Below are 52,051 nucleotides of genomic sequence, written 5' to 3'. Positions count from 1 at the left end.
TATTTATAAACTATAATATAGTTTATAGTATATATAAACTATATACTATTTATAAACTATATAAATAGTTTATAGTATAAAATAATTATCCATATTTTTTTGATTTCTCTTTATCTACCTTAGAACACTGCCTGGAATATATTTTTTGCATAGGTATTTTTATTCATCTAAAACCACATACTTATTTTGTTTTAATTTGTTTTTGTTGTTTATTATTGTTATAATAAAAAGAAAAACGAAAAAAAAAAAAAAAAAAAAAAAAAAAAAAAAAAAATTAGAAATAAGTAAAAATGAGCACAGCCAAATTTTATACAACATATAAAAGTATCAATGTAAATGATAAATACAACAGGAAATACTGGAACTAAATCCAGATCCTGGTTCTACCATGTAGCAGTTTTATCATTTCTGTGCCTAGGTTCCTTCATCTGTAAGACCTAAGGTTGCTGTGGGTATAAATTATACTCTATATAGTATATAATATATTTTTTGCATAGGTATTTTTATTCATCTAAAACCACATACTTATTTTGTTTTAATTTGTTTTTGTTGTTTATTATTGTTATAAATGTATCCACCATTGGACTTGAAATTGTTTGAATATACTTCACTGGGTCATAATCAAATGTCAAATTTACACCACTGCTACTTTATCTAGTACAAGTACTGGAGGCATAAGCTGACTAAATGTTGACTTGAATTGCTAGAAATCCAACCTATACTTAGACAGGCTAGTTTCAAAAGAAATTGGAAACTGAATGATGAAGTAAAGGATGAAAACTAGACAGTTATAGGTAATGGTTTACTGCATGTTAATTTACATCAAAATTGCCTGATGTTCAGTATCTTGATAAGCCATGTTTCATGTATTTCATGGAGATTTTTTGTTTGTTTTAGGCCAGAGCATAAATTCTGTGTTTGTTACTTGATATTGGGTGGAGTATCTGTGTTTCTTAGGAAAGGAAACATATCTTATTAAATGAGATTTATTCTCCAATATGACACTACAGGTGTGATATTGGTTACACAATCAATTTGACAACTTATGAGTCTGTTTTTCCAATTATATATCTTGGTAAAAAGGAGGATGGATTTTCATTGAGCCTATGTAAATAAAGTGATTGCTTGGAAAATGTAAGGTGATTCAGCAAAGTATTTCTCTCTCAATTCTGAAGAGTTATTGAGAACAAATTTTATTTAAAATGGCTAATTTCAGTTTGGAAAAGCATAACCTACTATATTAAGAATTAAAAGGGTTTCCTCATTTTCTTAGTCCATTTGGGCTGCTATAACAAAACACCATAAACTACGTGGCTTATAAACAACAGAAATTTATTTATCACAGTTCTGTAGACTGGGAAGTCCAAGATCAAGGTGCCAGTAGATTCAGTGTCTGGTGAGAACCTGCTTCCTGGTTCACAGACAGCTGTCTTGCAGTCTCCTCACATGGTGGAAAAGACAAGGGAGCTCTCTGGAGTCTCTTTTATAAGGGCATGAATCCATTCATGACAGCTCACAGTCATGACTCAAATCACCTCCCAAAGGCCCACCTCCAAATACATCACATTGGTCATTAGGATTTAACATATGAATTGGGGGCAGCAGGGTGGAAACAAACATTCAGTCTATAAAACTCATATATACATAAAATTAGGACAATAAAATGATACCAACAATATTTCCAAAATATCACCACAATTGAATTTCCTTCATCATTTCATTATGTAATTTGTAATTTTTTTAACTATGCATCTTGAGTAAGTGGTCTGCTTTCATAAAGTAGGTCTGCTTCCAGATAGAAAAGAGTTCTAGAATTACTGACTCAGACCACCTATATTGTACGAATGTTTCCTAAGCGTTGTCAGCTTGGAAGATACTTCTAATTATCTGTTCCTTGAAGCAACAATAATTTAGAGTGTCTGGTGAAGTCCTTTCAGTAGGCATTCTGACTGCCTTTTTAAATCAGTATCACAAAGTCCAACCTATAGTTTATAGCAAGTCTTCTGGCAAATTACTTGAGTGCTGCATAATTTCTGAAATACTGATTATAATAATATTTGACCTATATAAACTTTAATAAAGAAAAGGTTGTGTGTTTCTGCTGTTTTGATGATTCTTCCCACACAGATTTTACAATAATGTTAAGCTAATTATGAAATATGGAACACAGCAAACAACCCTAATTGTTACTATCATCTTTTTTTATAAGGTAAAGCAACAGATCTTTGTACTTGTCTAGAAGACCTATAAAGACCCCCTAAATATATTGTTTTATTTTTTTCTAAATTTGGGATCTGATATTTGAGGCAAACCAAAAAATTAGAGCAGATTTGATGACTCAAGATAGGACCATTGATGCGGAGAAACAGTATTTGGCTATCTACTTAAAGGGATAAAATGCTTTAAATAAAGATAAAATTATAACAGTTTTGTAAGAAACTTTCCTTTTTCCATAAGTGAATAAATATTTTCCTTTTTTGTTTTAAATTAACCAGTTGCATATAAAGTCAAACCTAAGCAGAGAATATTATTCTGATAAGATATGGCATCTCTGCTACGTGGGAAGTTTATGTAGAAGATAAAGAATGATATTTTATTATCCATTAAGAGTTTCTAAGACTTAGTTTTCAATTTGACAGAGAAAAAAGCCAAATTTTAATTTTGCATCAATGCATGTTTGACAGCAAAATTTTCATGAGTCTCCCCAAACCTCTTTAAATTATCTGGTGAGTAAGTCCATTGAAACTGACTTAACTTTGCCAAAATTTAAAACTCTTCATAGAGCCTTTCAAGCCCAGGTATTATAAACCAAGGCAAACAAAATTAACTTCCCTCATACCTTCTACTACTTGCTGTACACAGCAAAGTCTTTTTTCCTTTTCTGTGTTTTTTCTTATTTTGGATCAAACTTGTACTTTAAGACAAAATTACTCTCCTTTTTTCTTTGAAAGCAAATGCCTCAATTTTACATACACAGTGATTTCTCAATGATTATTACTCCTAGTATAGTCTCAGTAACCGATATTAGTTATAATTTTTAACCAAAATTACCATCTTCTATTGAAAGAGGAAACTGGAAGATGGTACTGAAACTTTATTATATCTAAGCACAATTTTAGCAAATTATCACAGCTCATAAATACATATAACATAAGTATAGCTACAAACATCCATTTTCTGCCTTATTAAAGTGGCAAGAAAGAACAGGTTCATTACTATGAACCAAAGATAAAGCCACTCCACACCACATGCAAATAAGAAGTAAATAATATAAAATTAAAATTATGCTATGTAACCAGTTGTTCACTATTCAGTCTAAGAAATTATCTAAGAATTTAAAGATTATTCACTAACTCATTTTAGTATTAGTTGAAGGATTTTGGTTATCTAAAGATCTAAGAAATTTTGTTCAGTATGATATACTATAAAACATATTTATACTTTTTATAAAAAAATCTTGTCAGAATTATGATTCAACTTAATTAAATCCACACTTACATTTTTAAAAATCATTTTCACATTTGTTCTCTTTTTTCAAAATTTGTTTATTTTTGGCTGTGTTGGGCCTTCGTTGCTGCCTGTGGGCTTTCTCTAGTTGCTACAAGCAGGGGCTACTCCTCATTGCGGTGCACAGGCTTCTCATTGTGGTGACTTCTCCTGTGGTGGAGCATGGGCTCCAGTAGTTGTGGCATGTGGGCTCAGTAGTTGTGGCTAGCGGGCTCTAGAGCACAGCCTCAGTAGCTGTGGTGCATGGGCTTAGTTGCTCCGCGGCATGTGGGATCTTCCTGGACCAGGGCTCGAACCCATATCCCCTGCATTGGCAGGCGGATTCTTAACCACTGTGCCACCAGGGAAGCCCCTCACACTTACATTTTTATGAGCTTAAACATTATATAGATTTAATATTAGTAAACCAGTATGAGAAGTTTAGAAATTTCAGACTAATTTATCTCTTTATGAGAAAACAAATCCAAATTTTATAAAAGATAAAGCTGTTATAAATCTTATAAAATAGATAATATTTTTATAATCTTAGAAAAGGTTTATATTTTATGCCATATTGAAACAAGTAACAAACATATAGTTATCATTTATCTTTAAACATAAAATTATTTAAGTAATAATATAATTTTAAAAATTCACATTGTTTATATGATCTTGGACTCTAAAAGTTTCTATGATAGCAGTGTCTATAATAAACATATGTCTTAGTACTTTTAAAGGATCATTGATTCATTTTACTTATTTACTGTGAAATTTAAAAATATTCTAATTTTTATATGTGCATACATATAACTAAAACAATTGGAAGATAATCTATTTAATTAAGAAATGTTATAATCTACTTTGTACCCTCTGGAATTAGGAAAATATTTCTCACTCAAAATGAAAGGTTAAAGCTTTCTTCAGTTACAGACACATAGACAAATTATGTTTCAATTCTACAAACTAAATCCTGAGTCAAAAGTAAACACAAGGGCTTCCCTGGTGGCGCAGTGGTTGAGAGTCCGCCTGCCGATGCAGGCGACATAGGTTCGTGCCCCGGTCCAGGAGGATCCCACATGCCGCGGAGCGGCTGGGCCCGTGAGCCATGGCCGCTGAGCCTGCGCGTCCGGAGCCTGTGCTCCGCAACGGGAGAGGCCACAACAGTGAGAGGCCCGCGTACCGCAAAAAAAAAAAAAAAAAAAAAAAAAAAACACAAAATGAAAAATCATCTTTTCAGGTTTCAAAGAGCTGTTTTCCTTCTCAGTGCATATGCAATTTTTAATTGATATACACTCACAAATAAATCAACAGGCTAAAAAGCAATTTTAAAAAACTAACAAATAAATAGACTAACAAGCCATATACTCCTTCCTAGCTCAAACAACATAGAATAGATCTCTATAATCTTTTTGGTGGAGATTATCAAATATTTAGACCATAAAATCAAATATTTGATTTTTATTATTACCATAGTAGAATAACTTGTTGTCTGTGTACAAACTAGAAACAAAAACAAAATGATAAAAACAGTAGGAAGTAAAGAAAAAAAAGTCACAAATATCTTAGTACTATTGTCATTTGGGATTCACTCATGGAACCAAGAAAAGATATGCCTGGGTTTAAATCTGTCACAGGGTACACTTCTCTGCCATTACTGCTTACTTGCTGCCATCAGGTGTGTCCATCTGTCATTTCAGTGGATGATATACAGTTTTCTTTCTTTCTTTCTCTTTCTTTTGTTCTTTTTTCATTTTCTTTCTTTTTGCCATTGACATAGACTTTTATTTCCCTGTGCCATGGTAGTATGGGGCTTTAATATCTGACTTTTCCTTATTTTGTTGACACATTACAAAAAAATAATGCAATGTAAAATGACCTACTTCCAGTTCATAAGCCATTAAGAATCAGAAACAGCAAATATCATTATTCAAGAAGGAGTCAAAGGTAATGAATGAGTAGGATCTACGTACCATTCACTTTATGTGTGCAATGTCATTTAATCCATACACCAGTCTCATGAGATAAGATTCCTATTTTATATATGAGGACCCTGAGTCCAAGGTCTCCTTAAACAGTGGTGGCGTTTAAGCTGTGGTTTGCCTAACCAAAAAGCCTGAGTATATTTTCCATTGACTATACTATTTACTAACCTCTCCATGGGATTTACTGAAAAAAAAAAAATCTTAAATACAAGGAAGTGTTATCCCTATTTTAGATTCCCTAAGTATCAATCTTTGATTTTCACAAAGGCACAAGATTACTTTTGTGCACTTATTTGAGTTTCAAGCTTTGTTCTAGCCATATGCCAATAGAACTATAATTTACTCAACAGTTCTCTTGTATGAATTCATTTTTAATTTAAATTTATTTAAAGAGGAAGCTTTACATCACTATTATAAAGGTAAATCCACCATGTTTACCAGAAAGAGAACAAAAAAGAGAAATAACTATGAAAATATGGGAGTTCATACAGCTTCTAGAATGCTCTTAGGCAGGCATCCTCAACTGTGTCTCCTGGAACCCTGGGGTGGTAGTGGTGATACAGGACTGGCAAGTGAGAAGGCTTCTTGCAGGTAGAGGAGTGGTCTGCTGGATGAGTTTCTTGAGAGTCCCATCCAGGCCTCAATGTCATCACATCATTTACTTTTCTACTTTCAGACATCAGAGATTCATGGTATTATGGATGAGATTCAGCCCATTACATGAAATTTTCTCTCTTAAACATGACAAAATTACAGTAACAAGGATCCATATGTTATTGGAGCAGGAGCTTTAGAATTTCAAGTGTAATAATAATCAGAATAAATTAGTTTCTGCTGTGTACTTATTTTGGTTTTCCTGATATAAAAACTTGCACTGAATGCTGATATATATACATAACACCCAGTGACTGTGTAATCAAAGATTCTAAAATGAAAGTTTAAATACACTGTATCTCCAGTACAAATCTGTTCAAATGGCTGCTTCTCCTGGCTCTTGGCTCCAAACTTACAGTTCCATAAAGAGTAATCTTCATTAATTTTGGAAACCTTGGGTCAATAATCCAGATCAATAAAGTTTTCTCTTAAAACCTCTGAGCTGATGAAACTAAATTTGTATTCCAAATATGTGATTGGACTTCTATTATAAAAAGGCATATGAGCTTCACAAAATTAAATTATCTTTTATGTATATTTTCATGAAGTTTTAAATCAGAAGTTATTTTTAATTGAATTTTTTCATCTGATTAAAAATAAAAATTGGTGGGTCAGAGGCCTGGAAGCCTCTGATAGCATCAGCTGAATGACTCTAAAAGGTGAATTAAAAGGAAATCTGTAGACTTTCCTGGTAGTGCAGTTGTTAAGAATCCACCTGCCAATGCAGGGGTCACAGGTTCAATCACTGGTCCAGGAAGATCCCACATGCCGCAGAGCAGCTAAGCCTGTGCACCACAATTACTGAGCCTGCACTCTAGAGCCCAGGAGCCACAACTACTGAGCCCACACACCAAAACTACTGAAGCCCGTGAACAAGAGCCCATGCTCTGCAACAAAAGAAGCCACCACAATGAGAATCCCGTGCACCACAATGAAGAGTGGCCCCTGCTCTTCTCAACTAGAGAAAGCCCTTGTGCAGTGACAAGGACCCAATGCAGCAAAAAATAAATATATAATTAAAAATTTTTTAAAAAACAGGAAATTTGTAAGGCCTATTAAATGTAGAATCATCGGTTGCATCAGTACTACTAGAAATCAGAATGGCAGAGTCAAGCAAAATCACACAAGGATGAGCCAGAATATCCTAAATGGAAACCCACTGGTGGGAGCAGAATGTTTAAAGTTAAATTTTTTGAAAGGTAAAATCATGACTTTCAGGCTCATTCAAAAACAACTTTTTTTTTTTTTTTTTGCGGTACACAGGATTCTCACTGTTGTAGCCTCTCCCGTTGCAGAGCATAGGCTCTGGACGCGCAGGCTCAGCAGCCATGGCTCACGGGCCCAGCCACTCCGCGGCATGTGGAATCTTCCCAGACCAGGGCATGAACCCGTATCCCCTGCATCGGCAGGCGGACTCTCAACCACTGTGCCACCAGGAAAGCCTGAGAAACAACTTTTGTCATAGATTTTATTTAACTCATTAATTAATGAGGAAACTGGGAAGATGTTAAAACTTGTCCACACAACACTTAAGAAACTAGGGTATTTGTAGTAAATTTAAGAAAGTAATGTTAGAATAAGATTGCCTGGTTACATACAAAACTTGTTAATATCTCACAGAGCAATAAAATAAAACTGTGTACACACTACTATATATAAAATAGATAATCAACAAGGACCTACTATATATCACAGGGAACTCTACTCAATATTCTGTAATAACTTAATGGGAAAAGAATTTGAAAAAGAATAGCTATATATATATGTGTAACTGAATCACTTTGCCATACACCCAAAAATAATACAACACTGTAAATCAACTATACTCTAATATAAAATAAAGATTTTTAAAAAAAGATAACCTTGTGGTTATCTGTTTTACTGAACAAAAATTGGCACCTCTTCTAGATTAAAAAAATAAAATACCTAGGAATAAACCTACCTAGGGAGACAAAAGACCTGTATGCAGAAAACTATAAGACATTGATGAAAGGAATTAAAGATGATACCAACAGATGGAGAGATATACCATGTTCTTGGATTGGAAGAATCAACATTGTGAAAATGACTATACTACCCATAGCAATCTACAGATTCAATGCAATCCCTATCAACCTACCAATGGCATTATTTACAGAACAAGAACAAATCATCTTCAAATTTTACGGAGACACAAAAGACCCCGAATAGCCAAAGCAGTCTTGAGGGTAAAAAATGGAGCTGGAGGAGTCAGACTCCCTGACTTCAGAGTATACTACAAAGTTATAGTAATCAAGACAATATGATAATGGAACAAAAACAGAAACATAGATCAATGGAACAAGATAAAAAGCCCAGAGATAAACCCACGCACCTATGGTCAACTAATCTGTGACAAAGGAGGCAAAGATATATAATGGAAAAAAGACAGTCTCTTCAATAAGTGGTGCTGGGAAAACTGGACAGCTACATGTAAAACAATAAAATTAGAACACTCCCTAACACCATATACAAAAATAAACTCAAAATGGATTTGAGACCTAAATGTAAGACCAGACACCATAAAATTCTTAGAGGAAAACATAGGAAGAACACACTTTGACATAAATCACAGCAAGATCTTTCTTGATCCACCTCCTAGAGTAATGGAAATAAAAACAAAAATAAACAAATGGGACCTAATGAAACTTAAAAGCTTTTGCACAGCAAAGGAAAGTATAAACAAGATGAAAAGACAGACCTCAGAATGGGAGAAAATATTTGCAAATGATTCAATGGACAAAGGATTAATCTCCAAAATATAAACAGCTCATGCAGCTCAATATTAAAGAAACAAACAACCCAATCCAAAAATAGGCAGAAGATCTAAATAGATATTTCTCCAAAGAAGACATACAGATGTCCAAGAAGTACATGAAAAGCTGCTCAACATCACTAATTATTAGAGAAATGCAAATCAAAACTACAATGAAGTATCACCTCACACTGGTTAGAATGGGCATCATCAGAAAATCTACAAACAACAAATGCTGGAGAGGGTGTGGAGAAAAGGGAACCCTCTTGCACTGTTGGTGGGAATGTAAATTGATACAGCCACTATGGAGAACAGTATGGAGGTTCCTTAAAAAACTAAATATAGAATTACCATATGATCTAGCAATCCCACTACTGGGCATATACCCGCAGAAAACCATAATTCAATAAGACACATGCACTCCAATGTTCATTGCAACACTATTTACAATAGCCAGGTCATGGAAGCAACCTAAATGCCCATCAACAGATGAATGGATAAAGAAGATGTGGTACATATATACAATGGAATATTACTCAGCCTTAAAAAGGAATGAAATTGAGTCATTTGTTGAGACGTGGATGGATCTAGAGACTGTCATACAGAGTGAAGTAAGTCAGAAACAGAAAAACAAATATTGTATATTAACGCATATATGTGGAACCTAGAAAAATGGTACAGATGAACCGGTTTGCAGGGCAGAAGTTGAGACAGAGATGTAGAGAACAAACGTATGGACACCAAGGGGGGAAAACCGCGGTGAGGTGGGTATGGTGGTGTTCTGAATTGGGCAATTGTGATTGATATGTATACACTGATGTGTATAAAATTGATGACTAATAAGATTCTGCAGGGCTTCCCTGGTAGCACAGTGGTTGAAAGTCCGCCTGTCGATGCAGGGGACACGGGTTCGTGTCCCGGTCTGGGAAGATCCCACATGCCGCAGAGTGGCTGGGCCCATGAGCCATGGCCGCTGAGCCTGCGCGTCCGGAGTCTGTGCTCTGCAACGGGAGAGGCGACAACAGTATAAACAAACAAGCAAACAAAACAAAACAAAAAAACACAGTTAATCTACACCCTCACTCAATTTAAGACTTTTAATCAATTGGAAACAAGTCAAACTAAAGACATTTCCTTTGGTTTTCATCTGGTGGCCTTCAGTCCATCCCACCCATCTTTTTGATTAATTCATATATTTTGGTTTACATTTTCACAACAGTATAACAAGAGAATAGTGATCCCTGGCACAAAATAAAGATATCCTGAGCATTATCCGACTCATTTCCCATCCCTTAAGTTCAAAGCAGAGGTTGGGATGATCAAAGGTAAAAAGAAAATCCCTTTATTAACAGCAATCCAAACGAATATGATAGGGGTTTCCTGCCACCAAGGAGCTAAGTGTGGAAGTTCCAAATGTATTGATATTTGGACCTATACCACTATGTTGTGGGTACAACTGAAAATAAGGGAGAAATTGCCATACTACCTGGGAAAAAAAAGGAACACTGGAGAACAGGAGTCAGGTAGTCACCCAGCTGTAAATACTTGATGCTGGAAGAGTACAATACATGCCTTGAAGTGCACTGTGGGTAGACTGAGTATCACCAACTGAGCTGCTTGAGAACTTGCAACAGACAATCAGGAGAAGTGCAGACAATGATTTTTAGGAAAAATTGAACAAGAGTTTAGGTGATGATGAGTACTGGCATGAACTTGTTGCAATTCAAATACTAATGACCAAAACAACTGTTGATAAAGGTGAAAAGCAGTTAATGGAGTGTTAGGATAGCAGAGAAGTAAGTACTTTGACAAAGTATCTGTCTTGGAAATTCCCAAGGGAAGACCAGAATGAGAAGGGACTTGCATCCTGTTTGTGAGTTATAAAATTGGCCCTGTGGACTCTAAGATCAACTAAAAAAGCACATTTCCATGGAAAGTACAAGTTGGTGATGACCGTGTGGTATTAAGGTTACAAATAATACTGCATAAGGGGGTGAAGTCAAAGAGTTCTAAATCTAAAGTTACTATATGCAGAGACGAATTATATCATTTCTCCTCATCCAGTCAGGGAAGAATAGATATTTCCTGTACTTCTCAGAATGTAATTAATATACGTTTCTCTCAAATAGAAAGCCCTGATTATCCTACTGAAGCTGTCCTGACACACCCATAGTGTGTTAATCTCACCTGATTAAAAAAAGGAGGAATATGGAGCTTGGCATCAGATGAAATTTTGTGGGTAGAGAGGGTTAGCAAAATAGCAGAGGTTAGATCAATTTTTGAAGAGAGAAAAAAATCTGAATGAAAGAAATTAGGATGAAAATAGTCTTTCTCTATAAAGGGACCTTCTTCCCCGCCTGCCTCCTTAAAGCTTAACCTCTTGAATAAGTACCCTTATTTTGTAAGAAAATTATTATGTGGCACATATACCAAAGTTTTCTCCTCCTACACTGTAATTACATTTCATTTTCTCAAGGCTTTAATTAAGTCTTATACACCTGTATGTTTTATATAATAGTGTCATGGAAAATAAAGATAGAGAACAGTAAATAAAGTGTGACTTGCCCTATAGTAACCTCTCCAATGGCACTAGTTGGAAGAATTTTGAGTCCTATCGAGGAAACAGTGAGACCAGACAAGGCCTTGATCCTAAGGAACTCCTCTTCAAGACTTTGGTAAAAGTGGGTGACAAGCAGAATACCCCAAGGAGCACTAATAAACAGACAACAAGAAAAACTAGAATAAAATCTACACTAGACAACGGACCATTGATTGTAGTGGGATAGAAGCTTTGTAGAAGTCTCCTCAGAAATGAAGAAACTGTACATGAGCACGCATGACCACAGGCAAGCTGCTTGTCCACAGCAATATCAGATAGAGCCTGAGATTTTTCAGATGCAGGTACAATATTATTTTCACTGGATTAGTTTTCACAGGAAGAGACTTAATGGGAATACAACCCTGACAGGTTCCATGAAGGTAAGAGCATACCTCATCTTATTGTGCTTTGCTTTATTGCACTTCACAGATAGAACGTTGTTTAAAAATTGAAGATTTGTGGCAACATTTCTTCAAGCTAGACTATCAGTGCCATATTTTCTAGAAGTATTTGCTCACTTCATGTCTCTGTGTTACATTTTGGTGATTCTCACAATATTTCAAACTTTTTCATTATATTTGTTATGGTGAACTGTGATCCGTGACCTTTGATGTTACTATTGTAATTGTGTCGCGGCACCACAAACTGTGCCATATAAGGTGGTCAACTTAATAAATATTGTGCGTATGTTCTGACTGCTCCACCAGCCGGCTGTTCCCCCATCTCTCTCCCTCTCCTCGGGCCTTCCTATTCCTGAGGACAAAACCATATTGAAATTAGGCCAATTAATAACCCTAAAATGGCCTCTAAGTGTTCAACTGAAAGGAAAAGTCACAAGTCTCTCACTTTAAATCAAAAGCTAGAAATGATTAAACTTAGTGAGGAAGGCATGTTGAAAGCTGACATAGGCCAAAGTCTGGGCCTCTTGCACCAGTTAGCCAGGTTGTGAATGTGAAGGAAAAGTTCTTGAAGGAAATTATAAGTGCTGGTCCAGTGAACACACAAATGTTAAGAAAACAAAACAGACTTATTTCTAGTTATGGAGAAAGTATTAGTGGTTTGGATACACCAAATCATACACAATATTCCCTAGAGCCAAAGCCTAATCCAAAACAAGGCTCTAACTCATTTCAATTCTGTTAAGGCTGAGAGAGGTAAGGAAGCTGCAGAAAAAAGATTTGAAGCCAGCAGCGGTTGGTTCATGAGGGTTAAGGAAAGAAGCCATCTCTGTAACATAAAAGTGTAAGGTGAAACCATGAGTGTTCACGTAGAACTGCAGCAAGTTATCCAGAAGATCTAGCTCAGATAATTAATGTAGGTGGATATACTAAACAACAGATTTTCAATGTAGATGAAACAACCTTATGTTGGAAGAAGATGCCATCTAGGACTTTCATAGGTAGAGAGGAGAAGTCAATGCCTGGCTTCAAAGTTTTAAAGGACAGACAGGCTGACTCTCAGCCTGTCTAAGGGCTAATGCATCTGGTGACTTAAAGTCAAAGCCAGGTCTCATTTACCATCCCCAAAATCCCAGGGCCCTTAAAAATGATGCTAAATCTATTCTGCCTGTGCTTTAGAAATGGAACAACAAAGTCTAGATGATGGTACATCTGTTTACAACATCATTTAAGCCCACTGTGCCGACCTACTGCTCAGAAAAGATTCCTTTCTAAATATGACTTCTCACTGACAATGCACCTGGTCACCCAAGATCTTTGATGGATATGTACAAGGAGATTAATGCTGCTGTCATGCCTGTTAACACAACATCCATTCTGCAGCCCATGGGACAAGGAGTAATTTTGACTTTCAGGTCTTATTTAAGAAATACATTTCACAAGGCTATAACCTATAAATGGCGATTCTTCTGATGGACCTTGGCAAAGTAAATTGAAAACCTTACGGAAAGGATTCATCATTCCAGGTGCCATTATGAATGTTTATGATTCCTGGGAAGAGGCTAAAATAACAATATTAGCAGGAGTTTGGAAGAAGCTGATTGCAATCCCCATGGATGACTTTAAGGGATTCAAGTTTTCAGTGGAGAAAGTAACTGTAGATGTGGTGGAAAGAACTAGAATTAGAAGTGGAGCCTGAAGATGTGACTGAATGCCTGCAATTTCATGTTAAAAATTGAACAGATGAGGAATTGCTTCTCATAGATGAGAAAGAAAGTGTTTTCTTGGGATGAAAGCTACTTCTGGTGGAGATGCTTGAAGATTGCTTAAATGACAAGAAAGGATTTAGAATATGATGTTAACTTATTTGATAAAGCAGCAGCAAGATTTAAGAGGATTGACTCTGATTTTGAAAGAAATTCAGCTGGGTGTAAAATGTTATCAAACAGCACTGTGAGCTACAGAGAAATCTTTCGTGAAAGGAAGAGTCCATCAATGGGGCAAACGTCATTTTTGTCTTATTTAAAGAAATTGCCACAGATACCCCAGCTTCAGCAACCACCACCTAATCTGTCAGCAGCTATCAATGTTAAGACAGGAACCTCCATCAGCTAAAGATTAGGACTTCGCTAAAGGCTCAGAGGATGGTTAGCATATTTTAGCAATAAAGTTTTTTTTTTTTTTTTTTGCAGTACGCGGGCCTCTCACTGCTGTGGCCTCTCGCGTTGCGGAGCACAGGCTCCGGATGCGCAGGCTCAGCGGTAATGGCTCATGGGCCCAGCCGCTCTGCAGCATGTGGGATCCTCCCGGACCGGGGCACGAACCCGTGTCCCCTGCGTCGGCAAGCGGACTCTCAACCACTGCGCCACCAGGGAAGCCCTAAAGTATTTTTTTAAATTAAGGTATGTACATTGTTTTTTTAGACATAATGCTATTGCACACTTAATAGGCTAGAGTATAGTGTAAACAAACTTTTTATGTACTGCGAAGCCAAAAAAAATTTGTGTGACTCACTTTATTGTGATTTAATTTATTGATGTGATCTGGAATTGAACTCACAATATCTCTCAGGTGTGCCTGTAGTAGAGAAGATGCACTCTCTTCCATAAAGTAAAACAAAAGAAACCACCAGAACCTGGGTTCAAGATTCTACTTGACCCCTAATAGTTATGGGAATTTAAGCAATACAATTCACTACTTTGAGCCTTACTTATTAATGAAATGGTTATGTTAATACCTTCTTGGAGTGTTGTTGTGAGGTAAAATAATAATCTGTAAATATAAAGTTTTGATAAAATAAATGTTCTATAAATCTAAAGTATAGGTAATATGCATACAATAAAAAGATTCTTTCCAAATCTTTATGCCTATCTGAACTTTCTCCCCTTCTTTAGTTGAATTTACCCAGGTAGGTATAGTCATCCATTCAACAAACACTATCCTTATCACTAGAATATGATTCCCTTACCTTTATATCCCATTCCCTCCCTCCCCCACATTTAGAAGACTGCCATAGTAGAAATGTAATATTTGTTAAATGATTAAAACCATGACGAATTTATTTAGTGCCACATTTTTCCTGATTCTTTGCTTACTGCTTCGAATGAGATAAATAAGAAATATCCCTTGTCCCCATCGTCTTCATCTTTTTTCTGTCTTAATTATATAAACTTTTAATCATTGCATTTTGACTTCCTAGTTTACCACCAAATGTGATTCTTTTCAGTAAGGAAGTGCACCTATGCAGAGCAGTTCACATTTTATGCATATTTAAGGAGCCCAGTGAATTGAAATCTGTGTATACATCTTACCACGTTGTGGTGCCATTTTAGGTGATAAATACAAACCCAGTGTGTGCTTATCTGGCTCAGTTTTAAATAAAGCACATTTTCTATCATGTGTCACCTATGAACACATCTTTGTTTTAAATGTGGCCACAAAAAGGAATCTTAGCAAGTTTAAATCAAAAATTAAATCAATTATAATTATCATTATTCTATTGTGGTTTTCGTAATACATAATACTATGTGAATTTAGCAAGTGTCCTTTGATAACCCCTCTGTATCTGCCACAAAGTACACATGGCTGCTGGAAACCTCGCAGAGTATCCTCCTCCTCCTGCTGGTACATATGTGAGGGTGGTGAGAAGTGAAGGTAAAATAATAATAAGGAATAAAAGGTCCTTCTTACCCTCAGATGATGTCTTAAACTTCAGTGGGTTTCTGTAGGCCCCCCCTCAGAGAGGAAAAGGGCTACTGTCAAGTGAAAGCCTGCATTTCAAAATTGTCTCTCTGAGGCTGGTGAAACCATGATTAATTGTAACTTCTTACATCATTTCTCATATCCTCTCATTTTTTCCTTTATCATATTACATGTTTCCATTCACTCAGTGCTGTTTTTTCCTGCTGTGTGCCTACCATTTGCAAAAGACATATGTAAAAGGCAGTATTTGATTACTTTGGAATTTTAATTTTGCCATAACTTTATTTTTATTTTTGTATATAAAAATAAAATGCTAGCTATTTTATCTTATGCCAAAACTAAATATTAAAATTCATTTTTCATTTGTATAGCAACTTTCTTAATATCTCCAAACTCAACTTTATGTAGTTTCATCCCGTATGGATCAGTTTACCATTTGCTTGTTCATAGTTATTTCTAATTTTCAATGTAGAGAGATTCTCCCTTCAATGACACCAAAAGTTCCTGGAAGTATGCTATCTTTTCTTTTTTTCCGAGTTTTGAAAAATGAGATGATTCTCTAAGCAGAAAGGAAGAGGAAGGTCATTCTTGACAGAGAGGACATTGTAGGCTTAGGGTCATATAGGTGGAATATGGCAACTCAGAGATGTGAGTCCAGCTCAGTACCACTGCAAAACCCACAGAGGCCCTCTGAGTTCATATGCAATAAGAAATCTAGTTGTTTGAAAAGTTCTCTAATAAGTATACAAATTTTGGCAATCATCTATGTGAGAAAACATTTCCAGGTGACCCTTGATTTGAAAGTCTAAGCAGATTCTGGAGATATTTTTGTCTGTTTCTTTTTCTGGTGCTATTTACATAAAGGAAACATTGGCAGAAATCCTCAATCCTGGTGTACATCCAATTTCTTTTTGTTTTGATTGGCTAGGCTTCAGTAAATGATTTTCACATTAACAAAGAGATATTGAAATACTAATTTGGAATCCTGTATTCCTTTCTGATGCTGATGTTGATGAGTCTGAAGTTCATGAAGGTAATGTACACAGGTTTTGACTTATGAAAAAAATATGGCATTTATTTCAGATTACCGGTTATATTACAGTAAAGTAGACTTCATTTTTGACTTGGAGAAAGGAAAGGAAAGGTAATCAGATGCCACTTAAAACAAATTTCTAGATTGGAAATATGTAAAAAAGTTTCATTGTCTGCCATAATTTTGATAGGTTATATTCAATTACTAAGAACTATTTAATTTGTTTACCTCAACTACTTTTGAGAAGATGCAGATTTGTGTGGTTATATGTAATTTAGCTCTAATTGTTAAGTTTTAAGATCTTAGAAACAGAAATCAGCAGAAAAACTATATTCTTTGAGAAACTGATTTATCAGTTGCAGAGAGGTTGGAAATAGTAAAGACTTTTGATGAAATTTTAGAAGTTTAAATACATGATTATTTGTGGAATATAAGGAGGAGTAGTCCAATATGATCTAGTAGGTGAATTAATGAATAACAAAAAATTTCCTTTTATACATGATGTGCTATTCTGTGCTGGCTACAGTGTACAAATATGCATTGTACATGTACATTGTACAACTGGCTACATTTTACAAATATACATTGTACATGTACATTGTACAACTACAGTAAGATAAGAAAAGCAAAGGTGAAAAAACTTAAGAGGAATGAGGCCATTTATTTTCAACAGTTTATTCTGATTTTAAAAGTGTTCCCTGAGAAATGTTGGACAATATAAGAATATAAAAAGGAGATTAAATTATTGATAATTCCAATATCCAAAGTTTAATATTTTGTTATGCTGAAAAGTTTTTCACTACTCAGATGATTAATAAATAGACGGATAAAAAATAATGAAGGTAGAAATAGATATATATTTATAAAATTGACATTAAACTACTATCCTGCAAATACATTATTGTATATTTTTTAACTCAATACTTGCTTTTAGCATTAGGCTATATTAAATATTCTTCAAAAGTATAAAATATTTGATGAATAACATTCTATAACATATGAGTAACATAAATTACTGAACAATCTCATCTATTAATTTGTAGGTTAGTTCTTTTTTTCCCCTGTAAACAATTCTATAATGCATATTCTCACCTAAATTGCCACACCTATGAATGAAGTTTTGAGGAATTTAATTCTGGCCCAAAGGATAGAAAAATACTTTTGTCCTCTCTATATAGACCTCCAAAATAATTTCCAGACCTGCACCACAATTTTATCTTTCATCAACAGTAATAATTTCTGGTCACACCATACCCTCTCTCACAAAGTACTAGTCCTAAAAAAAATTTTGGCAGCAAATAGAATTTAGTTATTTTAAATTAAGTAATTATATCAATATTAAAGTAAAACACTTCTTTAAAAAATTGTACCCATTCTTTCACATCTATTTTTATTGCTGTATATGTTAATAAATTTAGATTTATGACATTTTTACATATTAAAAATTAACTTTGATCATACTTATTACAAAATTTACAAGTTTATTTTTTAATCTTTTAATGTTATCTGTGACTATTCAGGGTTTAAAATATCTATAAAATGTGTACTTAATATGTCACCTTATTCACCTCTGATTATTTTCCCTTAGAACATCATCATTTTACATTTTGTTTGTACTGTTTTTGGTGTTTTAAGACTGTTCATTTTTACACATAACTTGTAAATTTATTGGGCGGCATATAGTTTAGTTGTTCTATGATGTAAAGATCCAAACTTAATTTTTTCCAACCACTTTTCTAAAAACTGTATTTTTTAAAAAATACTTTTCCATTAGTTTGTAATGCTCTCTTTAAGATAACATTTAATTCTTACATGCCAAAAATATTCAACAACATTTGTAGGTTTCTCCTGGCTCGGAGAACATAGGAGATTTAACTCCTCTTAAATCGGATGAGAGGTGCTACGGGGAAATTAGTCATAAATACCAGCACTTACTTGGGAGCAGTGTGTGTCACACTGCCCAATCATTTCCATCTTGAGTTAGTAAAACACTAAAAACTCTTTAGCTTCTTTAGCAGGTTTCTTGTACAGTCTGAATGAAGAGAAATAAATGGTGTTTTGGGGGAGAAATCACAATAACAGGACAATTTTTAATGAACAATTATGTCTCCGGATAGAGTTTGGAAAAACCAGATATAGCTATAAATAAGTTTGAAATTGCTTCGCATAATAATATAAAGGAGTTTTTTTTTCATTTCTGGCATGTCATATTTCTACCAATTATTGCTTTAGGAAAACAATCATTCTTTATTAATATGGATTTAGACCTCATTGAATCTGAGAATAATTTTATTTCCTTAGAAGATATATGTGAGTGTGCGTCTCTGGGGTGTGTGTGTGTGTGTGTGTGTGTGTGTGTGTGTGTGCGTGGCATAGCCTAGTCTGAATCAACTCTTTTGCTGAAATTACTTTGCCCCTTTAACACACCGTATTAAATATGATAGGGCTTCCCTGGTGGCACAGTGGTTAAGAATCTGCCTACCAATGCAGGGGACACGGGTTCGAGCCCTGGTCCGGAAGATACCACATGCTGCAGAGCAACTAAGCCCGTGCACCACAACTACTGAGCTTGCACTCTAGAGCCCGCGAGCCACAACTGCTGAAGCCTGAGCGCCTAGAGCCTGTGCTCTGCAACAAGAGAAGCCACCGCAATGAGAAGCCTACGTACCGCAACAAAGAGTAGCCCCTGCTCACCGCAACTAGAGAAAGCCCGCACACAGCAACAAAGACCCAACACAGCAAAAAATAAAATTAATAAAAATTTTTTAAATGATATTATTCCTAGATTGAGCGTTGCAATTTAGGGAAACGCATTGGTGAAAGATTTTGAAAAAATGTTAAAGATATTTTTTCTCCTTTTTTGACATTTTTGTGGAAGTATAATATATATATACAGAAAAATACACAAATCAGAAATGGGGGGATTAATTTATAAATTTACTACACCTGTAACCAGCACTGGCATGTAGGAACAGAACATCCTAGCAGCATCCTAGAAAAATCTAGCATGTAATCATCTATTCATTTCTCCCCCAGGGTAATCACTATTCTGATTTTTAATATTATAGATTCATTTTGCCTGTTTTAAACTGTACATCAATAGAATCATACACTTTTGGTATCTGGCTTCTTTGGCTCAAAATAATATATCTGAGATTCATCCATGTTGTTGCAAGTAGGTGTAAATCATTTATTCTCATTTCTGTAGAGCATTCCATTGTTTGACCATATCGTATTTTATTCATTCAACTCTTGATTGGGATTTGCGTTGTTTCAATTTTAGGGTAACTTATGAATAGTGCTGCTATAAACACACTAATATATGTCTTTTGGTGTGCACATTTCTGTTAGTTACACACCCAGAAATGGAGTCGGTGGGTAATAGATTATGTTCAGTGTAGTTTTGTGCTACCAAGTAATTTTCTAAAGAGTTTGCTAACAACTTATATACCCACCAGCAGTGTATAATGAGATTCTCTTTTACTCCAATTCCTTGATACCTGTTGCTATGATCCCTTTTACATTTTACAATGTCCCTTGTGTATTCAGTGAAATTTTATTGTAATTTAAATTTACATTTCCCTGATAACAAATGAAGTGGGACACTTTTCATTTGCTTTTTGGCCATTTATGCACATCCTTTTTTATAAAGTAACTCTTCAAGTTTGCTTTTTTCTACTGATTTTAATCAACTTGTAAAATTTTCTTTTGCTATTTTTTGAGAACTAGATATTTATCAAATATGTGTGCTACAAATATCTTATTCCGTTCTATGTATTGCCTCTTCATTCTTATGACCCATCTATTGATGGAAAAATGTTCTTAATCTTCTTCATACATTGCTATTTATTTTTTATTTCCTTTTTTAAAAGTATTTTTAAAAATTGAGCAGGAGATGGCTACGCCTAATCCAAGTTCAGGAGACATTCTCTATGTTTTCTTCAAAAGTCTGTATTAATTTACCTTCCATAACAATATCAGCAGCATATCTGGCATTGAATTTTTGTTGTCATAAGAAGAACAAAGTTCCTTTATTTCCTGTATGGAATCAACTTACCTAGCACCCTTCATTTTATTTTTTTGAATTTTATTTTATTTATTTATTTATTTATACAGCAGGTTCTTATTTGTTATCTATTTTATACATATTAATGTATATATGTCAATCTCAATCTCCCAATTCATCACACACACCTCCCCCACGCCACTTTCCTCCCTTGGTGTCCATACATTTATTCTCTACATCTGTGTCTCTATTTCTGCCCTGCAAGCTGGTTCATCTGTACCATTTTTCTAGGTGCCACATGTATGTGTTAATATATGATATTTGTTTTTCTCTTTCTGACTTACTTCACTCTGTATGACAGTCTCTAGATCCATCCATGTCTCTACAAATGACCCAATTTTGTTCCTTTTTATGGCTGAGTAATAGTCCATTGTATATATGTACCACATCTTCTTTATCCATTTGTCTGTTGATGGGCATTTAGGTTGCTTCCATGACCTGGCTATTGTAAATAGTAGCACCCTTTATTTAAAATTCTACCCTTTCTCCATTGTACTGTGGTGTCACCTGTTTCATGAATCAGTTTACCATGTATGTATGCATCTTTATTGTGCTCCATTGGTCAATTTGTGTATTCTTGTTAAATTACCACACTCTTTTGAAAATTATAATTCTATAATAGAAATCAATATCTTGTACTGGCTCACTTTGTTCTTCTTGAAAAATACCTTGGCTATTCTTGGCCATGAAAATGTAATTGTGTCCTAGTTTACCCTGCTGATGTGGGTGATGGAATGAAGGATGCAGAGAGGTTGATAGAAGTTATAGAGCCAAGCCATACCCTGAGAAAAGAAAGGTGTTTTTTTCTTTGTTTGTTTGTTTTTTAATTTCAATCAAGTCCTCTTTCTCAAACATAGAAGAGGACATACTTCAGGTCAGGCATGCTAGTTTGTATGTGAGCTGAGTATGTGAGTAGTCTCTTCTAAAAGTTTTGGGTTTTTTTGAAAGACTTTTTTTCCTTAGTATCCAGACATATTTTCCTTTAGTTTTTCCCCAAGTAATCTATAATGTTTCATATATACAATGTTTTTATTTAAGTTGAATTGAAGCCAATTTAGGGATAACACTGTGAAAGGAAGGGTGGTTTTCCCCTGGTGTTCTGTCTCTACAATAAAATTTCACAGCTGCAAAGAAATTTAGAGACAATTTTCTGCCTTTGATCTTAGCATAAGATGAAATACAGAACTTGAGGAAAGGGCAGAATTTGAGGAATCTGCAGACTTTAAGTTTGAAGATTATACTCAAGATTTTATTTGAGGAACTACTAGTCAAATGTCTCATTGGTTATTATTAGTGGCAGGGCACTATAAATTCGATTGCAGAATATTCCATGTTAAGATAATAAATGGAACTGTCAGAGGTGGCTTTTGTCTTAGCTTTAAAACACATTAAAGCAACACTAGTTATATTTATAGTACTGGAATGGAATCACTTCAGCATACTGATTTCATTTCTTCACATGTCAGTAACTAACATTTTCATTTCCTGGACTTAAGCCAATCAGGAAAGAAAAATAGAATACTCATCATTTATAATAAATCATTTACCACTCAGTCAAGAAAGTAGGGTTGTATATTACTTTCTATAGCTGTCAGAAGCTTTAATTATTAATACAATTGCATCTTGGGTTATGAGGGCTTAAAACTATGGGGCTTATGATTTCTGAACTTCCATAAGTGACTTCAAAAAGACAATAGAAAGCTATAAGCATATTTTTATCATTCTTGTTTTTAAGTTCTCTCATTTGATACCCAATAGTTACAAGATAATTGTTCTTCTGTTTTTTGCCAAAGGCTTTTAAGTAGTATCTTTTCTTTTGTTATTGAATCCCAGGGTTAGTTTGTCTGAACTCAGTATTTCAACTAGCTCCACGCTGAGAACTATACTTGAATTGGTTCTGTGAAATGTGAAGGAAACAAAGACTGGATACATTGTCATTTAAACTTTCACTAGCCTGGACCCAAAAGGTTAGAAAGGTATTTTCCATATTCCAGTTTAAATGGGTATGTAAATATAGTGGAGAGAATTTTTTCTTCTTGGTTAGCCTCAAGATGAAAGAGATAATAATAAAGGCTTTCACATTATACAATTTGAGATTCCTTGACGAAATTTTGAGACAGAAGTTAATTCTCTTGCTTCAGAATGTGCTCAATACTGTATACTCAAAGAGCTTTATATGGTTAATTAACACTTCTTGTAGCCCTATGTATTTCCTTTGCTGTGCAAAAGCTTTTAAGTTTCATTAGGTCCCATTTGATTATTTTTGTTTTTATTTCCCTTTCTCTCGGAGGGACTATCATTTTTGTGATGAAGAATAACCTTTGGAGACTATATATTATCAAATTGGCAGGGTCATTAAGAACAATTATTTACAACTTGGAAATAAAGCAGAAATGTGGACAGTATATTCTTTCAAATTTATATAGAAACTTCTGCAACAAATAACGCTCTAGAAAAATGTAGCTGTGGTTGATGTTGCTATTAAATAAAGGCTCACACACTCATAAATTACCTGTTAAACTTGTAGATCTTATCCAATAGAATTGCAAATAATTTCTGTTTAGTAGAAAAATAACTCCAAAGGTTATGTACTGTCCTGTAGGTCATTAATCATTTTTGTTGCTAAGTAGACTATTTTAGAATGCCTTTTACAGTGGACTTATAATCATTTTTCTTCTAATTCTTGTTTGAACCAGGTTTACCATCTGATCAGTTCCCTCCTTCATTAATGAGCTGAATAAAATCTTTCTCATGTTTTCATTGTATATGTGTCTGAAAATCATTTTTTTAACTTTTTGAAAAAATGAACACTTTTTAAAGGTTTGCATTTTGCTTTGTAGAAATATTTAATTGCTATATCACCTGTGAATGCAGTGATATGCGGGGACCACTGAGTATTGGCGCCAAAGAGCTTATTATTTGCACGTTTTCCCAATTTCACTTTCAGATCTGCAATGTTGCTAGTTAGAAAATCAGCCATGATGGCAGTATTTACACCACAAAAATCAGTATAAACTAAAAATCATGACTTTTTGTTTTCTGAAGAACCAATTTACCATCACACCACTTTATGCATGTTAAAAAAATTGCTTAATTTTGCTTGTTTGAATTTTAAAATGGTCTTGTACTTTCTTTTTTCACTAAATATGTTTCTTAGAGTTATCTGTATTATTGCATCTAGTGGTAGTTCACTCCTTTACCCTGATGTATTATATCAATATGTGAATATTCTATTTATTCATTCCCTTACTAATGAACTTTTGTGTTGCTTCCAGTTTATGTTGTTACAAACATATTGTAGAGCTATAAATACCAATGCACATTATTTAAAATACTAGTTTAAATCTTATTCATTTTCCTACTGGTTTTCTTTATTTTAAATTCATTTGTGGGATATTTATACTTACATATTATAGATATGTGGAATATATACATATATATGTACCAAAGGCATATATACATTGTGTGTGAGTGTGTGTGTGTGTGTGTGTGTGTGTGTGTGTGTGTAGCTTGTGAGCTATATTTGTTGCAAGTAATTTCTCCCACTCTGTGGCTTGCATTTTCATTCTCTTGGCAGGAGTCTCTTGATGAATTCAAGTTTTTAATTTTAATGTAGCCCAGCTTATTATCTTTTCTCATTAACTTTAAAAATATTCTTTGTGCTTATTTTTAAAAAAGGTTTTGCCTATCCTGTAGTCAAAAGCATGTTTTACTAAATAATCTCCTAAAATACATATTTTTCACATTAACATTATTTTACACATCTCTTGAAAGCGTATCGCAATTTTTTCTCAAAAAATCTGAAGTAGGATTATGTTCCACTCTTTTTCCCATGTAGGTAATTTTCCAGCAACTTTTATTGAGAACTTTATTATTTGTCTATCACTCTGCAGTAATACATTCAAGGGTCCACTTATATGTGAGTTTGTATCTGAGTGTTTCTCTCTTTATTCTTATACCAATGTGTATTGCCATATTTATTATAGCTTTATAATTAGTCTTGGCATTCAGTAAAGGAAGTCTTCTCATCTTATCCTTTCAAAATAAATATTTGGTTCTTATTGACCACTTATATTCCCAAATAAACTTTAGTTTTACCTTGTCAAATTTCCCCAAATTCTTATTGGATTTTGATTGAAATTGAACTAAATCTATGGGGGAAAGTGTCAAATTCAAAATATTATCTTCTGTCTAATAAATCTGATAAATCTTGCATTTTATGAAACACAGCTTTTATGGGTTTCTGTGTAGAAATCTTTTACATCATTTGTTAAATTTATTCCCAGGTTTATAATATTTTTGTACTATTATAAATGGTATATGTTTTTACATTTTATCCTATATTTGTTGTTAATACACAGAGTGAAATTGTATTTTTTTAGAAATTTGTTTCATATTATCATCAAACAAAAATATATAGAATATTTTCCTAGAGAGAATTGTACTTTAGATATGAAGAAAATAATTTTGCTAATTAATTTTGAAATCTTTGCAAGTTCATTAGCACAAAACAATCAAATTCTAGGATTATTTCTTAAATAGGGTGATATGCAAGAAAAATTAAGAGTAATATACTATACAGGATATCTGGCTTAGGTAGTATCCATTTATGTACCATAAAGCCAGAATAATTTCAAGAAAATAACTTGCTGTTTTGTGGTTCTTTAAAAATCTACCAGTTTTCACAGGTTTTCAATCAGACAATTATGTCGATGTGTTATTTGTTATGTTTTTGAGATGAGGAAGACTAGAGGTGAGTATGTAGTGAAGAAAGTATTTGTGTTACTACTTGTACATAAAACTTGAGATGCTTATTAGACATTAAAGAGGAGATTGCAAGTAGCTTGAAACTCATAGAAAGCTTGCCAAGAATAAGAATTTAAGAGTTATTGGCTTATGGATGGTATTAAAACCTATGGGTATGGATGAGATCACAGGAAGTAAACATCATTTTCATCAGTCTATTCACATTTCCTTACCTCACTGTCAGTATTTCCACACCTCATTGTCAGTATTTCCACACAGCTCATGCACCTATCATTCGGTAATGTTCATCCCAGTTCATGTAGGTGCCTAATTGCTAATTACCACTGAATTTAACAAAATTGTTAGGGGACAGCTACGAAACAAGTTCAGTTAAAAGGCATTTGCTGAAATCTCTGAGCTGTAATAAACATTGCATGCTTACTGGTGTACTAATAAAGGTCTAGTTTTACTAAAATAATTTAATTTTCTTTCCCCAGAAAGAGTTTAATAAACATTTGGATTAAATTGGCAGCTTAAAATACTCTGTATAATCATGACTGCAATAGGAAATGTAATTGTGGTTCTCAGGAATGAAGTGAATAGTGATCAGTTATCAGGAAGAATAGAGAATATATATGGAGAAGGAGAGAGATCCCTGGTGCTGAATAAATCATCCCTGTGAGGTCAGGAGTTAGTATTTGAAAATCAAGGTTTACAGTGCATTCGTATTAATGGCACTTTCTTCTATTACTTTGTCCCAGATGCAGAAATGAATTGAATAGGGGATGAGTGAAAGGTGCTGATGGTTTTCCTTCCATTCCTTTGGGAAGGAAAAACGATTTTGTAAATAAAATTTCCCCAATTCAACTCCTTATTGGACAAGATTTTAATTGCTAATGAATGGGAGTTTATAGACAACTGTCCTAATGGTAGGTGAGATATTGTTACCAAACCAAACTTGGGTCCACTTGCCTGCTTGCAGTAAAGCCAGTCTACTGACACCAAGTCATGGTGAAGGAGAGTACAGCATTTATTGCAAGACATCCAACCTGGGGCCAAGCAAGGAGAATGAGCAGCTCATGCTCAAAAGACCTGAACCCACTGATGGCTTTCAGGGAAAGTTTTTAAAAGGCAAGGTGAGGAAGAGGGCCACAGGGTGTCTGATCAACTTGTGGACATTCTTCTGATTGGTTGGTGGTTAGGTAACTGGGTGGTATTTTGGGAGTCAACATCATCAACCTCCTGGTTCCAACAGGTCTCGGGTCTACATGCTGGTGGTCAGCATGCAGTTAACTTTTTCCACCTGGTGGGGATTTTATTGTCTGCAAAACAACTCAAGGATATGGCTAGGGATATTATCTGTAGCCTCTGAGGAGGAACTAAAAGTCCTTGACTTTTTATCTTATGGCTAAACTATTATCATTTTGTTTTGCATGAATGTTTTCCTTTGATTCTGCATTTTCTTACTTCTCTGATTAAATGCGCTCTTTGGAACTCAGGGAAGCCCCAGGAGGCTAAAGCTGAAAAGCTTTACAAACAAGAGGCAGACAGGGGACACCTGGGATCTGTCCCTGGGAAGGCCCTGCAGGGTCCTGCTCAGTTTCAATATCACATACCTGACACTAAAGATTTAGTGTAATCAAGACACCCTAATTTCGATTCAGGAAAATGTGGAATGTGAATTTTAAAATTAGATGGCAAGACATGCATACTGCTTATTACAAATGATGCACATTGTGTATAGATGTGTAGGGTTACACTGGAATTCTTGAAAAAGTCTTGAAAAATTTGGAGGAGTTCGTGGCAAAGAGATATTTTAGGCATCTTTTTGTGCATGCTTGAGGACAGAAGGCATTTTAGGAGAGAAATAAGTGAACCAAAGGATGGGATGGACTCTGCTAGGGAGAGTAGCTGAATAAATACTCTTTATAATGATAAAATTTCTACATTATGTGGGAATCATTCTTTTAGGGCTCCCTCTATATTAATTACTATATTAACTTTCATGCTTTATCTCATGTAATCAATTCAACAGCCCTATAAAATTGGTAATAATTGAGTTTTAGAGGTTAAAAAAACAGAGACTCAGAAAATCACCTAATTATTGAATAATTAAGCTTAAACTTGAACCTGGGCTTAGTTGATTCCAAAGCCTACATTTTATATGTACATTTATGTGCAGAGCATACACATTTTAACCATTGTATATTCTGATAAAATGTATATTCTCGCAAGTCTAGGGTAGGTGTATAGAGACTCTGGTTACCTGAATGATGTTTTAAAAAATCTCTCATCCGTTGAATACCCTTTACTTATATGACAAAAAGGAGATTATTCAACTAGGTCTAATTTAATCACACAAGTTCTTAAACTCAGAGATAGAAGAGGAAGTCAGGGAGAATTGAAGTGCAAAAAGAAATTGATGTACCATTGCTGGCTTTGAAGATAAAAAGAACAATGTTAAAAGAAATGTATTTGGCCTTCAGGAGCAGGGGAGAGCCCCACATCCACCTCACTGCCCCCAACTGACAGCAGGTAAGGAAATGGGACCTTAGTCCAACTGATGCAAGGAACTGCATTCTGCCAACAACAAAAATGAGTGTGGAAGACGATTCTTCTCCAGATAATGTGGAAAGGACTAGCCCATCCAACCTTTTGCATTTGGCCTGGGGAGACTCTGAGCAGAGGACCCTGTTGAGCTTGCCTGGATTTCTGACCTAGAGAAACTATGTGATAATAAATGGATGTTGTTCTAAGCTGCAAAGTCTGTTATAATTTGTAGACAGTATAGGAAACTAACACAGTAAGAGAATAGTCAATATGCAGCACTCTCATTTTCTTGTATCTGATAATCAGATGAGACAACTGCAAAACTTTCTCTCTGGAACCAGGGATAAGATGGGTTCTCAAGAGACTTTCAGTTCTATACAATAAAGATGGCAAAATAAAGTTTTATTTTTTTATGCTTTGAATGGTCCTCAGTATCGATACCAATTTGAAATTCTGTTTCCAGCATCTAAATGATAACAAATCTCAGTTGAATAGTGTGACATTTCTATTGAATGTAGTTAGAATTGTGAGGTGGGGACCAAGAATTACACTTTGCAACTCTTGGTTTTAATATCCATTGACAAAACATAGACATGACTGATAAAACTGTAAGAAATATCTCCCTTTGAAAGAGAGCACTGTACATTAGGAAAGACTGAGTAATAAGAAATATTGTCATGCAAAGAAAAAAACTGGGCAGTGATCCAATTTGGGGACAAAACACATCGAAAATCTGGTTTTAAAAATTGAATGTTTTTGGTCCAAATCTCCTTGATGTAACATAGATCCAAGCACACACACACACAGACACACACACACACAGAAGCAAATTGAAATATTTTAAGCTAACTATCCTTTTTACAAGTATGTATATGCTGTTTAATCTTTTTGATATATTCTTAGTGTAATGTTAATGTAAGAAGAAAGAAAGATTGCCTGAGTGGATTACTTTAATAAAATTAAAATGAGTTTCATATGGATGCTAATACAGCCCAATGTCCTCAACATCATTTTCCTGCATCAGAGATGCTCCAGAAATGGACACTTACAAGGGCTCTCCAACTAGATGAGTAGGAAATAAACTCAAGTGAAAATGTTGGTTTTTATCATGGATAAGCCTTGATAAATTATGACTGTAAAAAGCTTCAATTTTAATGGCACCACTTTATCTCTAGTAGGCATGCATTAACAATGAATCCCTTCTTCATCTTTTTTGCTCCATAAACTTTTACACCCAGTGTAGCCTAGTGACTTCCCTGGGGAGGGTGATTCAAATAATTGAAAACAGAGGCCCAGGCTATTCCAGTTATGACTCAGGAGTATCAATTACTCTCCTATTCATAAACACACCCAAACTCAAAAAAGTATTCATTTACTCTGCCCACTTTCCATGAGGATTCTGCTTTGGGACTAAAGAAGAGAAAATAGGCTATTTCTCAATTTTGTTAAAGAATGTGTGAATGTGCAAGCAAGCTTGAAAGTTTTCAGTAATCTAATCTAAAAATAATTCACTTTTATATAGCCCTTGCTCCACTGGGTATCTACTAGGTGTTAAAGAACTGCTTCAATAATCCTGTGTCTTCAATATAAAGCATGGATGATAAATAATATTTATGATCATAATAACCAATGACATTTTTCATTGTTAATATGTTTTGGGTATACATAAAACATACTTTATTCCCTTTAATCTTGACTACAACTCTGTAATAGATACTAATCTTAAACCTAGATATTACATATTTCAGAGGGTAAATGTCTTACCCAAGGTAAGAAAGTGAGCATATTTCAGAGCCCAGATACTTGATAAATTTGGTGAATGTCTGGATATTGATCTAATCTCCATAGGATTCTTCTACTGAACTCCATTATGATTGAAGTATCATTGAGATCTGTGGATCTATTTATGTGATATCACTAATTAATGTCACTAATTAAATTTCATTATTTTATTTTATTTTTATTATTATTCCCTGTGTTAATCCTATTACTAGGGCCCATGAGATTACTATTATATACCTTTATGTAGGCTTTCCAATTATCTCTCTTTTCTTTCAACTATTCAATTGTTGCTTGCTTGACTCCTACCCCTTTAATGATTAAAAATATTTTCATTGACTACTTTACCTATATTGCTATTCTGACTATGCATCTTTATGATTCCTCATTCTTATGTAATATGCTGATATCTCAGCAGATTTCTTTAAATTCTTCACCCATCAAATGGAACAATGTAATTACCAAACAGTTCATATCATATGAATAAAAATATAAAACATGAATCTAAAATGAGACAGTATATATTTTGTTTTTCTATTTTTATGTCCCTAGTTTTCTTATTTTAATTTATATATTAGTAATGTAACAATTATTTGATGTGACTGAATATTAAATCTTAAAAAGACAGTGACTTCTATTCTAGTTGATTTTTAAGTAAAGCCATTCAAGCTAGTCTACCTGATGAGACTTAATTGACACAATAAAGATTTCTTAATACTAATATATTAGTTTAAATCATATTTATTGGTTGAGTAAAAATTCTGAAGAATACACATCAACTACATGCACATATTTGCACATATGTATTTGCACATGCCATGAGAAAAATGAATTCCATTGTCAAATAAATTTTAAAATTTGGGAGGATACACAGTGTTAAATCATTATCTTTGTTAAAGATTTTATCACAGTAATTAGTACATACCATGGCTCTCTAAAAAGGAGCTTTTAGATAGATTTGCATATATATTATCAATGAGAAGTTCTATCAATTAGTCATATCCATATTTTTATCAATATCTATAATTTTTCATCTATAAAATTAAGGATTATTTATAATTGGGGTACACATTACAAGGCAAGCCAAGGTTAAATATACGTTTTAAGAATGAAATTATGATTGTATATTTATTTGACAGTTTCTATAAATAATATGGCTTATTCCAAAGGGTTGCTGATATGTAAATTATATAATTTAGCTTAATATTAGCTTGAGACATCCAGCTTGTGTAGAGTATTAGTAGAATGACAATTTTCACCATAGGTTATCTTAAATTTATACTATTAGCAAATCGTGTGTGAGAGTTCCCTAGGGCCATTTAGCAAACATAACCTTTTGTAAATGAAATTATCAAAATATAAAAATAGAAATAATACTATCATGAAATATTGTATACTTCATTATGCTACAACAAGTATAAACTTTTTGCCAGTCTGTATCCTGTATCCCTCCCCCCCAACTTTTTTTTTAAATGCTAGAGTATTTTCAATCAATCCCAGACAGTATACTGTCTCATATTTTCATATATTTCCACTTTTTCATAAAGACTTTATACTGGTATAGACTTTTCTTTTATTTGTTAGCCAACATGACAATATCAATCTTTAAAAAAATTAATATTACTTACTACCGTGTAACATCAAGCCCATATTTCAATTGTCCCAACTGACTCATAGAATTTATTTTACACTTGCTTGGTTCAAATCAACTTCCAAACAAAGTCCAAACACTACATTTGTTTATTAAAGCTGTTTAAGTTCCCTTTATTCTCTCTATAATACTACTCCTCCCCTTAACTTAAATTTTTATTTGTTGGAGAATTAAATTTGTTTTATAGATTCTCACATATTGTGTGTCTATCTGATTTTTGAACTGTTTCTCTAACCCTTCAATTTCTGGTAGATTTTTGTCAACAGAAAAAATTAATTAATCTAATTAATCTAAGAAAGAAATAGAAAATTTTATTTGAGCCAAACTGAGGATTATAACCCAGGAGACAGTCTCTCAGAGAGCTCTGAGAACAGTTGCCAAAGGGTAAGAGAGGAATGTCAGTATCTATATGATTTTGGAGAAAGGGGTACCTGCAATCAAACACACATCTCAGTAGAAGGTTGCTGCTACCCACAAGGAATAGACATTTTAATTAATGAATTTAGTGCTTTTCTAAGTACGGGAAATGCAAGAATCCAGGTTCATAAAAAATTTCTTCGGAAAAAATCTAACTATGCCTGTTAGTTAGGAAGGGTTCTGCCAGTTTCCCCAGAGAACACAGTGTTTCTTCCTGATCTTCACCCTGAATTCTTTTTGGGGTGTATTGTAGGTCAGCAACTGCAGTGGCTAATGACTTGATTCTTGTAGAACTGGATGGTGGGTAACATTGTTTATTTTACAATCCCTGGCCTTTCGGTCTTAATTTCGACCAAGATTTGGGAGGCATTTTGTGACCAGTTTGCCCCAAGATGCTAGAAATGCTCATTCCCAGGTTAGGCATGGATTTCATTGATAGACTCTCAGTGTACTATCACCAGACTAATCCCTGTTAACAGTAGCCAGAAACCTCTAGACCACCTGTCTTACTAGTCTACTATGGTCTTGGAAATTTTTCCCTCTTGTTGCTTCTGCCCATATCTAGAGTTACACTATTACAATCATTGATCCTACTGAACTGTTATATCCTGTCAATCGTTTTAAGTTGACTAATGATCATAAATTATATCTGAGGCTCAGTCACACATTTGGTAATGCAAGAATCAATAGTCAATAATAATAAATAATAATAAAAACAATAATAATGCCTTTGTAAAAGTGACCCCACACAGCTCTCTGACTCTTTCTGATATGCTAACAGATGAGGAAACTGCTCAGTGTAGACAGAAATTCCCCAAGGTCACATGATTTGGTCTTATCACCAACAGAGTTGATTTCAAAGCAAAGATTCCTGAACTCCATTTCCAGTGTTTTTAATACATTTTTGCTTATGCCACCACTGAACTTAAAAAACAATGACAGGCAAATTATCAGAGGAAACATAAAGTGTCTATAATGCAAATTAAGAAACAAGAGATTAAAATATAAATAAGTATTAAAATATATTAAATTAAGATTTTCTGTTTGTTTTTTAATTTCTTACATGAAGGTAATTATTAAATTATGTATCAGTAAAAAACAATACTAGCTTAAACACCACAAACTTACTTTAATATTTTTAATTAAAAGATTTTTCTTTTTTTTGCAAATAACAAAAAAGTGATACAAAATATCCAATGTAATTTTATATATCTTAATCAAAAGAAAAGAATTTTAATTTGCAATTTTGCTTATTAAATGCAATTTAAATATACATTATAAAACTTTCATGAACAAATTGAAGCCTATAATATATATTTATAATTCATAAATGTAATCGATTTTCTGTAGCTTTGTTTCGACTGACATATATTTGAACTTTCTAACATTTCCAATATTTGTTCCTCTGTAAGACAGGACAACGTCCTCTAGAAACTATCTGCCTTCCAGTATTTCCAGAAATTTTCATTTTCCTGTGTATAGCTCTTTCATGATCTGAAGAAACATTTGTCAATTGCAACTGGACTTGAAGAAGTTGGAACACATGCTTTCTTTGTGATTTGGTATATTACAAGGAGGCAGAGTGAAATGCACTTGAGTAATAAATTGGAACTAAAGCCATAAATAAGACTTTTTTGAGTTAGTTTATGATTGTTCCCAAATTCAGATATAACTGTCCAAGAGAGTGCATAATAATAAATTCTCTGGTTTTCTAATTCAAGATGGAATTAGTAAGAACTCCCTAGTACTTTATCAAAAATTTCTCTACATGTAGCATAATATTCTTGGTATTGCAGGAAATTTAAAGAACTGTAACACAGAGGCCCAGCCCTAAAATAGTTTATACTTTATGGGAAAAGACAGGTGTTTAAATATATACACAGCAGTGTGAATTAAACAACAGCTGTCTCACAATTCAGGTCATGACAATTTGGCTAGTGAACAGAAGAGATAATAAAATCTCCGAGCAGAGAAATTTCTAAGGTATAAAGCATCATTTACTAAGTCCTACCTCTCACTCCAAAGCATAAAATAACATAAAAGATTTTATATATATCCAGGTGAAGTCTGCAAAGCCACTTGCTAGCACCTAGCATGGTGATTTGAATTTAGATAGTTTTTGATAAATATCTTGTAACTCAAATAGGTAAATATAGAGCAATATTCAACTTGCACATTGATGGAGCTAAACCACTCCTGGAGGCTGAAGCTTGGAGGCTGGGCCATGTGGTAGGCTTACATCATATCAAGTCCCCACAGCATCTCTGAAATTAGTGGTATTAACTCTATTTCATTGATGCAGTAATTAGAGGTGAAAAAGCCTTGTTTCTTCAAGTTCCCCCAGACAGCAAGCCAAAAAAAGAACCCAGATAATTTGCTTTCAAGATATCTTTAGTCTTTCTTTTTTTTTTCTTAAATTTTTATTGGAGTACAGTTGATTTACAATGTTGTGTTAGTTTCAGGTGTACAGCAAAGTGAATCAGTTATACGTATACATATATCCACTATTTTTTAGATTATTTTCCCATATAGGCCGTTACAGAGTATTGAGTAGTGTTCTTTGAAGACTGGGATTGACATATACATACTACTATATATAAAATAGATAACTAATAAGGACCAACTGTATATCACAAAGAACCCAGATAATTTAGACTTGAACGTTTATGCTCATTCCACTGAACCATTCAATGTTGTTACCAAACATTCTTATTTAAATGTATAGGAGTCATTTCCTTGTTTTTTAGAAGCTCTGATAATTCCCATACTTAATGTCTCTTTAAAGCCTATCCACATAGCCCTTAAGAGGGACCCCTTAAGGAGAGAGAATTTAAGATTACCCCTCTGGTTTTTAAATAGTTAAAAGAGGAGATATAAAACCTAGAGAGCTTTCCTTATTTGAGACCAATCCTTTTTTCTAAGCCACTTTGGAGAAAACATTTTCCAAAGAAATTAGATGTAGCCTGAGTTAGGCTAGCATTTTCTCTTGATGACATATTTAAGTAGCATCTGATAACATACAGCTATTATGCATTAATATTATTAAAGGGAGGAAACTTGGTTGCTGTTGCCTATCTCCTGCATCACAGGGCACCCTAAGGGTCTGAATGTAGGCACAGGTCTGGCATCCTCCCCTACTTCCTGCCTGTACCTGTCCCTTCATTTTCTCCCTTCCTTTTTAACTCTTTTTTTCACTCCCTCATTTTTCTCTTATTCTTTCATTCCCTTATAACTTCCATCTCATCCTCTCTCCTTCTCTCTCCTTTTCTCCCTTCTCTCTCTCTCCTTCTTTCTTCTCTTCTCTTCTCCTTTCTTTCTCCTCACCTTATATCCCTTTTAGGTGAAAGCATCTTGTTTTCTGATTATGCACAGTAAAAAACATTGTCTTTCCCAAGCTGTTTTTCCTCTGCTATTCCTATTTGTCACTTGGATCACTTTTTATCTGGGAAATAATCAAGTTAGGTTTTTATCTCTATAATGAACACTCGCCCACTGGTTGTTGCACCAGCCCAAAATATTTCCTCTTCCCTAGGAACTACCATTCCAATCTTTTTAATTAATTGTTATTTATTTTTAAAAATTTTATTCAATTTTAAGTGTTACATTCCATTTACAGTTATTACTCAATATTGGTTACATTCCCCATGTAGTACAATATATCCTTGAGCCTATCTTGCAGCCAATAGTTTGTACTTTCCACTCCCCCACCCCTCTGTTTCCCATCTGCTCCTTCTCCCCACTGGTCACCACTAGTTTGTTCTCTATATCAGTGAGTTTACTTCTTTTTTGTTATATTCACTAGTTTGTTGTATTTTTCAGATTCCACATATAAGTCATATCATACAGTATTTGTCTTTCTCTGTCTGACTTTTTTCACTTAGCATAATGCCCTCCATGTCCATTTATGTTACTGCAAAATGGTAGAACTTCATTCTCTTTATGGCTGAGTAGTATTCCATTGTGTGTATATAATACCACGTCTTTTTTATCCATTCATATATTGATGGACACTTAAGTTGTTTCATATCTTGGAAACTGTAAATAATGCTGCTATGAACATTAGGGTGCATGAATCTATTTTTGTGAATCTGTCTCCTAAATCCAAGGAAATAAAAACAAAAGTAAATAAATGGGATCTACTCAAATGTAAATCTTTTGCACAACAAAGGAAACCATGGACAAAAAGAAAAAACAACCTACTGAATGGGAGAAAATATTTGCAAATGATATGACTGATAAGGGATTAATAGCCAACATATGTAAATAACTCATACAACTCACCATCAAAAAAACCAAACAACCCAATTAAAAAATTGGGCAGAGGAACTGAATAGACAAGTTTTCCAAAGAAGACATGCAGATGGTCAACAGTCACATGAAAAGATGCTCAACAACACTAACCATCAGGGAAATGCAAGTCAAAATCACAATGAGATATCATTTCATACCTGTCAGAACGGTTATCATCAAAAAGAACACAAGTAACAAACATTGGCAAGGATGTAGAGAAAAGGGAACACTTGTACATTGTTGGTGGGAATGTAAATTGATGCAGCCACTATGGAAAACAGTATGCACATTCCTCAAAAAACTAAAAATAGAACTACCATGTGACCCAGCAATTCCACTCCTGGGTATATATCCAAAAAGACCCCAAAAACATTAATTTGAAAAGATACATGCATCCCCTGAAACTTTGATATAAAATCTGATCCTCAGAGAGTGGCCTGCTAGGACCACTTGTAAATGTTCCTGTGATAGAACATTTGATGAAAACAGCTGCATTCAAACTAAAAGTTTCTGACAAGGGAGATATGAAAAAACACTTACAGCAATCACTTTCTCAACGTTGGTTAAGCCACAATGTGTTTTATGTTGCTGATTTTTCTGTAGTAAAAACTGCCATCGATGAACAATGCTTTCCATTCTTAGCACATTTAGAAATTATGTAAATTAAAAGAGGAGACAAGAATATTCTGATGCGCTTGAGTATATCTCTGTGTAATGACCATAGTTGGCCTATTTATCTCTTCAAACTGTCAGTATCAGAGGCTTCCAATGAAGAGCCTAAATTAAAAAGGCAAATGAATCATAAATAAGCTTGCTCATCCTTTCTGCAGATAACTGTCTAGAATTTTACTTTAGCTTTATTTGAAATATACATGTCTGGTGGAAGCTAATATGGGACTTGGAAGGGATAATGAACAGAGAATGCATCTATTTATAATGGTAAGAGAAACTTTAACTATTGAGGCTTTTAAGTTTATTTGGGATCTGTCATATAGGATTATCTGTATTTAGATTTAGAGCTATCAAAATATCCATGAAAATGACACAAGGAAAAGATAGTGGCTTAAAATATGAGTAGACTCTTCAAGTCAAGAAGTAAATACTTCTTGTGTTGGCATCAAATTTTATCTGTTGTAAATGCAAGTATATTTTTTGTTACTAATTCTACCTTGCTAAATTTGTATATTTAAATTAAATATTAAACAGACAAATACGGTGAGACCTATTTCATGGCAGACAATGTCAACTGCCTATCTGAGAGCTAGCTATCATACTTCTCCAATAACCCTGTCTTTAAATATCTGCTTGCAATTCCTGAGATGCTGAAGTTAGATCGGGAGGACAGTCATCAGTGACATGTTTAGGGTGGCACAGTGAAAATATGCAAAGCTCTAGGAATGTTGATGATCTTCTGAGTTAACTTTGGAATTGTTCAAACTCAATTTTAGTTGGGCAAGACCAGAGGCTGGAAGGCCCATGTTAGAGAGGATTTTATTTTTTTCGAGTTCACTGTGAATCCTTTGTATTCCTGTGATTCTAGAGGATAGATTTATTTTTGCAGCAGAATCATGAAACAAATGGTTGAATTTTGACAGCTAGTGTAGGCTTTTGATGACATATGTCACATCCCCTTGGAACGATGTCTCAGCCCTTTGCTGTCTTGCAGACAATTTTAGAACAACCCTTAATTCTCTGAGATACTGGGATAATCAAGACCCTGGTGCCCATACCAGTTCCCTAAACACATCCTAAATCCTCCTTCCCTGGCTTCGTTTTTCTGACCCTTCTCTGCTGATTTTGCAGAGAACTTTCCAAATAATTTACCTGTACCTCTGTCCTTGTATCAAGCTTTGCTCTTAGGTAGGCTGCAACTAATATACCTACTGTCAAATACATGCAGCATCATAGTTTTAGAAATTTAAGTTATATAATTTTCAAAATGATAAATATTCAAACTAGAAAAGTTTTTACTTTGCTTGGTTAAACTGACCAGTTGTAGATTAACTGTTGTTAAGGTCTGCAAATTTCACACCTGTCTGGTGAAGGAGGATGGGCATGGGTAGGGTAAAAACCGGGGCAAAAATCTAAAGTTTAGGTAACGATCACTACTGGAAGTAAAATTAGATCTCAGATATCTGAATCTCCTTAAATGTAATGAATTGAAAACCTAGTTAGAGTTCTTCTATGTAACTCAAAGGTAAATATAGTTTTAGTTTAGCCAGCATTTAGGAGTTTGAAAGTATTTCTTACATTCTGTTCATCACATTCTTACTACCAATCTTCCCGCTTTATGACTCCCTCCCATACTTTGTAGACAATTTTCTGTATAGAGTATTATATCATCTTAGCTTAGTTTAATTGGCTATTGTCATGCAGTAGGTGTAATTACTATATATAGACATTATAAAAATCTTAAAACTCTGATATCAAATTTCAGCATGGAGCAGTTTAGTTGATGTTATATTTTAAATGTTCTTTTTTAACCAATAATGGATGAGCAGACAAGGTATATAATGGAAAAACAAACGAATAGGTATTAAAAGTACAAATATTGCACATTTTTATCAACTGTATTTTGTTAAAACAATTCAGGAACTGAATACATGAGACATGCAAACAATTCCAAGAAAATTTCTGTGGTCATAATACACTCTTCCCCCTCGTGGCAACTTTTTCATAGAATCGTCAATACTTTACTAAATGTGTATTCTCTACTAAAATCATATGTTTTTTTGAAGACAGGTGCAAGGTCTGATTTATCTTTGCTGCATTCACTGTATATCAGGGTACTGCTTCACATAAATACTTTCTACTTCACCTCCCCCCACACACTACCCTGAATTTCAGCTTCATATTTCCAACTGTCTACTTTGCATCTGCACTTGGATACCGATACACAACTCAAGCTAACCATGCCCACATCCAAACGCTAGATTCTTCCCGTTGTCTTGTCATCTTAGTAAGTGTACATGTTATGTGTTGGTTGCTCAGAACAAAGACTTGGGCATTCATCCTTGACAACTTTCTTCCCATCACAATACACATCTAATCAAATAAACAAACAAAGAAACAAACAAAAATCTCTATTAGCTTTACTTTCAAGATAATCTAAAATTTAACCACTTCTTACCATCTCCACCCTTAACATCCTTATCCAAGCCACGTGTGTCTCATTGAGCTATTGCAGTTGCTTTCTCATTGATCACCTTCCTCCTATTCTTCCTCCTCTATTCCCATCTCAGCTATCAGAGCTTCCTTGGGTACGGAATCTGGCTATTAAAGATCTGGACCTCCATTACTTCTCTTACCTTATCTCCTGATAACCTCTCCCTTATCTACTCTGCTATAGGAACGTTACCCCTTTACTCTTCCTTTGAATCTGCCAAGGATTTTCCTGCCTCCGGGCTGTTACCCTTGCCATTCCTTTTGCCTGATATGGTCTTATTTTATATATCCTGTGGCTTGTTCCTTGTATTTGTGTTCTAGAGCTGTCATAACAAAATGCCATAGATGGGGTGGTTTAAACAACAATAAAGAAATTTATTTTCTTATGATTCTGGCAGCTGGAAGTCCAAGATCAAGATATTGACACAGTTGGCTTCTCTTGAAGATTCTCTCCTTGGCTTGTAGACTGCTACATTCTCTTTATGTCTTCACATGGCCTTTCTCAGTGCACTCCTGATGTCTCTTCTTATAAAGATGTCACTCCTATTGTATTAGGACCCCACATTTATGGTCTCATTTAACCTTAATTACTTCCGTAAGGGACCTATCTCCAAATACAGTCACATTAAGGTTAGGGTCCCATGAATGTTGGGAGGACACAATTCAGCCCGTATTATTCCCTTATTCTCTTCATTCATCACTCTATCAGTGAGCAGTGAAGGTTTCTCTGACTACTCTTCAAAAATTTCACTCCCCTCATCATCACCTTCTTACCCACCCCATTCCTTCTTTATTCTTCTTTATAGCAATTATTACCACTTCATCATAATAAACTTACTGTTGATTGTCTGTGTCCTTCATTAGGTGATAAGCTCCATGAGATCAAGGACTTTTCCTTTTGTTCCCACCTGGTGGTTTTATTGTCAGCACAGGGATTGATGCTCAGCATACATAGTTGTCAAAATAATAAATGAACTATTTCAATTGATAATTTAAAGATTTAAAGGTACCAGTAAGTGTTTCAGTAAGATGGGAATATTCAGAAAGGTTTAACTGAAATGTGATTAGTGGGGGGACTATTTAGAATGGGGTAGGCAGAGTTAAAGGAGCCAACAGATGATGGTGAGACACCAAGGACCTAGCCACAGGGGGAAAGCATCTCCCTTTCTAGACTGGAAGTATCAAAGAGGGAACGACATCTGTAACTGGAGTCAAGGAAGAGAGTTAGCCTAATGGATCCCTGACCATAGGGATTGGAGACCTTGCCAGCCATAGTGAAACAAGGCAGGTGAAGGGAGAACAAATAGACATCTCTCTCCCTTTCCTCTCTAATCTCCCTTTGGTACCATCCATTGGCCTAAAGGAATTGGACATTGGAGAACAAGAGAGTATAAATGATGTAGCGTGTAGTTAGCCTCCTGATGGGCCCAATCAGGGCAGCAAAGTGAAGAAAATAGATCTGCTTGGAGAGGGGAAGGGGGAAAATGGAAATTAGACAACACAAAGAATTAATATTTTTGAAATTATTAATATGTCTTTCTATTTTTCATTTTGTCTACAGACCTTCTCCCTAGTAATCTTGAGACACTCTCCTACTACCAGGGATAACCCCATTAGGGACTGGGTGAGACATGTACAGAATTGTTATGGGTGGCATGCAAAGAGTAATAAAGAATTGCTATTCAGCTACTAGAATTCCCCCAAATCATCTTGCAACAAACAGAAAAGCTTGTAATCCAGGACTGAAAAAGAGATGGAAGATTGTCTAAATTCTCTCAGCATATCATGAACCAATTCTGGAACCAGATCATAATGTCATAGTGTATAGATAAGAAACCTATGCTTACAACTAGCTCATGAGGTTAACACCCTGAAATAGAGTGAAAGAGCAAGAGATAAGAATGCCATCCCAGAGAGGGTGACATGTATCTGTTAAATGGAGGGACCACTGAAAGCAGGGAGCTTTTCCCTTTAACCAATATGAAACCCTGGGAGACAATATTGATGTACCAAAGGGGTTAGTGATATGGGTTTTCCATTAGTGTAAACTCAGTGGCACGACATGACATTGTTACAGGCAAAAGAGCCTGAGTGTAGCTTCCTTTATTCCCATATAGTGTGAATGTGTCCATTTTCTTTTAGGAGGGATAGTGGCATGAGAGTTAGTTCAACATCTGGCTTAGGAGGTTGGCAGAAGAGGGGGCTCTCCAGAGGGGCAATGGGGATCTTATAGGTAAGGGCTGAAGAGTAGACCACGTGGATGGGGTCTATGGACCTCACTGCCAGACCAGGAGCCAAGGGACAGCAGCAGTAAGAGTTGAGATGGAGGCCAAACAGCCAAAGACCCACCCTGACCAAGCAGGTAAATATGAAAAACTGACACCAGCAGAGGTCCCAGGATGAGCCAGTCACACTTTAGGAGTCTGGTCCAGGGAACAACAGAACACACTTCAGTCAGTTTTGAGACTCTCTTCATTTGATGGCATGTGTGTATTCAACCCCTTCATACCAGGAGACACTAAAGGGAACTGTAGCAGGAGCAAAGATAATCTAAAGCACTGGGTGCTTATCCTAGGGAAACTCATCGTCTAAACACTCCAAGAAACTAAACTCCTCAAAGTATATCTCAAATTATAAAATTAAACCAGACTTGACCCTCCCCTCTCAAAAAAATTAACTTTGATTCCTTTTTACTCTTCTTACCCAACAGTGGCTAGAGGTACGCATGAAGATAATATGTCATTTTCAGAGAATAAGGAACTATATTTTTCTGCAAACTTGAGTATACTATGCACAACTCTGTAATTCCAGAAAAACTCAAAATCTTATTTAAAGCTACAGATCACAAGTAAGTGTATGGATGTTTAAACTTGTTCAGGCTCAGCTATGCTTTAAATTCACTCTTGGTTCTATCAGATCATTGATTTGTCATTGATCTGATTTGATTATACTTAGATGATATCAGCTGTAATATTGAGGAAGTAGACAATGCAAAGTAATTAGTCACAAAGCTCTCTGTAAGCCTCCAATATAATGAACTCTGGGCAAATTAGACCGTAAGCATAATATCTCCCATTTTAATTTGATTTCTGAGCTCCAGAATTAGGAAGGCCATCAGTAAGATCCGTTGTTATTTTTCCCAATATAATTAGAGGGTCAACAATTTGATCTTGCCTTGATGACAAAACAATTATCTTTGGCATCCCCTTTCCCATTTAGAAAAAAATAAAAGCCTGTGCTTACTTAAGTCTCTTTTCTAATTAAGGAGAGTTAGTTCTGCTTTCACAGCCTTCTCTTTTATCTCCATGAGTATGAGTGACTGTTGGTTGCTCTCTTTTCCCATCTGACCTATGTTTGCACTATAAGCTCCCCAGCTATCCTGGCGAATGTCTGGTCACTTCAATTTTCTCCATTTCTTCAGTTATCTTGGTTGGGAGTTTTTCAATGGAATTTCTCTAGCAAGCTATAATAAAATAGAAAATAATTCAAAATAAGGACATGTTGAAGATTTGTGTTTGCTGGTGTTTTGTTTGTTTGTTTGTTTGTTTTACCATACTGAAAGTGTGAAATTCTGTGAACTCCTTTGGCAAACCATTCCAATTGCTTACACCCTTGAATGAGGAAGTTCTCTTAAAAGACTAATTTGAAACTTTTGACATTCAGTTAATCCCACTTCCTTCCTATTAACAATCAATATTCAATACTGTGACATGTAAGTAATATGATAGTTCTTACATATTATTTTATATTTACCACATTAAAACTCTTGGCTGTTTTTGCTCCCCCACTTACACTTTTTTGTTTTTCCTCCGCTTACAAATGAAAGTATGGACTATATACAAACAGCTGAAGTTCTACTTTTATTATGAAATCGACAGTGTCCTAAATTACTTTTTTGGGAAACAGTCTCAATAGCATGAGTGACAGCAACCTAAATAGAGAGAATGGAACCAAAACCCACAATAAGCCCTGTGGACTATGACAGAAAACAAAAAACAAAACAAAACAAAAAAGAAAAAACAGATTTCTATTGCACAGAATTCTTAACTTTAAAACAAAATGAAGTCCTGTAAAGCTCTGCTTGCGTGGTAAAATTTGCCAAGTATGTGAACCACCATCTTCCCTTTTAATCTTATTGTACTTGTCTTAATTAAAGGATTACTCCTCATCTCTAGTAAAATACCTGATACCTATTTTAGGGCAGAGGAATTAATCAGTTCTTGCCAAAACCACATCCCTGAAGCTAGAGTTCATAGACGTTAGAAGAACATGGGTAAAGACACCTGCTGTAGCAAATTTAGCTCTGTGCCTTGGAGCAAATTGCTTAACCTTGCTAACTTTGTTTTTATCTGTGTTATATCTATGTTTGTTTTATGTATAACAAGAACCATTGCACAAACTTCATAAAAGAGTTCTGGGAATTAGTGAAATCATAAATAAGGTTAAGCCCTCAATATGGTGCCCAGCAAATAATAAAGGCTCAATAAATGTTCATTGTTTTGATTATTTAGTTTTAGTAGTATTCCTAATTTTCATCTGGAGAAGAAATTCTTTATGGGATTTTTGTTCTCTCCAAGGACTGTTTGAAGCCACAATTAAAAGGCAGTTTCACCTATTGTTTTGGGAAAATAGGTCCATCTAGGAAACCCTCTTGTAACCACGTGTCCTTCTGAAGTACTGAGGATTAAGACTTCTAGAGAAATTTTGAGAGAACATTTCAACCCATAATAGTTCCTTAAGAGTAAGTCTTAATTTTACCTTTAGTATTCAATTTTAGATCATATTTCCTTCCAACTTCCTAAATTGCAACTGTTAGAGCAAATTATAGATGGGGATATTTCTGTATGGTTTAATATTTCCAAAACATATAATGATTTTGACATCTAGGTATTTCAAAAAATCCTTCCCTGCATGTTTTCTTTTTCTTTTTTGTCTTTCTTTGTCCTTTATAAAAGGGCAAACCATGCAAGAATACATCCCCAAATGATTGAATTTATCTGCAAATTGCTTCCAGGTGCTCATACCACTTTCTCTCTCTCTTCAAACAAAAGGAGAAAAAAAAAGATTCAATATCACAGAAGAGCAGAACCATGAGGAATTTAAATGGTTTTGGTTTTCACCTTATTTTCCATCTGAAATATTGCTTGTTTATACTTCTCCAGTCCATATTTACTTATGCTTACCAGTTTATACCACTAGTATAGTATGAGGCTTTTTTTTTATTCTGATTTTCCAGTTGCCAACATAGCACATGACTCACAATAGGCACTTAAGAAGTGTTGACTGACTTAATAATGTGGGGTTTTCAAGTGCTTTAAATTCACTCACTTGAGGGTACCTAATGTACCACAACTTCAGAGGATGTATTGGTAATGACAGATCAAAAGAGATTAGTCACCAATACAGAAAAGAAACAGAGTTTAAACTCTGACAATCTCTGTTTATATTCTATTTTCTTATTGTAGATGTAGATGGTACTGTAAGGGGGTTTGAAACAGTATTACTCTGTTATAAACTCAATATACAGCTTTGCCAATATACTTGACATTCCTCCACCTCTGTTCCTCTTAAGCAATGCAAAGGTAAATATGATAGAAGTTAAACCACCATCTAGTCACTTAGACCAAATTGTTCGTTTTTCTGGTACACAAGAGAGCACAAAAGAACAAAGGCAAAAATAGACCAGCTACAAATAAATCCATATAACTCTGTTGGCCTCTAAATTAAATATGCACCATACAGTATATAAGATTATAAATAATGTATCCATATGTGGATTCATATTGTCTACATTTGGAACTTTCATTAATTGATAGTGTTGCTTAACTTCAGTGAAAATTAAGAAAAACTCTTAAGGACATCTAAATTAATGAGTTAGTATTATTACTTTCTTATTTTAATAGAGTATGTTAGTTTACTGGATAAATGTTTAGCATGTGGGGTGATATATTGAAACTACATGAACAATATTCACTTTCAACTGTGCATCAGGATTTTTTCCAGTTGTATATAACTAAAAGCTAACTCAGCTAGCTTTAACCAAGAAGGGGATTTTCCAAAAACTGTGCCATCAAGGAGTGGAACTAGCCTTAAAGACATCTGAAAAGTAAAAAATGTCATTAGAACCATGTTCTCTCTCTCTCTCTCTCTCTCTCCCTCTCTCTCCCTCTGTCTACCTGTACTGCTGGACCTCCCTTCCCCTCTTTGTTTCTTTCTCACTGCTTATTTTTTATGCCTTGGAGATCTTGGATTTGTGGTGGGTATCATCAGCCCAGAAAGTTGAAGCATGCATCCTTCCAATTTAACAATGTTTGAAGGAAAAAAAAGATTCCCTTGATCTGAGATGGCACATAAACTCCTAGAGAAACACTCTGATCTGTTTAGTTTGTATGCCTGTCTCTAGGCTGACCACTATGGACTCCAGGGAGAGTGAATACAATAATTTTACTACCCTCAATAAAGTGTCCACTCTTAAGTCACAGAGTTTGAAAACTATGATTTCCAATTAACTCAAACTTCTTAGGTGCAAGATTGAGCAAGCATCCCAAAGAGGAATTGGTAGGTGAAGAGGACTCTATGTACACAAATACAACACATCCTCTAAAGACAGCTAGTCAGATGAGTGAATATCATCACAAATTTGGAAACATTAATTCATCTTTAAAATTACAGTGAACCAGAAGTGTCAAAGTGCTGTCAATTTGAATACACTCAAACACTATTGTTATGGTGGCAACTACAATACAGATGAGGTGATTTTGCACTTCATATGTTTATCCCTTCATTCATTCAGACACGTGTTTATTTCCCTCTGCCATGTGCTTAAGGGTCATCCTAATCTCAGTTCAGTTTATCTATTTTACATTTTAATTTTTTTCTCCTGAATTTTTTTTTTGCGGTACGCGGGCCTCTCACCGTTGTGGCCTCTCCTGCTGCGGAGCACAGGCTCCAGACACGCAGGCTCAGTGGCCATGGCTCACGGGTCCAGCCGCTCTGCCACATGTGAGATCCTCCCGGACCGGGGCACGAACCTGCATCCCCTGCATCAGCAGGCGGACTCTCAACCACTGCGCCACCAGGGAAGCCCTCTCCTGAAAATTTTAAACCCATAGAAAAGGTAAAAGAGTGATACAGTGGGCCTTTTAAAATCCAAGATCCAGTAAAAGTTGATGCATTTGATTTGTATGCTTTATTAGTTGTTTTAAATCTAAGACAGCCCCTCTACCTTTTCTTTTTTTTAAATTTCAAGGTATATAATTTTTTATGGAGTTTATGCCACTTATCTTGCAGAACATCTTGCATTCTATATTTATCCATTTGTTTTGTCATTATCAGATTTAGATTAAATGCTTTTGGAAAGAATATTACAAAGCTGTTGTTTGAATATTTTATTGCATCAATTCGGGAGGCATGTAAATTCAGTTTCACAAAATTGGTAATGCTTAATTTGATTACTTGGTTAGGGAGAGGGTCAATAGAAATTGTAAAAGATAGTCTTTTTTTTCCTTTTTGCAAGAGGGTATGTAAATATTCAATTCCTCAAAAATGGTTCATCAAAATGTTTTAGCATCCTTTGATGACCTTTACCTGAATTAATCATTACTTTGGGGCTTATATCAATAAAATGGTGGTTTTCCCATTCTATCATGTCTTCTACAATTATTAGCCAGAATTTTTCTATAAAGGAAAGTTTTCCTTCTTTTCCTCTCTCTTGTTTTCTAATATGGTTATTATCATCATCACCATCATCATCATTTTTTCTAGTGTCACTGTAGGTCTATGAATTTTTCAATTCCATGTGTTATGATCTGTTTCTGTTATTATTCACTATTCATTTTAATGCTCAAATTGTCCCACATTTAGTTTGTGGAAGTACCATCACACTAGCTCCTGTGTCCTTGTTTTCAGGCATTAAGTGTTCTAAGTTCACTTTATACTTTATCTGCCTAAACCTGGAATCATTCATTTCTACAAGGAGCCTGGTTTCTTTCATTAGGGAATGGTGTTTCAGAAGCAATATTTAAGACCTAAGTGTGCTTATGATCCTGAAGTGTCATTATTTCTAAGCCTTTTTAGTGAACAGATGTAGAAAAATATTTTTACAAAATATGAACCTATATTAATATTTTTCATTATCATCACACTCCACTGCATTTTTTCTCACCTTCTCTAGTTCACATTACTTTTACCTTCTTAAGCAATGAAAGCAGGTTTCCAAAAATATTAGTATATATACTCATATGCTATAATTTACAGTATACTAAAAACAATTTTGAATCACACCTCCAACGCTTTTATCAAGAACAAACAGATAACTCAGTCTTGAGTTTTGTTTTTTTGTTTTTAAGATTTTTTTTGCCCTTAGAATACATTCCTTGAGGAGAGTAGTGTTCAAAAGTTATGTGAAATCATGTGTTCTCACGATTTCAATTTGATATGAAGTTAAATGTTATAATTTCTATTTGCAGTCAATATTAAGATTTGGTTTTTCTTTCTATTTTGTTTATATATTTTATATTTTGAATATGCAAAATATTGACATGGTTTAAAATTGAAACCATTTTAAAAATTAAATCAAGAAATGTCACACTCTCATCCCTCGTCCTTATCATATGTCATCTACCCTCCAGAAGCCACATTTTCCCTTACTTTCTAGTTTATCTTTCTATAATTTATTTTTGCAAACATAAACAAACATCAACCCCCCCCCCACACACACACACTCTTATTTCCCTTTCTATCTCAGGCAAAAAGTAGCCTATAGACATTCTTTCATTCCTTTCATTTTTCATTTAACAATTCATGCCAAAAAATACTAATGTCAGTTTGTAAAGGTTCTTCCTCATTTCGATTAAGCTTCACTGTACAGCACTATGTGAATGTACCATAGTTTATTCAGTCCAGTCTCTTATGAATGACATGCATGTAATTTTGGATATTTTCCTTTTCCAACTGACCCCAATGTGAACACATTTGTGCATATATTTTCTCATACCAGTGGACATATAGCTTCACGATCATTTCTCATAAGTGCAGTGCATTATTCTAATAAATTTTCATAAGGTAAACGTGTATGTGGTTTTGACGCAAATTTATTTAATTCCTCTCCATAGTGGTTGCATCACTTTGGTCTTTTTTTTAAATTAATTTATTATTTTAAAAAATTTTTAACATCTTTATTGGAGTATAATTGTTTCTGACTTACTTCACTCTGTATGACAGACTCTAGGTCCATCCACCTCACTACAAACAATTCAGTTTCATTTCTTTTTATGGCTAAGTAATATTCAATTGTATATATGTGCCACATCTTCTTTATCCATTCATCTGTTGATGGACACTTAGATTGCTTCCATGTTCTGGCTATTGTAAATAGAGCTGCAATGAACACTTTGGTACATGATTCCTTTTGAATTGTGGTTTTCTCAGTGTATGCCCAGTACTGGGATTGCTGGGTCGTATGGTAGTTCTATTTTCAGTTTTTTAAGGAAACTCCATATTGTTATTCTTTTTGTTGCAATGGTAAATGGGCGTGTTTTCTTAATTTCAATTTCAGATTTTTCATCATTAGTGTATACGAATGCAAGAGACTTCTGTGCATAAATTTTGTATGCTGCTACTTTACCAAATTAATTGGTTGGCTCTAGTACTTTTCTGGTAGCATCTTTAGGGTTCTCTATGTATAGTGTCACGTCATCTGCAAACAGTGACAGCTTTATCAGCTTTAGTTTTATTGATCTTTGATATCATTTGCTTCATTTCTTTTTCATTTATTTCTGATCTGATCTTTATGATTTCTTCCCTTCTGCTAACTTTGGGGGCTTTTTTGTTCTTCTTTCTCTAATTGCTTTAGGTGTAAGGTTAGGTTTATGATTTGAGATATTTCTTGTTTCATAAGGTAGGATTGTATTGCTATAAACTTCTCTCTTACAACAGCTTTTGCTGCATCCCATAGGATTTGGGTCGTCGTATTTTCACTGTCATTTGTTTCTAGGAATTTTTTGATTCCTCTTTGATTTCTTCAGTGATCTCTTGGTTATTAAGTAGTGTATTGTTTAGCCTCCATGTGTTTGTATTTTTTACAGATTTTTTTCCTGTAATTAATATCTAGTCTCATAGCATTGTGGTCAGAAAAGATACTTTATATGATTTCAATTTTCTTAAATTTACCAAAGCTTGATTTGTGACCCAAGATATGATGTATCCTGGAGAATGTTCCATGAGCAATTGAGAAGAATGTGTATTCTGTTGTTTTCGGATGGAATGTCCTATAAATATAAATTAAATCCATCTTGTTTAACGTATCATTTAAAGCTTGTGTTTCCTTATTTATTTTCACTTTGGATTGTTTGTCCATTGGTGAAAGTGGAGTGTTAAAGTCCCCTACTATGATTGTGTCACTGTCGATTTCCTGTTTTATGTCTGTTAGTATTTGCCTTATATATTGAGGTGTTCCTATGTTGGGTGCATAAATATTTACAATTGTTTATCTTCTTCTTGGATTGATCCCTTGATCATTATGTAGTGTCCTTCTTTGTCTCCTGTAATAGTCTTTATTTTAAAGTCTATTTTGTCTGATATGAGAATTGCTACTCCAGCTTTTTTAAAATTTTCATTTGCATGGAGTATCTTTTACTATCTCCTCACTTTCAGTCTGTATGTATCCCTAGGTCTGAAGTGGGTCTCTTTTAGAAAGCATATATATGGGTCTTGTTTTAGTATCCATACAGCCAATCTATGTGTTTTGGTTGGAGTATTTGATTCATTTATATTTAAGGTAATTATCGATATGTATGTTTCTATTACCATTTTCTTATTTGTTTTGGGTTTGTTATTATAGGTCTTTTCCTTCTCTTGTGTTTCCTACCTAGAGAAGTTTCTTTAGCATTTGTTGTAAAGCTGGTTCCGTGTTGCTGAATTCTCTTAGCTTTTGCCTGTCTTTAAAGGTTTTAATTTCTACGTCAAATCTGAATGGTATCCTTGCTGTGTAATCTTGGTTGTAGGTTTTTCTCCTTCATCACTTTAAATATGTCCTGCCACTCCCTTCTGGCTTGCAGAGTGTCTGCTGAAAGATCAGCTGTTAACCTTATGAGGATTCTCTTGTGTGTTATTTGGTGTTTTTCCCTTGCTGCTTTTAGTATTTTTTCTTTGTATTTAATTTTTGATAGTTTGATTAATATGTGTCTTGGCATATTTCTCCTTGGATTTATCCTGTATGGGACTCTCTGTGCTTCCTGGACTTGATTATCTATTTCCTTTCCCATATTAGGGAAGTTTTCAACTCTAATCTCTTCAAATATTTTCTCAGTCTCTTTCTTTGTCTCTTCTTCTTCTAGGACCCCTATAATTCGAATGTTGGTGCATTTAATGTTGTCCCAGAGGTCTCTGAGACTGTCCTCAATTTTTTTCCTTCTTTTTCTTTATTCTGCTCTGCAGTAGTTATTTCCACTATTTTATCTTCCAGGTCACTTATCTGTTCTTCTGCCTCAGTTATTCTGCTATTGATCCCTTTTAGAGAATATTTAATTTCATTTACTGTGCTCTTCATCACTGTTTGTTTGCTCTTTAGTTCTAGGTCCTTGTTAAGCATTTATTGTATTTTCTACAGTCTATTTCCAAGATTTTGGATCATCTTTACTAACACTACCCTGAATTCTTTTTCAGGGAGACTGCCTATTTCCTCTTCATTTTTTATCCCAGATGAGTTTTTGCCTTGCTTCTTCATGTTCTGTGTGTTTCTCTGTCTTCTCATGTTGCCTAACTTACTGTGTTTGGGGTCTCCTTTTCGCAGGCTACAGGTTTATGGTTCCCGTTGTTGTTGTTATCTGTCCCTAGTGGCTAAGGTTTGTTCAGTGGGTTGTGTAGGTTTCCTGGTGGAGGGGACTAGTGCCTGTGTTCTGCTGGATGAGGCTGGATTTTGGCTGTCTGGAGGACAGGGCCATGTCTGGTGGTGTGCTTTGGGGGTGTCTGTGGCCTTATTATGATTTTAGGCAGCCTCTCTGCTAATGGATTAGGTTGTGTTCCTTCTAGCTAGTTGTTTGGCATAGGGTGTCCAGCACTGGAGCTTGCTGGTCATTGAGTGGAGCTGGGTCTTGCTGTTGAGATGGAGATCTCTGGGAGATTTTCACTGTTTGATATTATTTGGAGCTGGGAGGTTTCTTGTGGACCAGTGTCCTGAACTTGGCTCTCCCACCTCAGAGGCACAGCCCTGACACCTGGCTGGAGCACCAAGAGCCTGTCATCTACATGGCTTAGAATAAAAGGGAGAAAAAGAAAGAAAAAGAAAGGAAGAAAGAAAGAAAATCAAGGAAAGAAAGAGAGAAAGAAAGAAAATAAAGTTATTAAAATAAAAAATTATTATATTAAGAAAAAAAAAAACAAAACACGACAAACAGAACCCTAGGAGAAATGGCAAAAGCAAAGCTATACAGACAAAATCTCACCCAGAAGCATACACACACACACTCACAAAAAGAGAAAAGGGGAAAAAAATATATATATATCATTGTTTCCAAAGTCCACCTCCTCAATTTGGGATGGTTTGTTGTCTATTCAGGTGTTCTACAGATGCAGGTACATCAAGTTGATTGTGGAGATTTAATCCGCTGCTCCTGAGGCTGCTGGGAGAGATTTCCCTTTCTCTTCTCTGTTCTCACAGCTCCTGGGCTTCAGCTTTGATTTGGCCCCGCCTCTGCGTGTAGATGCCCTCGCCTGAGGGCATCTGTTCTTTGCTCAGACAGGAGGGGGTTAAAGGAGCAGC

The 52,051-nt window shown here is 34.7% G+C and overlaps 1 pseudogene; it reads right to left on the bottom strand.

The window, feature by feature from the left end:
- Positions 1-6,147: 6,147 nt before the first annotated feature.
- On the bottom strand, positions 6,148-18,601 carry LOC112395117 (AP-5 complex subunit mu-1 pseudogene; annotated as a pseudogene).
- Positions 18,602-52,051: the final 33,450 nt, after the last annotated feature.

This window comes from Neophocaena asiaeorientalis, unplaced genomic scaffold, assembly GCF_003031525.2.
Source record: "Neophocaena asiaeorientalis asiaeorientalis breed wild unplaced genomic scaffold, Neophocaena_asiaeorientalis_V1.1 scaffold250, whole genome shotgun sequence".
In the NCBI taxonomy this organism is placed as follows: domain Eukaryota; kingdom Metazoa; phylum Chordata; class Mammalia; order Artiodactyla; family Phocoenidae; genus Neophocaena; species Neophocaena asiaeorientalis.
This window is presented reverse-complemented; position numbering and strand designations above follow the sequence as displayed.